Source organism: Poecilia mexicana, unplaced genomic scaffold (genome assembly GCF_051168715.1).
Source record: "Poecilia mexicana isolate PSO_F unplaced genomic scaffold, ASM5116871v1 scaffold_5, whole genome shotgun sequence".
Classification (NCBI taxonomy): domain Eukaryota; kingdom Metazoa; phylum Chordata; class Actinopteri; order Cyprinodontiformes; family Poeciliidae; genus Poecilia; species Poecilia mexicana.
This window is the reverse complement of record NW_028263374.1, coordinates 13,988,521-14,059,001: the sequence shown is the minus strand read 5'-3', so window position 1 is coordinate 14,059,001 and position 70,481 is coordinate 13,988,521. Positions and strand designations below refer to the sequence as shown.

The 70,481-nt window shown below is 39.2% G+C and overlaps 5 protein-coding genes across 7 annotated transcripts; 1 reads left to right on the top strand and 4 right to left on the bottom strand.

Moving 5' to 3' along the window:
* Positions 1–21,703: 21,703 nt before the first annotated feature.
* On the bottom strand, positions 21,704–34,654 carry eefsec (eukaryotic elongation factor, selenocysteine-tRNA-specific). 3 transcript variants are annotated; one of them, XM_014969159.2, is made up of 7 exons: positions 33,935–34,654; positions 32,984–33,191; positions 32,763–32,859; positions 31,200–31,364; positions 29,657–30,280; positions 24,867–25,023; positions 21,704–22,480 (listed from the first exon to the last, which is right to left on the bottom strand). In XM_014969159.2, exons 1-7 carry the CDS (start codon positions 34,236–34,238, stop codon positions 22,302–22,304), a joined length of 1,734 nt encoding a protein of 577 aa, XP_014824645.1. In that variant the 5' UTR covers positions 34,239–34,654; the 3' UTR covers positions 21,704–22,301. The 3 variants fall into 3 exon arrangements, with proteins under 3 accessions (XP_014824645.1, XP_014824647.1, XP_014824648.1); XM_014969161.2 differs by lacking the exon at positions 33,935–34,654 and adding an exon at positions 33,580–33,643; XM_014969162.2 differs by lacking the exon at positions 33,935–34,654 and adding an exon at positions 33,428–33,541.
* A 131-nt stretch (positions 34,655–34,785) lies between these two features.
* ruvbl1 (RuvB-like AAA ATPase 1) lies at positions 34,786–40,570 on the top strand. Its single transcript, XM_014969163.2, has 11 exons — positions 34,786–35,091; positions 36,021–36,107; positions 36,225–36,357; positions 36,981–37,132; positions 37,400–37,489; positions 38,384–38,533; positions 38,614–38,677; positions 38,750–38,948; positions 39,038–39,140; positions 39,223–39,314; positions 40,231–40,570. The coding sequence occupies exons 1-11, from the start codon at positions 34,951–34,953 to the stop codon at positions 40,388–40,390; spliced, it is 1,371 nt and encodes a 456-aa protein (XP_014824649.1). The 5' UTR covers positions 34,786–34,950; the 3' UTR covers positions 40,391–40,570.
* Positions 40,571–40,974: 404 nt separating this feature from the next.
* Positions 40,975–41,954, bottom strand: mustn1a (musculoskeletal, embryonic nuclear protein 1a). The gene is made up of 3 exons (XM_014969164.2): positions 41,799–41,954; positions 41,587–41,713; positions 40,975–41,264 (listed from the first exon to the last, which is right to left on the bottom strand). The coding sequence occupies exons 1-3, from the start codon at positions 41,805–41,807 to the stop codon at positions 41,167–41,169; spliced, it is 234 nt and encodes a 77-aa protein (XP_014824650.1). The 5' UTR covers positions 41,808–41,954; the 3' UTR covers positions 40,975–41,166.
* Positions 41,955–43,564: 1,610 nt separating this feature from the next.
* On the bottom strand, positions 43,565–47,800 carry rft1 (RFT1 homolog). Its single transcript, XM_014969166.2, has 10 exons — positions 47,589–47,800; positions 47,426–47,511; positions 47,215–47,337; positions 45,847–46,138; positions 45,500–45,634; positions 45,154–45,414; positions 44,935–45,079; positions 44,746–44,851; positions 44,411–44,660; positions 43,565–44,063 (listed from the first exon to the last, which is right to left on the bottom strand). The coding sequence occupies exons 1-10, from the start codon at positions 47,649–47,651 to the stop codon at positions 43,899–43,901; spliced, it is 1,626 nt and encodes a 541-aa protein (XP_014824652.2). The 5' UTR covers positions 47,652–47,800; the 3' UTR covers positions 43,565–43,898.
* A 1,282-nt stretch (positions 47,801–49,082) lies between these two features.
* Positions 49,083–68,070, bottom strand: prkcda (protein kinase C, delta a). The gene is made up of 18 exons (XM_015010456.2): positions 67,951–68,070; positions 63,877–64,006; positions 63,545–63,744; positions 63,397–63,463; positions 61,895–62,051; positions 61,411–61,442; positions 61,202–61,287; positions 59,733–59,862; positions 59,555–59,655; positions 58,609–58,702; positions 58,360–58,490; positions 58,065–58,238; positions 57,886–57,977; positions 53,552–53,614; positions 51,361–51,499; positions 51,061–51,249; positions 50,280–50,408; positions 49,083–50,138 (listed from the first exon to the last, which is right to left on the bottom strand). The coding sequence occupies exons 2-18, from the start codon at positions 63,983–63,985 to the stop codon at positions 49,980–49,982; spliced, it is 2,052 nt and encodes a 683-aa protein (XP_014865942.2). The 5' UTR covers positions 63,986–64,006; positions 67,951–68,070; the 3' UTR covers positions 49,083–49,979.
* Between the last annotated feature and the right edge of the window lie 2,411 nt (positions 68,071–70,481).

Sequence of the window (70,481 nt, the reverse complement as noted above, 5' to 3'; positions counted from 1 at the left end):
TGCTCTAAAATGTTTTGTAACTGCGATTGCTATGTAAAATATTTTACTAGTCTGTCTTTGGTCAGTCATTTTGTTTATTTTTCAGCTAGAAGCCTTGTACATAAGAAGTCAATACATCTGAAGCATTAAAGGAACACATATTGAAGAATATGATAAGGATCCAGCTTTATTTTAAAGTTTCCTGACTTTGGATTAGTTATATCAGAACCTAATCCTAGTGACTTGTGATATTTGTGGTTTGTAATATTCGTTCAAATTTTCAAAAATAAGTTCATAGCCAAAAAAAGTTACTGAAATAACTTCTTAAAAATGTTGGAATAAGTGTACGTTTACAGATTTAAATTGAAAACAATCGGTGAGTCAAACACTGACTTTTAAAGTGTGGTCAAAGATGAAAGATGCCATTTTTATGTAGATCCATACAAAAACAAATTTATGAAAAATTCAGATATTAAATGAAGTAACTAAGAATGTTTCTACTCATTTTTCTTCTTCCATCTAATTCCAATCAAACTCCATATACTCCCAGACTTCAGTTCTGCTGTGTTCCTGCAGGAAAACTTCACTATGGAAACTATTTGATGATTAAACATCCCAGAACCTGCCACCTCCTCCTCATTTCTCTTTATTCTTCCTCATTAAAGCACAAAGCGCTGTCAAACCTCTTCTCTGTTTACTTGGCCTTGTATGTCTGATATTAACAATTAATCACACATGTAAAGACCAACTTTACAAAGTTCATTTTGTTTACATTTGTTCCCCCCAACACTGACCTGATTTTCTTTTCAAGTATGTGAACTGAATGAGTGATGAGGTTAAGCAGGGTGAAGGGGAAGAACATTTGAGAGACTTTCAAAACTCTTTTCGACGGAAAATGAAATCCCGGCCAGAAACAGGATCACAGGCTGCAATTACAGCAGCCTGCTGCACTGATGGAGGCGATAACGTGCACTTTGGGCTGCGTTTAAAGCTGGCACTCTGAACCTCAGCTCACCCTGTCTTCTTCCACCGGAGCCCGAAGCACTTGAAGAGGAGATCTGGATTCCTTTCAAAGAGGGTGGCCTTCAGGTCAGCTAAGAGTCAAGTGCAGGAAGAAGTTGGGAAGTGCACAACATAATCAAAAGTTCTGATCTAACATTAAATCTGCTTCAGTTTTTTGTTTTTCCATAAGTATTCTTTTGTAACCCAAACTTTTTTTTTTTTGCATGCAGCATGTGCAGCCAAAAAAAGTGACTGTTGTTAAAAGAAAACATTGTATTTGGGTTATGTTGGTATTGGGTAAGAAGAAAGGTTTTCAATAGTTTTAAAAAAAAGTGAGCATTTCTTGGAAAATATGCTGCAGAGTTTTAGTGCTGCGCCAATCAAAACATCTGCAAATCATCTGCTCATAGCTGCAAGATGTGCTGTAATAAATCGGAATTTATGCATTTATTTAATAAATAAACATATTTCATTTATTAGAGGTGTTATGGAACAAAGACCAGGGTGTGTATCCTCATAATATTTAAGTAGACTTTTTTTCCCTAATTTTTTAAGGCATCTTTAATGGATCTTAGTCTTTTTTTTTTTTATTACAATTTCTAAAGAAATTGTTCAATCAAGTGCTTTTAAGTAATTGTAACCCATCTGTGTTATTTATGTCAGTTTCTATTGCCATAAATATTGTACATGTGAATTGTGTTGGACGAGACTTATTTGTTGATTGAGGCAGTAACATGAAATGTTGCCTGTGAATTTCTGAACAGAACTTTACAAAAGTTCACCATCTCTATAGTCCGAGATTGATTTAGTTCAAAATGTATTCTTGTGTTTGATGGCCTAGTCAAAGTCCAGTCCAACTGAGAATTTGTAATTTGAAGTCTCACTTTCAGAAATACTCTCAGTCCATTGTAACCAAATGAATACCATACATTTTACATCTTTAATTATTAAAGTCTGTGAATCCATGTATTATTTCTCTTCTCCTATGCAATTATATTCTGCCTTGTGTTGGTTTTTCCCTTGAAAAGTCAGCAACATATTCATATTTGTGGTTGTTATGTGACAAAATGTACAAAAGAAATGCACGAACATATTTGAAAAGGTTGAACAAATGATGTTAAAATATGCCAAATTTCAAATAAAAATAATGAATTTGAATTTTTTTTAAATAAAATACACGCAGTAAGAAAATTTGAGGTTTTGTGTTTGACAGCGTTCATGCTTGAAGACGAGCGCCAAACTGCTTAATGGTAAAAGTCTGATTTGCTGGAGGGTTGCTTGGATCAGACATGGAGTAATTATTTCCACGTTAACAGTTCACATGTGTGCTGCACTCCGGTTGAACCCTTTAAAAATAACATTACAGAAATCCCACTTAACAACAGTGGCTGATCCTGCATGCAGCTAATCATTGATGCTAATTTTGTTCTGCTTCAGATTGAATTGTTTAGACCTCCTGGTGCAGAATTTCATTACTTTGTTTCCACAAGTCACCAGTTTGGGAGTTCACCAACCAGAGTAAATGAAACTGAAACTTCCTGACACTTTTAGGCGTCAGTGATCCCCGCTTTTCAGTTTTTATATCAAAACTATTTCAAATCAACAAGACAACCTGTATGAGCGGCCCAGTTTCTCTTGACCAAAAGTCCAAAAAGACACTTTAAAGACTGAAGATCAATTTCACAACAAATTGTGGTCTGAATTCATCTCCTTTTCCCCCGTCCGTTCCCTGGGTGGGAGTCCATTTCCGTCTCTTAATACATAAATAAATAAAGGGGCACAGAGAGCCCCGAGAATGTGGAAGGAAAGTGACGGCGTCAGAGTGGGCAAAAAAACAAAAAAAAGGTAAGAGAATAGAGTTGGACAGACGGTAAGAGAAATGAAATAGCTTTGATTGTCTCCCGGCTCGGAGAAGCTGAATCCAGCTGCGAGGGGCAGAGCTGCCTGCCCCCAGTGAGCCCATCACCCCGTCCTCAGAGGCACGAGAGGGAGGCCTCGGTCCAACACATGAGCCGCAGAATATGACCTGGCAAGTTCAGCAGGAGAACAGGGGAGGAGGAGAGAGTTAGTGTTAATTGATTGAATTACACTCTGCCAAAAGCACCGTGTGTGGGGCTGACAGTGCAAAAGACTGACGGGATGTGGTTAGTAATAGTGACATATACAGATTAAGGGTTTTATTTATTGTATTTAACATTGAAGTTCTGCCAGTAAAGTACTCATTTCGGAGGTAACACAAAAATGTATCTGAGCAACAAAGAACCAAAAAGGACACGTGAGGTTAATTGCGTTTGTTTTTGTCTGGTGCCAGCCTGACGACTGCAGAGGAAAATAAAGTTATGCCTTTTGGCAACAGGATTGTTAGCAAATACATCTCCATTTGTTTCACTGGGATCGTTCCTCCCTCTCTTCATCCCATCTCATCCCTCACTTTTCCAGAGAGAATAATAATAGCTCAAAGCAGCAAAAATAATTAGGCTTCCAAATTTATTCATCTAATTTAAAAAATGGTCACATAAAAGCACTGTTAGCGAGTTTATTTTCCCTTGATGCTAATTCTAGCTGTGAGTGTTTACCGTCGTATCTCCTAGAGTCGAATCAGTGCCGGCAACAGTAGATTTGACTGCCAATCATTAATAACCCTGTAGGTGTCATTACTTGCACATCAACAATGATCGAAGAACAACTACGTGAGTCTGAAAGTAAATTCATGTTCTTTGGTTCTAAACGAAGATAACCAAAGTCAAAACAAAACACAGTTTCTGAAACAGCATCTGAGAAAGTGTGTTTATGGGTAGTTTGATCTGACTAATCAATAAGTCAGCAATGCTGGCTCATAAAAGAAATATGCAGTAAAACCAGATATTTACATACGGCGTATAAAAAAGACAAACTTTTGTTTTCACTGTTTGACATTAAATCAGACCAAACGTTTGCAGTTTTTGACCAGTTATGGTGACAAATTAATTCTAGTTGCTAAATATTATGAAATAAATATAGATTTTTTTTGGTGGTTTTAGTTTTTAAAAGGGATATTTTTTTCGCCTGCTCAAGTACTTTTGAGCTGATGAATTTGTCCCGTTTGGCAAAAACTTTGAACACCCTTGGTTCAGAGTATTTGACTGACCTGACGGTCATGTGTTTTGACTATGGGAGGAAGCCGGAGAACCCAAACAGAACAAACAAAGGGAACATCCCAGCCCTATGCAGAAAACCGCCAGGCTGGGATTCAAAGCTGACAACTCAGTGCCCTGATAATTTTCAAAATAACCTTATAAACTTTTACATGCATGAGATGCATAAGCCTTAAAAAAAATCAATTATAATATTTGAATTATTGACATAATCAACAAATTGAAGAGAATAAGAGCTGTAGGGGAGATAAACCTTAAAACAAATGAAAAAGCAAATAGAAAAAAACAGGCAGACTTTAGTTATTGCACCTGATTTAAACTGTGCTAAATTCACAAACCATTTCATAAAGTTAAAGAGACTCCAAGTTTGTCTGAACTAACCTGAAGGTCCATTTATAGAACAAGAAGCTGAAATGGGAACACAGAAATATAAAGCAAAATATCTCTGGCAGACACTAAAAGAAGTGACACTAAAACGTAAACAAATTTAGATTATTGCTTGCTACAGTTTATTAATGACTTCTCAGATGGGAATGTAGATTTTTCTTTCTCCATTTGTTTTATTCCTGCACGTCTGTGTTGTCCAGAAAACAGGACCAATGTGTGAAACTCTAATCTGACATTGTTATTTAGAAGATCTTTGCAGATCACTTGAGGTCACGCTGCAATGTCACCAGTCCGACCAGTTCTCTGCAGACAAGCGCCAACAGATAACACCCTGACGTACATTTGCTTATATTTGCATCAGTAGAGGCAGAGCCAAGTTTTCATACTGGAACATCCAGATGACATGAAGCTCCCATTGTTAACGGACACCTGGGGTCATCTGCAAAACCCATGTTCCAGTAAAATGGTAACTTTCCCGCAGCTTTCTCCGCTAGATAAGAATCACAATGGAAAGTAAAGGTTTTAAAAACTCAAATCCTTCAGGGGTCAAGGTATAGATCCAATTTGAACATCCAGAGTAAAATCAAATGTGGAGCAAAACTGGAACGGAAAATCAGGAGACAGAAAAACCAGCATCCTTTAAAACTGGGCCATCCAAACATTTTTTCTTTCTTTTTTTTTTTTTTTGTCCTGCAGTAATCATCTACAAATCTCCAGCATCAGAGGGATATTGGGGTTTGAATGTAATTACTCTATGTCGCCTTAGTCCAGGCTGTCACTGCTAAGGTCATATGAATGAGCCTCCATATTTGTCTCTAATCGAGCCACTAATCTGAAAGATCTAAGAGCCTGAATCAATCCCCTATTCTGCCTCTATTGATCTCATCTCCTCGTCTACCAGTTTCACTCCAGCTTTTTCTTCTCCCTGCCATGCTCTTTGCAGTAATGGATACTGAAGATGTCAGCCAGATTTAACATTTATTGCTTATTTAAGACAGCTTTCTGACCCACATATAATACGCCCCCCCTCCACCACCACCACATCTCTGAAGGCTCCCCTGAAAAAAGGAAGTTGAGCGTCTCGGAAAGCGCAGTTTAGTGGCTGTCATTCTTGGTGTTGCAGCAGCAGCAGCAGCCATGAAATCATCAAGCCTAGCTAATGGGAGCCTTATCTCTGCAGCAGGCCCTCATAATGCCTGATCACAGATTCTTTCTCCAGGTGGGAGTTATGTCATTAAAACTCGACATAGCTCATTAGAATAACAACAGCTACCACATGGTTGGAGCTAAGAACAAAATATTGAAAAGTTTTCAAAGTCTGGAGGCGTAGACAGAGGCATCAAAGTGATTGAAAACCTGATTGTAAACTTTTACATGTGTATACTTATACAGTGCTAGCAATTATGTGGATGGCTATCTGCACACGTACAGACATTTACACCGTAATTTACATGGAGAGATTTTCCCAGTCAACTTACCTCACTTTTTAAGCGCATACAAAAGAGATGACCATCTCACGTTAGAGTTAAGAGAGAATAAAATAAGCTTGCCATACGACATGTCTAGTGTTTGTACAAAAGCATGCCTATCTTAAGTTTGCTATAAAATATAAGTTTTCCCTTCAAATCAGGCTTCTTTGTTGCCCTCTAAGAGGAAACTTAATAAGAACAACAAACACAGGTATATGTGAACATTTAATGTGTCAATGTACTGATGAAATGTTTGTTACTGTTTGCGTGTGTCATTTGTGGCAGCCATCTTGGGTCCATGTTGAAGAGAAGGCCCGCCTCAAACCCAGCTCTTTTGATTGATACCTAAAGTAGCTAAACAAATAAAGTGTCTTGAAAAATGTACATTTTCATACATAAGATGTTTTTCTGACATTTTCTTATTGATAAATAAGTGTTAATATTTACATTATTTATGTGAAAGTCTGTTTCCTTTCCTCCAACCCCCCCCCCACCCCAGAAGGCTGAGATGATTGGCCAGTTTGAATTAAGAAGGCGGGGTTTCACATGCATATGTAACTTTATATATATATATATATATATATATCAGTGATTCTTGAGAATAGGGACAAAACAGGTCCTATGGATAAAGCATGAAATTTGAATAAAATATACACAAAATATATTTTTTTCAAATATCTAACTAAACTAACCTGGGTCATGTGAGCACAACAATGTATATTTTTCTTTGTTTTGCTGAATATTTTTTTATTTTAAACATTGTAGTCGGTGGATGATGCCTGTAAAAGCCCTTGTCCAGGAGCAGAACTCAACACATTCTTATAGTTTAAAACAATTAAAGAAATACTCAAATTATATATTATGACAATTAAGTATAAGTAGTCATATAAATAATTATAAAAGTATCGATAAATTGAATTAAAATAATGTTTAGATATTTTCCAACTCCGTTGAAATTTGTCCTTAGTTTTTGTCAACACCGTCAGAAATGAAAAGAATGTAAAAAAATCAGGCATTATTGGGGGGCACCAGAACTTCTGAGGACCCCATGACGTTGTCTTTTCTCTTCCTTTGCTAGGAGGGCTAGTTAGCTCCGGTTAGCTTAAGTTATTCTTTAGTTTTTTCTTCTGTTTTATTCCTAAGTTGTTTGTCACAACCATGATGTGTCAACTCCATAACTGACAATTTACAAAACTTTGATGAAATTTTGCGAAATAAAAGCTTAATTTTGGTTTAATGTAAAGATTTCATGGACCTGACGAGCTACAATATGGCCTCCTTCAGAATAACATCATATAAATTGAGGTAGTTTGGCATTTCGTCAACTCCGTCAGATGTCAACTCCGTCAGAGTTTTTCTGACTCTTTCAGTGAAATTGTTGTCAAATCTCACTTAATTGTGCAACTAATTCATTTTAATGTATTTTACATGAATTGCATTACTTCACATGTATCAAGTTTTTCATTTTACTCACTAGTTTGTCACCACCTTCAGTTCTGTGTCAACTCCGTCATGCACTGTCAACTCCATCAGATGGACTTTTTCTTGTTTTTTGTTTTAAATAATATTTATTTTATTTCTTGAGAAGCATTTGTCTGTAAATTGAGTAAAAATATCACTAATAGGGTATTTTAAAAATCATTTTAGATTTATTTCTGTCAGATGGTGATGACAAAGTTCTGGGTCAGGTCGATTAAAAATGTAATTTTTTTTTTAAAAATTCGCAACTGGGAGCCTGTACCTTAGCATCTTCATATTTTCTAAACATTATTTGTCATATTTGCATACATAAGGTTGAGAAATAATAAAAAAAAAATATGGGAAAATTAAAACCCATTTTGTCCCTATTCTCAAGAATCACTGATATATATATATATATATATATATATATATATAAATGTTAAGTTTGTCAAAATGTGTTTATTTATTCCTTGAATTCATTTTTATTTAATCAACAAGTCGTTTCTCCAGGCATTTATTGGTGTTTTAAGTTCTGTTATGTTGCTTTGACAGTTGGTGGTTACCGTAGTAACCAGTAACTGACAGCTCCTCCCCCTTTTTCTGTTGCTGTTTGTAACTGTGGGGCAGAAAAGCTGCTGGACTTGATGTTAACCACCAACTTTATTTTCTATTTTCTTAGAATAAACACAGAGAACCTGAATGTGTCTGTGTGAAGTCAATCTATTGGACCTGAGACGATACAAAGAAGGGTTACATATAGCTGGACTGCTGGATGCCCCAGGTAGATTCATGGAATGGCTGCCATTCTGAAAGCTGCTGCGATGCCTGACAGTCAATAAACCAGCTTTGTTTTCTGCACAGACAAGTCAGAGTGATGACTGACCTCTTAGTGTGAGATATCTGCTTTAACTTTCATAATTAAAATTTAAGCTAAATTTGGAGAGATAGCTTGAGTTTTTTAAAACAAATTTTATGACATTTTAGGGATCTGTAGATAGTAAGGGCAGAAAGTTTACAATAGGAATCCATTCATTGTCTATTTGAAGTTAAAATCTGTTCATGGTCACAGATCTGAGGGTGTCTGGATGTTGGACTATATGGACCATAGACAGGAGACCATTCATACTCACGTTAACAACCGATAGTGTCTAAAAAAATAAATGAAGTATGGTTTTGCTAAGGGAGTCATACCATATAAAACAACATTTTGAAAAGTTATACATCACTCCTTGACCAAAATTAACACAAGAATGTAAACATATAGCTAGTAGTGAACTGCATCACAGTACAGTGAAGATGAAGGAAAAATGTTTTCATTTTCGCTCAATGTTTCTTCTTTTACCACCAAACTCCTATCTTTGATGGCTTTGGTTTGGCATTTTTCAGTCTTTGTTGTTGTGTCTCAGTCTTGTCATGTGACAGACCATTTCCTTCCATCTCTTAGTGAAAACACGGTACAGAAAAGCTCAATGCTTTGGTCTCTCTTTGGACAGTTTGAAGCTCTTAAAAATGTGTATATCTGCACAGCTGCTGCTCTGCAGGTAAACACTGGACCATTCCCTGTATTACGTATTATAGTGAGTCAACTTGGTCAAGAAAGAGTTGTTAATCTCAATGGATTTCCTCGTTAAATAAAGGTTAAATGACAATAAGTGGAATATTTATATCAAACACTGTATTAAAGAAACATTCTAAATGCCTTTTCTTTAAAAACATCGATACATAATCCTTGATAAATAAACTCAAGCGACCCTTTGCTGGTCTGAGACATGTTTTTTGCCGCCATGCTGAGCATCTTTAGTTTTTACTCACACTCCTGTTGTTTGCTGTACATCCTCATAAAGATAACAGGAACTATTCCCTATTTATCTATAAATATTTTCTCTTTATAGATAATGAGCCAGGATAGGCTGTGTATGTTTACAGTCTGGCTATTTGTTGGATACAAATATCTAATGTTTTGTGCTAAATTTAGCACATAAATAAAATGCAAATTCATAGTTTAGAACCTGTGCTAATCAGTGCTGTTAGAGTGAAAAGTACACGTAAAAACTGCACATTACAGGATTAGGTTACTCGTGAATACAAAAACAAAACGGCACTTGTCTAATGTCTAAGCTGATATCTGAAAGTTGCTTCAGAAGTGAAAATAAATAAAATTGCAAAAGAACAAAGGAAGGGGTTTAAGAAACTTCTTTTTTGTTGTTGTTTTGCAAAACTCTAATCTGGTTTGTTCTGTGGAGTTATCAGCAGCCATTTAAATTTGAGCAAAGATTACATCTGACCAGAAAGTCAAACAGTGAGAACTGTGAAAGTGCCAAAGCAGATTTCTACCACTATAAAATCAAATTTCATAGAAGTTGATGCAAATGTGTTATTTTTAACAGCATTACTTTTGAATCAGATATGTCTTCTGCCTGATTACATCTAATATTTTCTTTTAGTGACTACATTAGTGTCACAACTTTCTTGATAAGGTACATGTCAAACTGAAAATAGCCAACAACTTCTCTGTAAATATAACACAATGTCATTCAGATGTAATTTTGGAATGAGTGTTTTCTAACAGAAGTTTAAATTAAGTACAACTATGTTTTTTTTTAAGATTTCTTTTGATTTAAGATGGCTGAAATCCACTTTAGATTTTCAGCTAATTTGATTAGTTGTTAGCTTGATTATTTGGAGGATATTTATCTTCATTTCTAGAACTGATGCTGGTGGTGGTGGTTATCTGCTGGTCGAGCTTAAACCGATGAATATCGCTGGGATTTGCTAATTATTGTTGTGCTAACTGCTTTTTGCAATTCAAGTTGTAATTATATAGTTCACCTTATTTTAGGCACTCAAACAATAAAGGAACGTTGTCACGAAGAAGCCGTACAGAAGCAGCAGATGAGTGTCACTGTTTTATGGAGATACAAACCATCATAATTACTAAGAAATTGTTTATACCTTTAGCTTTCACCATGTTGTGACAGCCATGTTGGTTCTGAACATGGGACTCCTCAATGACTTCCAACTTCTCGCATCAAGGACATTCCTGTCTATGAAACTCAACCTAAAATAATCAAACCTACCTGTTTAATCTTACTTTTCCTTTAAACTTGTATAAATTATACTTATTTTAGATACCTGCGTACGTTTCCTAGAGACGGATACCAAAACAAAACATTCACAACAAAGACATAGTGTGAATAACCGGCCAATTTTGCTCTAGGGCTGATAACATATTCACAAGGGTGGCATTGTTAAAAAAAAAAAAAGAAAATGCAAAGTTCTTAAAATAGTTTTATTAAAACTAACACTGCCATCAGCCAGGAAAAAAAACGAGGAGGAAGAGTCATTCAGAGCCTTCCTTTAAAACAAAAAAAAAGAAAGTAAACAGAACCACCATGTCTATATTTGTGTGTGGTTTTCAGTTTATTAGAAATGTGAAGAGGGGGGAAAACATAGCTCAACAAAGAAAATGAATGAATAACTCGGGATTCTTCCATAAGTCAAAACTACATCCAGATGAGTGAGCCGGTCAGCTAACCCTTTCCATATGATGAGTTCACAAAGGGTTAAAATCAACCATCCAATTTATTAAAAGTGCTAAAAATTGACACAGAAAAAGCATTTTATTTAGCTGCTGTCATTACAGAACTTAATAGTAAAATTAAAGAATATGACTGCATAGTAACACTGTATCCATACAGTCTGAGGTGAATGTAAATAAAACTGTTTTTTACAGAAAGGAAGCACAGTCACATCTCTCTGTATATTGGGGACCATCACCAATGATGTATATTTTTGAATAATTACTTTTAACTTTGAATCAGGACATTCTGTACATCAAAGACATGTCCTGGCTGTTTCTGTATTAATTGCACCGCAGAGGAGAATATAGTTCAAGAAGGTGCAGAACAGGAGAACTTTGAAGTTTGCAGCAAAAGTGTGTTCAATACACTAACCCAGGGTTTAATTATCATATTCCAGTGCAATCAAATGACCTGCTTAAAACCAGCCTGCACATGCATGCTTTGGGTCCAGATAAAGTTGTGCAAAGTAGAGATAGAAAACCAAAGCAGAATAGAGACGGGATCAGTGATTTCAGTGCTGCAACTCTGGAGCTCACCCTAACAATGTCACATAGGGATCTGGTTACTCTTTTTAGCCGTCTGGGCAGATCGGAAGCAAATACGACACCCAACCCCCTCCAGATATTGCTGATGAAATAAAACAACCACGCTAACTGGCGCAGCAGCCCCATTTATGAAATTTACCAAATGGGCCGGGCTTCCGTCAGGGCCGTCTGACCTGTCCCTCAGATCGTTCCCTAACGGCCTGTCTGACTTCTGCACACAAGGAAAAGAAGACAAAGAAAAATAAATAAATCCTTGGTTATAATGGCTCATTTCCATGGGAAACTACTCTTAAGCCTTAGGCCCTGACATCAGGGTAGACCGCTTCTCAAACCCCCATCCTCCATTAAATTTCACCATCCTCACAGTCTGAGCAAAAGAATGCCAGGTTAGCTGTTTAAATACGAGTCCCTTTCATCTGAAGAACCAAACTACGACTGATGTCTAAATACTCTTATTTAATGGTTTATTTGTTGTGTTTTACGTGAACGTTTGATTAATAATAAGACAAAATACCTTTTTTTTCTTATGAAAATAAGTTCTTGGGTAAATGTCAAAGCCCATTTATCTACAGCACCCTCCATTAATGTTCTTGGGGTTTTAAATTGCTTTATTTTTCCACACGTTTTTATAACTTCAGTTAAACCTGCTTCAAAGCTGTAACATGATAAACAGTATTTTTTTATTATTATTATTATTCTGAAATGAGCAGCTGTGAAGTCAGATTGAAAAAAAGAGAACGGGACGCCCTGTTTTTTGTTATCAGGGCATGCATCTCCCGTTTGCTGTCACCCATGAATGCTCTATGCTCCTCTGTTGTTTCCAAACTGCTGTGGGCATCTATGAAACGCTGTTATGTACACACACCTGATGATTAATATGCAATCCTGAGGCAGCTATGGAGCAGACAGGCATACACAATGAAGCAGACGGTGATAGAAAAGTCTGATGTAAGTCTTTTCAGTCCCGTCATAATCACAGATTTGGCAAAATGAGAAAATGTTGGAGCAAAGAAAGGTTAAAATAAAAATGAGGCTCTCCGAAAAGTCTGTGATTTTAGATGTTTAGATCCACTTCAATGATGGATGTAAAGAGGCTTCTGTCTGGTAAATAAGGATGATGTACATAAATACATCCAACTGTAAAAGCAATTAGAAACTCAGCAAATCAAATACCTTAAAAAAAGATGAAATGTATGTTGTTGTTTTTTTAAATGACTTAAATAAAAAGTGAGTCATATTGTTTCCCAAAATGCTTAGGCATGCATGTGTGTATGAGTGAGAATGATGCATGCTTTGCGTCAATCAAGCAGGTTTCTAATTAAGAGTTGCTGTGTAAGGTTAGAGATAGTTGCCAGGGAGGGAAATCACTATCAGCTTCCCATTTTCATATGAATGGGCTCATTTAATTAAACTGAACAGCTAATGAGAGCATATATATCAAAATAATGGAATGTTTCGCCGGCTATGTAGGAAATTAACAAAAAACCCCACAAGGAAATAACACATAGGAGAGGGGAGGAAATAAAAAAAGCAGAGGAGAGACACTGACAGAAAGAAAGGTGGGGAGAAAAACCGGCTCTGAGTCAGAAACAGATAGCTCCGACAGAAGTTCAAAGAATCTGTAGATCGAGTCAGCCGAGATTGAGTCAGGCTTTGTTGCACAAAAGGAACGAGGAGGAAGACTTGCATTACGTCTGGTATGTGTACGAGAAAGATGGAAGAAGAATCAGGATGAAAAAACTCCCTTCCGTTGTTCCAGCTTGCATGCCTGCTCACTTCTGCGCTCGTCGAGTGAGGAGGCATACGTCTCTGTCTGCTAGGATTTCTTCATTTGGAGGTTAATTAACGCTTGAAGTAAAAGCTGCAGGACTGCAAATCAAAGACAGTAAACAATCTTCCAACCACCTCAGGGGATTATTAGAAAAATAAATGAAAGCTGCACCAAATAATTAAAATATTTGAAATGTGAACTTTGGGGAAGCGTTTTTTTTTTTTTTTTGTTTTTTTTTTTTTTTTTCCCTTCTGCTAGTCTTTGATATGCCAAAACAGATCAAGGACAGCTGAAATAAACTTGGAGCACATGTGTGAGGGTGTCATCGCAGGAAAACCTGCAGGATGTGGAAACATTAAGGTTTTAGTAAACACAATGTTTTTAGCGAACTTAATACAGGATTTTTTACCAAATAATCTTAGAAAAGAATAATTTAATTTATGACATCCTGAAGGGAAACATTAGGCTCTTAACTTTGAGTAGAAAAGATCCGTTGATCGTTGCCAAAGACAAAAGCACTCTTACATTTTACACATGTTGTGATGTAACAACCACCAAACTTCAGAATATTTTTGGGGGATTTTACAAAGTGCTGCAAAACTGTGAAGGGGAAGGACACATGTTTTTCTTTAAAAAAATAAATAAAATAATCTGTGTGGAGTGAAGTTTGTTTTTACTCTGACATCTCCAGATCAACAGTGCCAAATTTTTCTGGAAACAAATTCAGCACATTGAACTAACAAATATTTTATGCAATGCCTAATTCATAAAATCCCAGAATAATACATTGTAGGCATATCACTGCATTGATACTTTTGACAGGCACAGTATGAAAATATAGACAATGTGAGTGCTAATAACCTTTCAGGACATGTCAACCACCTCAATTAAGCTAATACACAAAAAAGAAAAAAACTAGAGAGAAAAACGCAGAAGAGGATTCCTGTATGAAGTACGCAACACCAGTAATGACACAATACTTTTCCTACATTAAGCTGATTTTATTTATTTCAAGGATGAAGACATCCTTTCTTTTTTCTTCATTGTTTTCTGTCTCTCCATCTCTGTTTGTTCCCTCAGAGGACTTGTCCTTGTCCCAGCCCCAGAGCTCGTATCTGATTGGCAGCAGGCCACTGTTTTCATAAACACAGATTGCAGAGGGTGAGCATACATACATAAACAGCGGCAACACATGTCTGCTGTGTCAGATCCTCTATAAATCTCCATCACTCACTCTGCTCCTCCAAGATACCCGAGCGACGCAGCTTGAATGACGGCACTGGGTTTTCTGAATTGAAGCCATCTTTGGGTAAAACTGTCTGCTGATAAATAGACATTCAAAATCATAAAACAGTCACCATCGAGCTGCCATCTTTTCACTGCAGGCTTGTGTTTTAATAGCGTCACATCGGCTTAAGAAAGAGCAAATAAGTGAAGAAACGGTATTTGACCTCGACCTACTGGTGGCACTCAGTGAAATGTGATGTTATTCGTGACTGGTTACACACTGACTCCTCTGGAAGGAGCTTTAAAAGTCGCATTTATGACTAAAGTTCAAAAAACATCCAGCTCTGGAGTTCATCTGTCCACATCCTGAAGACATTTAAAGAGACCACAAAGACCCAAGTTGACTGGTTGATGTGTCCTAGACATCTTCTTCAAGGTCACCCAGAGTGTAAGTCGAGTTGCATGTGACCCCGCAGACGTCACATGACTCCCACCAGCAGCAGCTTCACTGTGAGACCCCACAGTTTTAAATCCTCATTTATTCAGTCTGAAGAGCACTCAGAAGTAACAGAACCCTGGAAAGGGAAGAGCTGCAGGCCTTTCCTTCAAATGCATAGCTGTTTGCTCTTAATGTTATTACTGGAAGGAGTCTTGAGCCTGCACAGCATCTCAAATGCAGGATATATCCTGCTTTCACAACAGCGAAACTTCATGCTCTACTGAAGGACATCGGCGATGGATATTTTTAGGATTAAAGAAAAACGACTTGGGACTCCACTTTTTCTGAAAATGTACTTAAAAATATAGAAATAAATACATGAAATAGTTAAGATTTTGTAAGCAAAACTTGGTGAAAGTTGGGAAAATATTCTGTGATGTTTTCACAGAATATTTGACCTAAGTTATTCCAAAATAAAGCAGTTTGTTTTATTTCATTTCATTTTACTTCATTTTATTGTGTTGATTGCATCTCTATGACTCACAGACAACAGATATAGGACAGAACGAGTTTTAATTTGGTTTACAAACAAAAACAAAAGCCTAGTATGCGATGTTGTAGTAAAGCTGATTTGAAGCCAACCCTGATGTCTCCACACTGCCCAAAATACTCCTGTTGTAGAATTTTTTTAATTATTTGTCATGCGACTTGTAAAATAAAAATATTTCTCTAAATGAACAAGTGAAAATGTGAAGTCAAAGATAATATAATAATAGGAGGAAGTACTGCGCACAGTTACAATAGGCAAGATATTTCAGGACATTTACTGAAAGAATCATCTTGAGAAACAAGAAATAGGCAAATTTCATGTTCAAGAGAAAAACAGAGAAAGGTTTTCATTTTCATGCACTCCAAAAATCTGGCCTGTATGGAAAAGAAAAAAGAAGCAAACCTTAATTTAAGAGCCACAAGAAGTCCTAAGTTAAAGTTTGCAACAAGCAGGGGACCCACAAAACTCGGGAGAGACATGAGATCAAAATGTAGCATCACCACCATGTTCCATGGTGGTGGAAGTGTCATGCTGTGGGTTCTCCAGGACAGATAAGCCCATCAAACTGGATGGGAGCAATCCTGGAAGGAAACCCCACAGCAGGGATTCTCATACTTAATTTGATTATAAGGTGAGGTCAAAGATCCAAAGCCAACGTTAATTATAAGATACAAGCAACAATAACTGACACTTTATGCTTTTAATTGGTTGCTGTGTACTGCAGACTTCTTCCCAGGTCCCCCTTGAAAATGAGATCTAGATCTCAATGGGGTTTACCTGGTTAAATAAAGGAATAAAAAAAAAAAATTTGTTTTTTGTGACTGAGCAACAGACGTTTTTGACAGTAAAGCACAATGAGTTTCATCATTTTAAGTTCAAAACAAACTTGATCGACTGAATTACCTTTCAGAAAGGGCCCTTCTTTATTCACAGGAGTAAACAACATGAACCAAAAGTGCAACAAGACATTGAAGCTTCAAAAAGACTGAGGTAAAAGTTACAGACCACCAGACAAAAATTACAGTACATGTAAAAAAGACAATTATCTCCAACAAGCTATCTAAAGATTTTCTGATGAAAATGCTTTATTTTTTTCATAATCGTAGTTTCCATTTTTTCAGATTTTAGTATTTTCAATTAAACTCATTATGCAGAGTTAAGGAAAAACAACCTTTTTTTTTTGCAAATAACTTTTTTTTAGTAATTAGCCTGTCTGTTATCTCTCACTGTATGTGTGAGTATGATTGACAGACAAAGTTGTATCCATGGCAACATATGAAAAACTCTGTGATCTCCTTCAAGGTGCTCCTGCAGGTGACCTCTGACCTGAAGTGCTGGACTCTGCTGAGCCCAGCTGAGTAATGATGGACTGTTATTCTTCAGCCGTCAGCGAAGCCCCCCCCTCCACCCCTCCATCAGTAAGTAAAGAGGAAGGAGGATGGTAACGCCACTGAAAACAGACCGTTGTTTGTGTTGTGTGTGCGCCATGGTATGGAAACACTACATCAATACATTTCTGTATTGAAGTGCCAGCACTAATTTGCATGTTTTTTTTTTCTCTCTCTCTCTCTCTCTGTGTAAATGAGACGGGAAAAGATATGCAAACAACCAGGCGATGATGGGAGAACAATGGGCGTCTTAAAAGCTATTTTTCCATTATGGCGTAGAGGAGCTTGCATGTTAAATCTGTTTTGTCGGCAGATCGGCTAATGGGCCTCTTCGATGTGCTGAGGAAATAATAGGAAATTTGCGTTTATGGGTGCAGAAAAAAAAACTTAACAGTGTGGTAGAAAAATGTGCAGCGAAAAAAATCTGAGAAGTTGCTTGAAAGCCAAATCAAAAATCTCTAGAAACAGGCTAATTCAGCTTATAAACTGCTTCATGTTTTTCGATTTCCTATGCTAAAAAAAACACGAATCAAATATTTGAATTCCCTCAGCAGCGTTCATTAAGCTCTGCAGAGGCCTGGTAATGAGCCAGTCATTCGATTTACCTGTACGTTTCAGGATGGGAGCTCTCAAGGACTGGACCTGGGCACCCCTGAAATAGAGAATCCCACCTGATACACAATTAGAAAAGTTATCTATCATCTTAAGCAGTGTGTGTAAATATCTGGTTTCAGTAGGCCTAAAATGATGAGAAAATAGAAAGGATGATGACCACATTTCTCTAAAAAACCCAAAAATGAATTCACGAGCTTCCATGTGAACTAAATTATGACTAAATTTGTATTATTTAAAGAATTAGAATCACTTCAACACTGATTTTATTAAAGCTACATTACTCAGCAGAACCATTTTGTGGGGGGATTTTATGAAACAGTCACTTTTGTTTGAATCTAAAAAAAAAAATGTACGAGCCCAATAGAACAATTCTGTATTTATTCAGATGTATTTATGAGCAATAAAGACCTTAATTTGCAGCAGTGGGTGTCGCACAGAGGCTCAGTCATGAGTGTGATTTATGACGACACGCGGAAAGAACAAAACACCTTGACAGACATTTGCAGCTGATGGGAGGCTTGGAGATAAGCTGCACCGGAAATGGAAAAAGCCGCCTGAATGGGCTGCAGGGGTATTAATTAAACAATGTCCATTTTAATCATAGCTAATTATATTTGCCTGAACGTGTTGAGAGCATTCAGGGGGGCTTGGGGTGATTCTATCTGTGTCTTTGCTCATTAGTGTGATCCAGCTTGTCAGATGGCAAAGCTTGGTTTATGTCATCAAAAATCTGCTGTAAATGTTGGATCTGTCTTTAAAAGAAAAAAATGAAAGATTTGAGTTGGATTGTATAGAAAAAGAAAGGCGCTGCTAAAATAAAACAACTTTAGAGGAAATTATTTTGTCAAAAGACACATACTGAAGCTAAAAGAGCGCATTAGCAGTCTAACCGCATCCCCACTGGTTAATTTGGTAATTAATGTTGCCTCCATTTATCACCAAAATAGCTGCTAATTATTCTTTTCCAGCTCTTCTGCCTCAAACTGTTCTTCCTCTGCAGTCTGCTCTGTCAATAACCCAGCCACCTCCACTCTCCGTTTCTTTATAAATATCTGTTATCTGTGCTCATCAGAGACCGGTTTCCATTTATAAACATTCAGGAGCTCAGACGGTGACCCTTGACTCCTGGCTGACCTGGACGTCAACAGCAGAAAGGACGGGGTTGCTGAGGGGGGGGAAACATCTCAGCTGTGTCTTATCTCTGGAAAGAGGAGGGGGGGTGGGGGGAAGAGGAGACGAGTTTAATAGGAAACCATAGAGGAGAGTAGGGAGTCCAGGGTCATTCATAAAGGTTAACATGTGATGATTATCATGTAAAACGTGGATGCAGTCTCAGTCTCACTTTCAGTCTCCAGTGACCACAGCAAGATAACAAAGGTGACATGTTTTATTTATGCAGTCAAACACAACAGGAGGAACATGCAATCATGGGAAGAAGTTTGGACTCAGTTCAGTTTTCTCATAAATGACCAATCTCAATTTCTTTCTCTGAAAAGACCACTGGACTGAACGCCACTGAAAACCTTCTGGTTATTACACCAAATGTTGATCTCTGAGCTCTTCCTGAATTAAAACATCAGTATTGTTTTTTTTCTAAATGAATATGAACTTCTTTTCTTTGCATTATTTGAGGTCTGAAAGCACTTCATCTTTTTTGTTATTTTGACCATTTCTCATTTTCTGAAAATAAATATAAAATTTTTGCCTGGAAGTTCAGACATGTTGTCAGCAGCTCATATAATAAAAGAACAATGTTCATTTTACTCAAACATTTACAGACGAAAAGTAAAATCAGAGAAACTGATCATTTTAACTGGCCTATAAAGTTTTTTCCAGAGCTGTGTATACACACAAGTCACTGATATTAGACTGAACAAAAACTTATTTATATCAATATCTCCTAACAAACTTCAGAGGAACACCATACTTTGTTTTAAATATCCAATTAAAACTGGATATCTCAAATACAAATCAAAAATACTTTATTGATTCTAAAGAGAAATTAAATAAACTAACAATAAAAACAAGAGTGTTTGGTAACACTTTATTTGAAGGGGGTTGAATAAGACTGTCATGACACTTTCATAAACATGACATAACACCTGTCATAAACATGAATAAGCCTTCATGAATATTTATGACTGTTGTCATAAAGCGTCATTCGGTAAATTATGACACTTTTAATACAAAGTTGACATTATTCAAAATGTCTTTGTTATGAAAACTTGAGATTAACCAGGAAATCATTACTGTTTAAACTTTACCTTTACTAACATAAAGTTACCTCATTTTTAAAGTGCAATCAGTAATACTTTTATAACAAATTTATATCAGTAATGATTTCTTGGTTAATGTCAAGTTGTCATAATAAAGACATTTTAAATAATGTCAACTTTGTATTAAAAGTGTCATAATTTACCGAATGACGCTTTATGACAACAGTCATAAATATTCATGAAGACTTGTTGATGTTCATGACAGATGTTATGTCATGTTTATGATGGTGTCATGACCGTCTTATTCACCCCCCTTCAAATAAAGTGTTACCGAGTGTTTATATATATTTTTGATAAAGGTTGAGGTCCATGTCAGCCTGCTTTCACTTTTCCAAAACCAGGTTGAAGAAACTGGAGCTAGTCCTTCTTCAATGACAGGCAGACCCTCAGCATGATGCTTCCTCTACCATGCTTGAGAAATAGCACAATATTCATAAGTTTGAAAGCCTCACCTTGATTCCTAACCATAATCTCAAATTGACTGTATTGACTCAGTAGCTCCAATCATAAATGTTTCACCAGAACATATTTGGCCGGTCATGAATAAATGTTTGTAGTCTACAAGCCGAGCCCACCTGAACAGTTTTAATTGTACCGACGGTAATTAATACTGTGAACGGCAGAGGGAGAAAGGATGCTTCCTATTAAACCAGAACGGACTGAGAACGAAAGAAGAGCTGCAACAAGAAAGAGAATGTGAAAAGACAAGGAGTAAAGAGCTACTTATTCTTCTTTCCTCCTGCGTCTGGTTTGCTGGAAGAGGAATGAGTGGAGATAAGCCTAAAAGGACTGTCACTCAGAGGAACAATTCTTCCAGTGTCCTCCTCTTCCTCCTGGGACTCCTCCCTCCGCCTTTCCTCAGATTCCTGCTGCGATAGAGTTGCTGCTTGCAGGGACGGTTTGCTGACATCACAGCGGCGTCGTCCAACCCTCAAATTCACAAGTGATCCTCAGAAAACGAGTAAAATCTTCCCCACGCACTGAAGCGTTCAATACGGAGGGAAACTGTTTGTTTGGATAGTTCTGGAAATGCATCTCAGCAAACACGGAGAGTTTTCAGTATGGAGTCGAATAACATTAACTGACTGATGTGCTGCCAGAAGATTGCTATTATAAAGGCGATAGGTGTTGAGAAAATGTTCAAACAAAGTTGGAAATGCTTCACCTCACTTCAGGATCCACATGGAAACCCAGACATCGTCCCTCAGAGCAATCCGATAGGCTAATATCAGAGTACCAACCAGTTACCTTTACTCAGCTACAATTATTTCCTTATTACAATAACTATTTGGAAAAATACATACTTTCAGCAATATTGTTACTATGCTGTGCTTTGTACTTGAGTAATTTTACTATGTAGTACTGCTACTCTTATTTGAATAAAATTTCTGGATAATTTACCCACTGTGAGTAACTTTACTGAATAAAAAGAAGCTTATTCGTAGCAGTTTAATGTTTTGTATTGAAATAAATTGATTTGGAAAAATGCTCCTTTGTCATTTATATGAATTATTTTCACTTTGGTCATATTTTGGTTTATGTCAGATTATGTAATTTTCAAATATATATATTCCATCAACTACTCAGTACTTGAGTAGCTTATCTTTACAAAATACTTTGTAAAGTATTTTGTAAATACTTTTTTACTCCAGAGTAATTTCTTGGACAGGTACTTTTTAACTTTTGCATGAATAAAAATATGTTGGAGTAGCGCTGCTTTTAGTTGAGTACAATTTACGGTTACTCTACCTGGCTGCAAATATAAAGTTTATCTGGATTTAACGTCACATAGGAAAGTAACAAAAAAATGTTTTTACAAGGTGTACGTAAATTATTTGTGTTCCAGGAATCATTGAAAAATCAGAGGTCACACTGTCACTGTTTTTGAAATTATACTTTTATTTATTTTATTTTTTTTACTTCCTTAACAAAAAAAAAACCTGACCAGTCATCTGACATTTGAGTGAATAATGAGGAAATAAAAAAAAGAAAGAAACTGAGACAAAGACAAGTCAGAGACAAAGCAGGAGCCAGTGAATAACGAAGCTGGAACGTTGCATTATCGCTGCTGATGAGACGCACAGGAAGTAAACAAAGATCAACCTGAGCTCTGCATTTCTGCTACTAATTATTTTATTCGATCAAGACAGAAGAATTATTATCTTTCATATATCTATAAGTAAAACTCAGTAGACATCAGCAGATTTGGATCATTAAATGAAAGTCGTGCATTGGGGTAAAAAAAAAAAAAAAAGAGCAGCTTTCCCCTGTTGTGGTGGAGCAAACAGGATTATGCCGAGCTCCTTAGAGAGAGATAAAACAATCACTGTTTCACATGCGTTCAACATTCCTCAGTCATCGCATTTCTGCAGACTGTCTCCATCTTCCAGAAAAAAAAACCTAAAAGCAAAAAGGCTCCAAAACCTCTGAAGCTGCTTTCATGGCCTGTTTCTAGGAATCAGAGGAGTGTGCAGGGGTCAGGACTGAACCATCTTCTTATGGGGATCAAACACGTATCTCTTGAAGTGCAGGTGAATGCTAACAGGCTGGGACTCTGTTTTGGGCTCCTCTTCGCTTGACGGCCCGCCTTTGCCGCCGCTTTTCCCCTTCTTCTTGGAGGAGGACAACAGCTGCTTGGTCTCGGGGCGAAGACCCTCTGAGAAACACATCAGCAGCAGACAGGTCAAGAGGACACGAGGATAATATAAATCTAAACAGATAAACCGCCTTCATGCGTCGTGTTTTTCACTTTTCTCCTGTGCAAAACCTTCCTCAGCTTAACCTGGTGCATGATGTTGATCTTTTCTTTCTTGCATTGTGCAGCAGGTATTTCAGTATGATCTAAAAAGCAATCTCCCTCACTGTCAAAACTCATGCAAAAGCAACCTCCTCCTCCCTGTATCTGCCCTCATGTTTGTTTTCCTGCATGTTTCAGGTCTTTTCTCCTGTGCAAAACCGACTGCGGCGTGTGCTTTCCCTTCTCCGCACAGCAGGTAAGAAATGTTCTGGGTTCACCGCTTTTCATGCAGGCTGTCTGACCCCGTGTACATCGGCGCCAGCATTCTTCTTGTTATCATCATGCCAAGGTGAGGGCTGTTATGGTTGCAGCGCAGCCAGAATGCTCCGGCTGTTATCTAGGATCAGCCAAATACGTCGGCTTTGTGCTGGAAAACACGCTCACGCACCTCCAGCGACAAATCATTTAAGGTAAACGGGCCGAGTTTGTGGTAAGCTTTTCAAGTCAGCTGCATGTACTTACGTTTTCACACCACGGTAAATGTGGTGAATTGGTAATTTATTATTTTTTCCCTTTATCATCTATATCCTCACACACCAGTCATCAGATTAAGAGCAGCGTGATTTCCCAGAAAATCCTCCCAAACCCAAAAGCTGAGATATTCAAAAATCTGATTTATATTTGCATAAAAAGTAATAAAAATCAGCATCATCAAAGCGCCACCTTAAGAAGAAGTCACTCAAGTTAAGTTCAGGTAAAATATGGTGTCTGAATGGGGTCAAAGGTCAAAGGAGACGCAGCAATCTATAAGAAACCAATTAGTCCAATAATGTGACTAATCTCACACGACACTATTTATTATTGTTTTGTTTTTGTTTTTTTTACAAGGGGTGAGTATAAGTACGTATGTCACAATAAGCAATTAATAAATTAATTGAAAGGGAGCTTGATGATTTCTTTTCTAATAATGAATATTTTTTAAAGTGCAGTTTTATCTACAGAGACATCTTTATAGTTTTATTCATGGTTTCGGTTGTGTGTATTTTTTAATTCCATTTTATACATTGTTTTTATATTTGACGTTTAAAACATCTCCCAGTTCAGGTATCAAGTATTCTTTACAAAATTAAAGTTTATTCACCTTTGCGATGGCAAACTTGCGTTTTTATGTCATTATCAATACCACTTGAAAATGGTCTCAAAACAATATTATCGTTTATTGTAGTAATTACTGGGGTAATTCATCATTCAGCTAAATTTGTTACTTAGCTGGGTTATTACTAAGTACAATAAAATAATTATGATTCATTTCCATTGAAGGTACACCTGGTCCAGCTGCTGTATTCAGCTGTGACTCCTTACTGGATGGGAAGTTTCTACCATTAACTTTGATTACTCCTTGTTTTCTCACCATAGAAAATATAGTAATTCAGTAATAAGCTGCATTTCTTTTCCTGATCCAAGAAGCCACTGCTTTTATTTGGTTTGATTTTTTTTCCATAGAAGGTACACCCAGAAATTTTCCCAGTTTTGGAATTGATTTGGTATCGTTCACACTGCCAACCTGCAAGGGCAGGCAGACAAAAATGAGTCTGAACAGCTGAATTCAACATAAACACATATGAAAAACAGTGGAAACATGACCCAATCCACTTCTGGAGCAATAAAACGAAACCATTACTTTGCAGGTTTGGAAGTAAGGTTGGTGTGAGGAGCTGAAGTCAGCAACAGGAACCAGACACGTTTAAAATCAGTTCCTTACTCGTCTGAAGAACGACACATTATAAATTCAACAGAAAGCGACTGGCAGGAAGCACAGCCCTGCACAGATACATCTTAACCCAAACTGACAGCCTCATGGAGACGCCGCTGAATGTCCACATTATGCTCCCGCCTGAGCATACTGCGCACGTCGGTAAATCTGAGACGTTTGAGGATGCAGGAACAAGGCGGCGAGGAGGATGTCGGCATGGTTCTGTTTCTAAAATGTTTTTGTTTTCTCTTCCCTCCCGGTGCGGAGTCGTTCGTGGGTTTTGAGCAACAGAAGGTAAAATAAACACTGATCAGACTTCCCCCGGAACACAGGCCATCCCCAGAGGAATGCTGGGAATGTGGCTCGGGATGTCGGGCTTGCCGCTCTTACCACATCCTGAAGACCGTCTGCTGAGCCCCAAAACACTGAAAGTGGACTGGATGTGGGCGTCAGCAACAAGGGAGGCTCAGGTGACAACAAACTAAGCGTCACTCTTTAAAACACCAATCAGTGACACCAAATTTACAAGCAGATGTCGAACCGGATTCTCACCTTGAATACGGATCTTAAACTTCCCGCTCTGTCCGAAGCCGCCCTCGATAACGCCACTCTCCCCTGTCGACAGACTGACCTTTAACCCCACAAAGAGTTGGAGGTTGGTCTCCTTTTTGAACAGACTGCGGCCGATCACGGAGTAATCATCGGTCACCTGAGACAGGAAAACAAATGAGCTCATATCAGGAAAAACGTCTCAACAAAAGCAAGGAGATTTTGTGGCTCTGGAGCTGCAAGTGGCTCTTTGGACCTTTAGCAGCAGCTCTTAATAAATTAGCTAATAAAGTGCAGGACCAAAAAATTTTTAAACAAATAAATGTAGATTACAGATGTGTTTCATTGCATTTAAAACTGAGTGCTTTTTTTTTGTTTACACAATTTTCCCAAAAAATAAACATCCTATAGCATAAAAATTTATCAATTCTCTTTTTGTAAATGCTTCATGTCTTCCTTTGTTTTAAAACCTTAAAACTGGCCACAGATTTCTTGTAGAAGACATTTTCTACATTTACAAATTATTTTCACAAAAGTGATACAACATCTTTGGTTCTAAAGTTTAGTTGGACTGAGAGCAAAAATGGCTTTTTGGTTCGTAAAGGCTGCAGATCCAAGTTAGACCAACACAAAGCAGTGCATCAGTGGGAAGTGAAATTAAAATGTGAGTTCATCAATGTGTCTTTTACACATTTCCAATTGTATTTCCAGCTGTACTTTGACTATGCCGTTCTACTGTATGCATATGCGTTGATCTAATCTATTCCACAGTAGCAGTGGCTAGTCGCCTCTTTCTTCACACTCCATTCCTGCTTCATAAACATCAAAAACAAAACAATAAAAAACGTTCCCATACCTTAATGTTGCTGTCTCCCTGTCACCATGGTGTGTTCAAGGAACTGTTCATTTTTTTGTGACAAATATTAAATTTAACGTTCACTAATAAACGTCTGAGGCCTTCGAATGACAGCTGGATTTATGCCTAGATTAAATTACACAGATGACGTCTGAAGGCAAATTGGACGCACTGGATTTTATTTGGAGTATCCAAATATAGGGGGTTTAATAATATGCCTCAAATTTCTGATTTTTATTAGTTAAAACCTTCATTTTTTATTTTTTGCACTACTCTGTGTTCATCCATCAGCTAAAATCTGAATAAAATATGTTGATGTTTTTGGTTGTTAAGTGACAAAATGTGGCAAAAGTCCAGAATTACAGCTGCTTTTAGGAAGTACTGTTCAACATGTAACAAATGTTGGGTGAATTTTGCTTCGAATAAGTAAAGACACGTTCCTATAACATGTATGATTGAGGAAGAAGAGCCATCAGGCCACATTCTTCAAGGTTCGCCTGCCGGGCTATCTCTGACTTTCTTTACCACAGTTAAGCATATTTTATGGCATATTTGTATTTCTTCTTATCACCCATCCCTAAGTGGATCTAACCCCGTCACTAATCTGATAACTGCAGGGCACCGCTCTGTCTCTGCGCCACCAACGCTTCCTCGCTCTTCTGCCTGACCCTGATTCATTCCTGAACATTTGACCCTCAAGCATGACGGATCTGCTGATACAAAGAAAAACAGCGTACAGTTGTTTTTCATGTCTGATGCACCGTCTGATTCGTGACATCTCAACAATGACAGTAATGTGCTCTTTTTAAGAAAGGGAATTCTTTGGTCCTGAGGCACGGCCGGGTCATTCCGCGAGACGGCGCGAGCGACGGACGCGACGTCACATGACCGCCGTCTGACCCCTCGCGCTGTCCTGAGCGTACGAGCGGAGCTGTCAACAGCCCGAGGTGCTCAAGCAGGAAACAAGTTCACACACTTGAACTTTGAACTCCTGGCGACCCTGCTCGAGGGCCTACAAGGAGAAACCGAACCGTAACACACAGCGCGATGAAAGTCGTCACCAGCGGCGTGAGCTTGTAGGAACACCGTTCGGGTTTAGGGACATAATCTAACAGCAAACACGCAGGAATGATAACAACGGCGTGCAGACAGGGAGAGAAAGATGCTCAGACGAATGCGGAACGTGTGGATGTTCCTGCGCCGCTCAGGTGTGACCAAACAGCGCCAGCCTCCGATAGCTAGACAGCACCGGAGCGACTGGCGTCAGGCGGCCACCCACGCATGCTTCTGTCGCAGCACATGCTAAGGCATGCGTACCACCCATGCCTCAAATGCAGCTCATCGCAGCCACATATGTGCGATTGTTTGTGTGTACGTGTCTGTGAGTACACAATGGGGGCCTGTGTCTGAGAGGCACGCTCCGGCGGCACCGGCACCAAGAAGCATCCGAAGAACTAGAGCAAGAAGAAGGAGTTCAAAGGTGATGGTTCAACTAGCGCTGAAACTATTAATCGTTTCATCGATTAATCACATTTAATCGTGATTAATCGATTATTAAAATAGTCGTCAGCTAATTTAGTAATCGATTAAATAACTTCAGTATAGAAACTGAAATAAAAAGGCCATTTGTTGAAAGAACAACAATCAGAGCGGTAATTATGCCAAAACATCAAAAACATGTTGCACTTGAGTAAAAAAAAAAAAAAACACTTTATGTCTGTAAATATGTTTTACCAAAACATATTTTGGTAAAACAAAAAGTGGCATAGTTTATCTTCAACAGGAACAAATTCTGTTAAAAAAAGAAAAAAAGCTCTCCTATTTAGGACCTCCTCAAGGACTGGACCAAAGAACTTCTGACATCAAATCCTATTAATTTTGTGTTCAAGGACAAGAGAAGCAAGGTGGAAATCAAAAAGCTTTTGTTACATAGTTTGTCCTTCAATGAGAAATTCATAGAGCTACATTTAAATAAATATAAATATCAGGATTTTAAACACTTTGATTCTGACAGGGAATGTTATTTCCTTAACTTTGTCAAACAACCGATCCATCACAGGGTTTCCCCCCCAGCATATTGTAAGCCTGGCGGGCCACCAGGCTTTACTTGATCCCCACCAGTCTAAGCATTGTTATTTTAATGCAACACTAACAGTGACAGCAAAGAGGGGCTTTGAGCTAGCAGACAATTATCCATTTAAAAATAGACAATGGTATTTGATTCTACATACAAAACATACAGAAATGTTAGTTTTATTTAGTGAACTGCTATATTTTATTAGCTGCTGATGTTTTGTTTCCAAAATTACCTGTTAATTTTTAACACAAAAATGCTGTGGGGCAACTGGTGGACTTCACCAGCCTTAGCTGGTTTTCTGGGGAGAAACCTGCATCTGCATTAATAAGACAAAACAAGGAAAAAATGCCCCAAAATAGTAACTGCACCTCTCCTATTTGGCATCTTTTGTTATACAATTATTACTGAGCTAGTTTAAAAAAATCAACAGATTAACTCAACACATCTTATGCTACAAATGATCAAGTGTGCACTGAAAGAAAGCTGAATTATGTCAGACAACACAATGTTTTTCTTTCTTTTTATGAAATGAATTATTTGTATCTTTCAATACTTCAAAATATGGCCATTTTTTAAACTGGTTAATCATGAGAATATTGATAGAATAGTCGATTACTAAAATAATTGTTAGTTGTAGCCCTACAAGGGATCGTTGACTTCCAGGAGGTCCTGACCTGAGCAGACAGTCACCAGAGACTGGATCACATGAAGTTCTTTTGAGATCTCTGAAGAACTCACCTGGGAGTCTAAAACAGGCCCAGCAGAGGATAGTGAGGGGAGCTGGAGTGCAATTACAATACTTTGGAAAAAAAAAAAATCAACACTCAGTGAACCTTTCCACATTTTGTTTTGTCACAACCACAAAGCGAGTTAACATTGTGAAATCTTTTTCATAATTTTACATTACAAATAAAAATCTGAAAAGTGCGGTGTGCATTTGCGTTCATCATTCCTGAGCTGAAACAGCTTTCAACACGGTTACAGTAGCAAGTACCTTGGCGTTCCACATCTGGATACTGACATGTTTGTCCATTCTTTATTGAAAATTAGCTGAAGCTCATCCAGACTGGATGGAGAGTCTCTGAACTTTATTCCAGTCTTGTTAAAGATTCCCAGTTAGTTTCAGGTATAGGTCTTCCTAACAGATCAAAATGCTTTAATTCAAACCAGTCTACTGTAGCTCTGTATGCCGTCCTGCTGAACTTCTGCCTTCTCCATCATAACAAATATTTTCTATTTTATGTTTTTGCAAGTGCAGTTAATCAGCCAGATTTATTTTCATTCAGAGCACTCATGCAAGCTCCGCAAAATATAATCACCGACCAAACACTCAATGCAAGGAGTCAGATGTTGCACACATGACAACTGCATTTCAGTATAATGGGTTGCTCCAATTTATTTCCGTGGTTAAATTACACATAGGTGGACTCCAACTCTTAATGGTAGACTTTATAGACAATTTGTTGCGCCAGATTTTATTTAGGGGTATCAGAGTAAAAACAGGGTTAACACAAATGAAAGCCACACTTTCAAGGTTTTTTTTTTTTTTTAAATACTCCCCTATTTTTCTTGCACTTCACAAAAATATACTCCAATTTGTGCTAGCCTCTTAAACAAACAGGCAGGTTTTTGGTTGTAATGTGACAATATGTTAAAGTGTTCTTGGGTTGTTAATGCTTTTAGAAGGGACTGTTTTCATCTGTTTTGAATTGTATCTTTTTTGTGCTTCATCTACAAAATCAATTTTGAAACAAATCCCTTGGTGAACCAGTAGAAACACTGTCTCAACTTGTTAATTGGAATAATAAATATAATTGATGTGATTTAAAATAAATAGCTAACTGCTGGACGACCACTCACCCTCTCCACCTGTCCCTCCTTGTGTTTGGTCTTGAAGATGCGTAGCTGAGGCAGAGAAGTCTCGGCGTAGCTTTTGTCTTCAAACCCGTGCAGCAAGCAGCCTTGGAAGGCCAGCCGACACGCGTTGGCGTGGATATCCGTGTCCAGCTTGGAGCCGATCACCAGGCAGAGTGCAGGACACGTGACGGGACGCTCAAACTCCAATAAAGCCCACTGTTCTGGGTCGGGCCCCGAAGCCGCTTCTTTCTGTCTGCTAACGTACTCGTCCTGGTAGGAATACTCCCTGTCAAAGGTGAAGGGTGTTTCCAGTGAGGACGGCTCCGACGGCGTCGGTTCGGTGTCGGCAGGGGGTAAGCCAAAGAAGGTCACCTTCGCCATGACCGTCTCGTGACCCACCGTGATGTGGAACTTGGCCCGGGTGGAGAGGGAACCCTTAAAGTATCCGATCTTCCTGGTGGAGATGATGGCTGCGTAGAGGGTGCGCAGGGAACCCGGAGTGCACACCAAGCCGCGCTCCAGCAGTTTAGGGTCGAACTGTGTCACGCACACACCCACGCGGTCCCCCTGCATGGCCCCCGACACCGGCTTCCGAAACATCTGCACCGACTTTATTTTCTTGGTCACCTGATGTCAGAGAGCACACAGACACAATAAATAACACGCCTAAAAACACATTTCCACAGAAAAATACACAATACTTAACATGAACCCGGTCGCAGATTAAACAGCAGCAGATGAGGAAAAGCTTTAAACTTCAGAAACACATTTGTAAAAACGTTTTACTCTCAAATATCTCAATAAGATGTCGGGAAATTGGTAAATTAACAAGCAAAAACTCAAGGGGTGTTTTTTTTCCCCCCTTGAAAGTAACACTGTTGTCAAAATATTCAGCTTCAAAAAATAAATATGTACAATAAAGCCAATGATTAAAAAAGACTGACAATGAACAAAATCAAGATTAAAATATAAATCTCCTTTTTGTTCATAAGTGCATCAGTTGTGGTATTTAAGAATCCAAGAATGCGAAAATCAAATGACCTCCCTTGATGTAACGATTATTAACCTAAATCTGAAAACTGGGTTTGACAAATAAAAACTAGGTTTTGTTGTGTTTCCTCAAAGGTGCACAAATAAGAATCTAGAAGATCTGTTTGGATGGTAACTCCATAAAATGTAAGACCAAAACATGAACAGCTTGGCAGATATTATTATTGTTTTTTTTAACAGTAAATAAAAAAACACAAACGTTCATCAGCCAGATTGACGAGCAGATAAAATGTCAATTAAGCTATCTGCTGCCACCAAGAGGTGAACATAATAACTGCAGGCAGCAGTTTTGCATGTGGTCTTGATTAAACACAGGATCTGCAGTCAGAAAAGCACCAGTTCCCCTCATATTTCCCTCACATTAAACAGGCACATCCTCTGAACAGACAACTATTCACTCCACTTCTGAATCTCTGCCGTTTCCACACATCCATTTCCACTGTTAGGGAATGTCACCTGTGCATAAATCTCAGACACCTCGGTGTTAAGAGCAAACCTTTAGCACTGGGATTTCCACGGTGTCGTTAATGGCCAGTGATCCCTGCAGGATGGTCCCAGTCATGACCGTTCCCTGACCACGGATGGAGAAGCAGTGATCCACAGCCATAAGAAGGTCACCTTTAGCGTCCCTCTTGGGGAGGTACGTCTGTTTCTTCAAAAGCTGGGAGAGGAAGGTTAAATGTTTAAGTAATGTTGGTGCTTTGATCATTTTTCTGTCCACCAGCAAACAGGTCATAAGGTGGTAATTTGAACAAATGCACAGACATGTTAATGTCACATTTTGGAACTGTTTAAAAATGAGTTAGCCATCTTTGATGTGAATCAAAGAGGCCTTTGTAAATCAGGGTTTATTGTGACTTATAATTAGTATATTTTTCAGCGGAATAAGACATGTAAATGTCACAATTAAGGTCAAAAAAATCTCTGGAATTATTTATTTTGGTCTCATTTCATCACATCATAATACATGGCGCTTCACAAGGGGTGTCCAGCCTTCTTAAGGACACTATCGAATAAATTATCCTTAAATCTCCCAAATATGATCAACCAGACTGAAACCTGGTGACTACTTATATGATTATACAATATGTTAAACATTTTCCTATTTGTCTCTATAAATATTAGGAAAACAATCAATCAGTTTTATATGAACAGCCAGCTGACTGGCACTTCGTAGCAACAGGTGGAGGAAGCTGGGACTTACTACTCTTTGCCATAACTTTATAACACCTAGATACTTCCTAACACTAGCTCGCATAAACTCAGAGCAATTTTAGTGCTGCTTAGTGAGGCCTTAATATCTCTAAAAGCCACGGCTTTTAGAGTTGATTTGATTCAGGTGTGTCAACATCTTTTAGGCCAGGTTACCGGCTCTCAAGGACTGGACCAAAGAACTTCTGACATCAAATCTTATTAATTTTGTGTTCAAGGACAAGAGAAGCAAGGTGGAAATCAAAAAGCTTTCGTTACATAGTTTGTCCTTCAATGAGAAATTCATAGAGCTACATTTAAATAAATATAAATATCAGGATTTTAAACACTTTGATTCTGACAGGGAACGTTATTTCCTTAACTTTGTCAAACAACCGATCCATCACAGGGTTTCCCCCCCAGCATATTGTAAGCCTGGCGGGCCACCAGGCTTTACTTGATCCCCACCAGGCTAAGCATTGTTATTTTAATGCAACACTAACAGTGACAGCAAAGAGGGGCTTTGAGCTAGCAGACAATTATCCATTTAAAAAAATAGATTATATTTGATTCTACATTCAAAACATACAGAATGCTAGTTTTATTTAGTGAACTGCTATATTTTATTAGCTGCTGATGTTTTATTTCCAAAATTTCCTGTTAATTTTTAACACAAAAATGCTGTGGGGCAACTGGTGGACTTCACCAGCCTGAGCTAGTTTTCTGGAGGGAAACCTGCATCTGTTTTAATAAGACAAAAACAAGCACACAAAAAAAAAGCCCCAAAATAGTAGCTGCACCTTTGAATTAATGAGAATTCATACATAGCCTTTAGCAACACCAGCATCAATTAGCTTCCAAACTTTACCTCAATTAGCTCTGGCACTCCCTGTGGCTCCTCTAGTTCCGGGGCCTCTGGGCCTCCAGGCTTCGCTGCCACAGCAATCACCGGACATTCCTTGAATCTGTCCACCGGAAAACAGCAACCCTTAAATTATTTCATGATGTGGTGTTGAGGCACTCAGCCTACCCTAATAAACTTCAATTCTACATTTACACAGATGTGTAATTTTATAAACCAGTACTGACCTGGTGCTCTCCAGTGTTTTGTGTAGCCTTTTGGTCATTTTCTCAATGGCACTTTGCCTCTTGTTAGGCGGCAGCAGGTCGATCTTGTTCAGGACGACGACCATGCGGGGGCAGGTCAGTTCTCCTATCAGCAGACACTCTGCAGTCTGAGTCTGCACGCCTTTCACCACGTCCACCACCAGCATCATCAGGTCGATGATTTGCGCACCTGGGAGATGAAGACATCGGAGAAATACTGAGCTGAAGCAGAACGACTCCATCCTTCCCTTTCCCGCAAAAGAGAAACTGAGGACATTACAAGCATGAAGTTGAATACTGCTACAAAAATGGAGCAAGACATGCAAAAATTACTGGGAAACAGGACACGAAATGAAAGGAGGGGTAAATCAAGGCAAATAAAGAGCTATAAGATTGAAACTAAAACTACAGTTGTCTTGTTCTGACTTTGATGGATTTCCTCGTTCTTCTTGGCTCTGACAGCCCACAAACGACACTCATAACTGCAGAGTGGGTCTCACAGTTGCAATTTACAGCAATCTGTCTTGATAAGAGGTAGAGCTGTTGATCATTCACAAACATGGTGAGAAACTTCATACAGTCCCTGATGTAACCTTCCTGATGCATCTCAGCTGCCACTTCGACTGTCGCCACTTATTCAATAATTTTTGTCAGCGTGAGTCTTTCAATTTGGTTTATTTGAAGAGAGACAGCGCCCCCTGCTGGATGAATTAATATAATTCAGCTGTGGTAACTAATACTGCAGAAATAGAATACAGTTTTGGAAATGCTCTGATCTCAGTCGTCAAGCCATCACAGTTTGGCACTTGTAAAACTCGCTCAAATCTTGCCAATTTTTCTAATCAAGAGATTAAAACATAAATTTGCATGTGCTCAAACAAAAACGCCAATGGTCTAGTATAAGTTTATTGCACCTATAAGGTTAAAGCTCACCTCCAATGATGGTCCGAATGAGAGAGGCGTGTCCCGGACAGTCCACCAGGGTGAACTGGAGGCTGTCATATTGTTGTTGTCCTTTGTTGTCACGCAGATGATCAGGACAATCCACGGTGAAGGAGGAGAAGCCCAGGTCCAGCGTGATGCCCCTTTCACGGGACTGCGGGTTCTTGTCGAAGGCTGCCGTGGAGGCTGTGCTGCTCAGCGCTCTGGCCAGCGAGGTCTTCCCACTGTCCACATGGCCGAGCACCCCGACATTAAAGTTCAGAGTTTTAGCCCGACTATCTGGTGACTCTGTCATTTTCTCCACGGTCTGGAGATGGTGTTATCTAACATGCGCGTTTTCCTTCACTCTGAATCGGACCCTGAACTCACCACGCCGCGTTACTTTCCGCACCAATCCTTCCGTCGGCAATGTTTGTTGATAATATAGTATATTTACAATAAAAACATTTTAATGTAACTGGCTACAAACAACTTTTCTACTGAAAGAAACGTCTTCCCAGATATCAGCGAACTTCACCCTCGGAAAACAAGCTAAACCGGAACCTCTTTTGCAAATAAACAAAATAAAATAAAAGTATAAAATCAATAATTCTCAAACAGTGACACTTGAATTTTAGCAAAAATATGAATGTCAGTTGAAATATTTCTATGATTGTACCCACGCACAGTGAAACATATAATTAATTTGTAACGAGTTTCTTGTTGTTTCACTACGACAAATCAAATGAAACACACAGGAAAAGGCTAGTTGATCTCAGCCAATTACATTTTCACATGTTTTCACAGAATCCAATCATATTTCATATTTGCCTCAGTAGGCGGGAACTTAGGGGGACGTACTTCCGCTCACTTTCCCTAGTAACCCACATGGAAACCGAGTTCCCTGTGTTTTGAGTTTCGGCGCCGACTGCGGTAGTTTAAAATAATCAAACGGGAAATCAGGTATATATTGGTCTTAAGAAAAACTAGCGACTTCTACATTTCACATAAACACAAATAACACAGCTATGAAGATAGAGGAGGTAAAAAGTACCACGAAAACCCAAAGGATCGCCTCACACAGTCACGTTAAGGGACTGGGGCTAGACGAGGCCGGAAATGCTAAACAAACAGCATGTGGACTGGTCGGGCAGGAGACTGCAAGAGAGGTAATATTTATGTTTCACTACATTGTTATTATTCATCTGTGCATAAAAGGCATTAATTAATCGTTTTGCAAGTCATATTTAGCTAAACGCTGGTCGTTCAGTAGACAATATGCTAACGCTGTTAGCACCGCTAGGTCGCTATTTATTTCTAAGTTCTAAAGTTGGGATCGATTTAATCGTTTTATGGAATACAGTTGAATAATTATGACAAATCATTTTTTGTATAATATTTACATTAGGACGTAGTATAAATATTATACTTAATTCAATTTTCTATGTCAACTGGAAAGGTTGATAACAGTCAGAAAAATATTACTATTATACATCAATTAGATGTATAATAGTAATATTGTACATTATACACTCTTTATGATACACTCCTTATGATTACATAAAGAGTCCCGGTGTTAACATTGCATTAATGTTTGTGTTTCAGGTTTTGTATTTAGAAAATCTAAAAATGGTTAGGGACGTGCATGAAATTGTTATTGTAATTTCTTCACATTTTGTTGGATTCATTAAAGCTGTTTTCTATGTCAAAGACCCTTCAGCACAATTTTTAGTCAATTTTTACCCAGGATCGTTTTTTTTTTTGTTTGTTTGTTTTTTTGTCCTAGAAAGAAAAATCTGAACTGACAAAATAAGACCCAAGAAATGGGAATGAGTATTGGCCCATTAAAGTCTCATTAATTCTTGACTAAAGACAACAAATTATATATTTTTTGCTTTATTTTCTTTCTTTTTTTTCTTGCCTTATTTCCATTTGATGACAGCAACACGTTAGGAATTTGTGGCTCATGTCCCCAGTGTTGCACCTCTTAAATCAAGCCCCTTCTCCAATGTGGACATATTTGTTTTTATAAATATTTAGTTATTTTGTATATGCATACACATATTTTTTATACACATCGTTTCTCCAATTTCCTCAGGCCTGTGGAATCATTGTTGAGATGATCCGCTCAAAAAAGATGGCAGGAAGAGCAGTTTTGTTGGCAGGACCTCCAGGAACAGGAAAGGTTTGTGCACTGTTTTTCCACAGAGCTGAGATACGAGTACAAGCTCGTTAAACCGGGACTTTTTACTTGAATAATGACTTTTATTCTGGCCTCTCATTTCTGCATTTCAACATTCAGACTGCCCTCGCTTTAGCTATGGCACAGGAGTTGGGAAACAAGGTTCCTTTCTGTCCCATGGTTGGCAGTGAAGTGTACTCATCTGAAATTAAAAAAACAGAAGTGCTTATGGAGAACTTCAGGAGAGCAATTGGTAAGTATGATATATACCATACCATCCTATGTCACCTTTATTTTTAAAAGCATTTCCTAGACACTTTTCTTAAAACTTCACTTCCATTGAAACTGGGTGTCCTGATTAAATCTGCTGCCTTTGTCTTCACTTGATGGTGAATTTATAAAGAGGATTTTTTTTTATAAAGAAAAATAGGAAGGGTTTGGCTGACTGATGATGTTACCTCTCCACTGAGAAGGAAATAGAGACAGAGCTGGTCAACATCACATTGGCTTCACCTCTAGAAGGGATTTTGCAGAAACCTGGGGGCGGGGAGGGGTTCGTCTCGTTTGTCGTCACCCCATCAGTAGCAACTCTGCAACACAGTCCCTGCCTCCAGCACAGCTGTCTGACCCTCAACATGGAGGACCAGGCACCTGTGTGCTGCTCATGCTCAGATCCACAGCCTCTGTGAAAGAGGTGTGATCATGTTACACTGATGCTCTGGCATTTGCCCGGCGCGCACACGTTCTTTCCTGTAATAAAAGGCATTATTCAGCAGTCTGAAAGATGTGGCGGCTTAGCTCAGACGGGAATATAAAGACCTGATTGAATCCTCATTATGAAGCGCGTGTGTGGTGTGTGTGTGTGTGTACGTTCAGGTCTGCGCATCAAAGAAACAAAGGAGGTGTATGAAGGGGAGGTGACAGAGCTGACCCCGTGTGAGACGGAGAATCCTATGGGTGGCTACGGAAAAACCATCAGCCACGTCATCATCGGTCTGAAGACGGCCAAAGGCACCAAGCAGCTCAAGGTCAGATTTTGTTTTACTTTATTTGTTCTTCCTGGATCGTTGCCAGTAAATAATCTCTGGAAGCAAAGTGTCTAACAAACACCATTACGAACAGATTAATGAAATTAGTAGTTTTTGGAATTGTTTAAAGGGTTTGCCTTCTCTTGAGTTTTATTTGTATGGACCAGATTAATGTTGTTAGGAGCAATTTTGCTCATTTTAAAGTAGAGTTTGTGCAACACGAATGGCCTAGTGTTGACCTAAAAAGTGCTTTTACGCTTTCTCTAGTTGGACCCCAGCATTTATGAGAGTCTTCAGAAAGAGCGCGTGGAAGTGGGAGACGTTATCTACATCGAAGCCAACAGTGGTGCTGTCAAGGTAAACTTTCGTTCATTTTGTGAAACAGGACTCATTTTGCTTCTTCAAAACTGAAATGGTGTGAATTTGAGTCCTGACTCCATGGGCTGCGGTTAAAAAGCACACTCTGTCTTCCTCTCTTGAGCAATTTTTTATGAATAAACAATGTCTTCTTCTGTTCATGACTGTTATTTTTACGCTCTGAAAGGTTTCATGCCGAAGTATTTCTTTAATGCAGATTCAGGAGTTTTTACTGTTTGCAAATAGATGTTCGCTCTGTGGTTATTAAAAATGGTAGAATCCAACATCAGGATTCTGTCTCACATTGTGTGCCGTTACTCCAGATGCTTTCACCATTTCCAGCCATATGAAGCACATTTGTCAACAAGAAAATAAAGAAAACGCTTCGAATTAAACACGGATTGTGTTTATGTCGCGAAAAGAATAAGTTCTTCCTGAGATCAAAGTCGAGTCTTTTTTTTTTTTTTTTTCCTGCCTCCTGTCCTCTTCGGTCCTTCATGGTGGCATTCTGCTTTCATCTCTCTCCGCCCTGCATGCAGCTCTCGTTCCTGCAGCCCTTCATTCTCCGTCTATCTTTCCATCTCTCAGCGCAGCAGGGATTGTGGCCTGCGCTGACAGGCTGTGATGACGGTTCTTTTAATCACTGCAGGTGGGCGGGGGGGCTGAAGGGGTGGGGGTCAGCTGTAGTCGAGCGGCAAAGGAAAAGGAGTGGGGGGCACATTTGTTACTGTTGACAGCAGCCTCACGCTCTGTTTGATCCCTCAGCCAAAGGCCTTCTCTCTGCAATGGGCTGGCAGCCGCATCACACACCTGCCCTCGTTCCCCCTGCTCTGCTCCTGCATTTGGACGAGACTTTCTTGCTTAATAGAGTTGTGTGTCGTGATGTCTCTGCAGAGGCAAGGCCGCTGCGACACCTTTGCAACAGAGTTCGACCTTGAGGCCGAGGAGTACGTCCCACTTCCCAAAGGCGACGTCCACAAGAAGAAGGAGATAGTCCAAGACGTCACACTGCACGACCTAGATGTTGCCAATGCCCGGCCACAGGTGCATAAGCCTTCAAATATGATGTATGTATACATATTAGTTTCGAGAACGATAACTAAGCTCAAATTGTCTCCTCCCAGGGAGGTCAGGACATTCTCTCTATGATGGGACAGCTGATGAAGCCCAAAAAGACAGAAATCACAGGTACAACACGAAACCCTCCGACTCCCAGGATCTAATCGTCCCAAGCTGACCGCTGTTCTTTTCCCGCCTCAGACAAGCTTCGAGCCGAGATCAACAAGGTGGTGAACCGCTACATAGACCAAGGCGTGGCCGAGCTCGTCCCCGGCGTCCTGTTTGTGGACGAGGTTCACATGCTGGACATCGAGTGCTTCACTTACCTCCATCGAGCTCTGGAGAGCAGCATCGCCCCGATCGTTGTGTTCGCCTCCAACAGAGGGAAATGTCTGATCAGGTGAGAACCGGGTGTGTGTTTTTAACCGGAAAGACAAAAAAAAAAGGTTTATGTTGAAACAATCGAAACAACGTGACGTCGTTCATCAGGGGGACCGAAGACATCAGCTCTCCACACGGCATCCCTCTGGATCTGCTGGACAGGGTGATGATAATCCGCACCATGCTGTACACGCCGCAGGAGATGAAGCAGGTGAGTCTGCTGGGAGCGGCGTCAATGCTAGCTGCTTAGCATTGACGCCGCTCCGTGTGGCTAACAAGGCTGCGGTTTGCAGATCGTCAAGATCCGCGCTCAGACCGAGGGGATCAGCATCAGCGAGGAGGCCCTCACACACCTGGCAGAGATCGGCACCAAAACAACCCTCAGGTAATGTTTTTGACGTTTCCCTCTGAAGGTTTGATTCACTTGATGATTTTTTTGTTTGTTTGTTTTATTTAAAGACCTAATTATCGGGTTTCTAGACAAACTGTGAAAGTTTGCAGTTTTAGGATTTTCTATTAAAAAGAAATCACGATGTGTAATACAGTATGAGAGATACTGATTCCAGACTTCACTCTCCGTCCATCCATTCGTCCGTTCATCCATGTAGGCCTGTCTCAGTAGCTGGGCAATACGTTTTTCCAAATAATCTTTGCAATAAAAAATATAGTTTTTGAAGCCGATTTCAAGATATATGTTCATAATGGCTTAATAATGCCAGTTCGCCCTTTCAAAGACCAAGAAACTTACATTTTTGTGAACAACACTTAACACGACAACTATAAACGATAAATAAAATGGAAATAAAACCACACACAATAGAAACCATTAATGAAAAGGAATATGATGTCTCTTCATTTCAAAAAATATTTATCATCACTATGGAAATTATTGACCTCATTTTAACTTGTCATGTGATTAATTTCTTATTGCAATAAGCAATCCATACTGGTGAACTTTTTTTTTTATTAATACTTTAGTTAAGTCTGGAGTCTGGAAGTTTTGACATAAAAAAATGTGCATGAATCCTGTGATTTGTGCAGAATAATAATTGAAACCAAAAGGTTCAGTAGAGGTGGAGGAGTTTGTGTGGAGGTAAAGTGAGTTGCTCACAGTGGCTCTGAATCATGTTCGCTTCCCCACTGCAAATACATTTGTTTTATCTGGTTCCAAAGATGAAAATGATAATTATCTGATAGCTAAAATTTAAATCTATTAAATGGCAAAAAAAAAAAAAGTAAAATAATTTTAACGACAACCATAGATGTTTGCATCGCCGCTCATATTTCCCGTTTCCTCTCAGGTACGCCGTGCAGCTGCTGACCCCAGCCAGCCTGCTGGGCCGCGTCCAGGGAAAAGAGACCGTGGAGAGGGAGCAGGTGGAGGAGATTAACGAATTGTTCTACGACGCCAAGTCGTCAGCCAAAATCCTCCAAGACCAGCAGCACAAGTTCATGAAATGAAAACCCACAGGAAGACGCTCCACTTCCTCCTCCCTCGTTCTGCCCTTCGTCTTTTGCGTTCCCAGCTGTGCATCGTCGCATTTCTGCCTCCCAGCCTTTTACTGTAGTAGTTATGTTCTGATGGATTTGCAGTTTTAATATTTTTGTTGGAATTTTTGAAATAAAAGAGAAAACTCACAATTACTGACTATTTCCATTTCTATCCTGTGTAATAGATGTTTACTACATAAACAGTCTTGTGTGTTTCATACAGTACTGCCTAAGTTGCGCTGGTATTTATTACATCAGTGTAAAATCGTCAGAAAATAAACGAGGAAGCATAATTTCAATTTTTTTAAAACATTAGTTTGATTTAGCAGTTGACACGGAAAATTTGTCCATCGAATACAAAAATCCTGCTCTTCATAAAGTGTCTGACTCGGTAAAATTTGTTTGAAATAATATAAATATGGCACCCCTGGTAAAGATGTGCAAAAAAATTATACAATAAATCCATCCTCAGTTGCAGAAGACTAAGACTAAAAGCAGAACTGACTGTAAGAACCTTCCATAAACAGAAAAAGTGAAATAAAATAACATCAAAATGATATCAAACAGTTTATTGCTTTTAACCGAGTAAGAGGTTTATTGAACATCTCAGCTTGTTGTAATTGTATGATATGAAGCAACAACAAAAAAAAAAAAAGATGTTTTTGACAACAACAATAAGAAACCGGTTAAATTACATCAGTAACATGGAAGAGGCGTCGTTCATCCTTGCAGAGGAAGTTTTCCTTTCACTTCCTGGCCTGCCGAGCGGAGCGAGTGTTGAAAGCCGTCTCTCCTCCTGATCTCGCTCCGCTGAACACGGAGGGAGCCGCTTTACCCACTTTCTCTGCAAACAACCGGGATAAATCAGAAGATTCACTGAATAGCGGACAAGCTGTTGTTGAAACTGTTAACGTCTATTTTATTTACGCTCGTGTTTTAACTCCACAGGGAGGGACAGGAATGTCCCATCATTAAAGCGCCATGTTTCCTCTCTCTGTATATGGACTGGAAACTTCTGCATCAGATTTAAACTCCCCTTACAGTCATTATGTGACCCCCAGTTTGACCAAATGAAGAACAGATACACGCAGTCTGCTGTCAAAAGCAAAAATTTGTGTCAAGGAACTCTACCGTAAATGTCTCTAGGTACATATCAACGCCCTCACCGCACTCCTCCATCACTTCAAAGGTCTTGCTCTTCACCGCCCCTCCACCACCAAGTTTGGTCTTTGCTTCGGTCAGGTCCTCTTCTCTCACTACGGGTCGCTGCGTCTGTTCGTCTTCCTGTGCAGGCTGGAAGGCAGAAACGCTCACTTTAACTCATCTCCATATCTACACCAGCTGACAACAGCTGGGAAAACTAAAAACCGGGTCTTACTTGAGACATGGCGGTGGTGCAGCAGTAGATGCCCAGCTGTAAATGTTCTTGTCTTCCTGTCAGCTGGCCCCAGGCCGCCCACCGCGCACGCTTACATACACAGACAATCTGGCAATGATTTTCCCAGTGAACATCGAATCTGCTTTCAGTGCATAAGTGAGCAGGCTCCTCCTGTTGGCTGTCTCATTACAGAATGATGAGATCACAGCTGGAACTTGTGCTTCATCTAACAGATCCCAGAGATGCAGGGAGATGAGGATTAGGCTCTTCTTTTGTACTTTACTGCAGCAAAAATGCTTTGTAACGATGTTAAACGGCGGTTTGGAAGGATAACCGCGTGTCTTAATACATCTTAAAACCTCAGCAGACTCTTTACTAGTGTTTACTTGTGCAGATATCAGAGGAAATCAGGCTGACAGCAGGATAAACCCACACTTCCCTTGTTATAGAAATGCTTTTCCCTCCCACTCCAGCTCATTTTCCACGCTGACATCACTGTTTAGATTCTGACTAATCTAAACACAACACAGGAGAAAGACCAACAAATCACTGGAAAGTTTTTCCCAGCAGCATTGCGAGCTTGTTGAATTGATCCTGTAACATTTATTTGCTGTAATCCTCTTAAACTGAATCCCACACTGTAAAAAAAATAAAAACTCAAGAAAGTGACCACAGTTAGCTTATTTCATCCACTTGTTGCATGATGAAATGATTTCAGTGATGCTCCAGTTTCCTAATAAGTAAAATTTGGATCTAATGTAAAGTCAGAAAGCACCGACCAGATTTACTAAATGGAGATTATTTTTTTTCTTTTATGTGTTTGTGTGATTAGGCAGTAATCTAGTCAGTATCCAGAAACTGATTCAGAAACCATAAAGTAATTTAATTAACTGGTTAATAAAGAAGGTTAGTAAAAGAAATATGGGTGAATATAGCGCCATTTAAGTTTTGTTTTTTGGAATAGTGATGGTTTTCTCTGTATTTTCCAAAGTCTCTCCACCTTCTTTGCATTTTTTACTTTCCGTTTCTGAAAAATAAAAATAAAAAATCTCAACAATGATCATTATCTGCATTTGCTGGCATTAATTATGTAAGTTACTCCTGATCCAGTGATTGATGCCATTGACTTAGTTTTTGTGGCTCAGTGCTTGTTTTCAGTCGCCTCTTCATCGTTGCCAAAATCTCTGTGCACTCTCTGATTTCCTCTCTTAAACAAAACAAGAGTCCTTGTCCATCACTTCTGTGTTTTTCTCTCTAATGGAATAATCCATTAACAAAGATATTACTCCGGATGACTTCGTGTAGTAGGTGCTTCATTCCCATAACTATAACTGGTGGTCCTGGTTTTTTTCTGGTCTCTTTCCCACAAAGTCACTGGTAAAGCAAATGCTGCCAATAATTTTACTTTCTCTTCCTTTTCATTGAAAACTTTATCTGTGGCCCGTCCTCTTCTAGTGCCGTTTCTGTCATGGAGACCGGATTAAATTGAGCCATTTTAGCACATTTTCAGTTCTTTTCACATTAGCTGACCCAATGATTCTGAATTTTAAATAATGAACTGAATTTGACTCTATGGTTTATAACTAGGATTAAAATGTTACTGGAGGGGGTGCTGTGGTGGCGCAGGGGCTAAAGCACAACCCATGTATTGAGGCCTTAGTCCTCATGTCGGCGGTTGCAGGTTTGATTTCCGGCCTGGTGACATTTGCTGCAATTCTTCCCTCTTTCTCTCTGTTACTCGCTCAAAAGAAATAAACCAAACTGAATTCAAATTGTTAGATTTTTGTTTTGTTCGTTTAACTTAACATTTCATACACTTTTAGCTGTGAAGTGCAAAAAAACAAGGTTGGTAACAAAAAAAAACCGTATTTTTCAAGTACATTCATGTTTTCCATTCACACTTAAGATCCTGAACCACAAATAACATTTGGCAAACATTCAACACGGGAATGTTAGAGTAAGAACATACGAGGTCCAGTTTAAAAATATATTCCCCCTCTGTTTGACAGGCAGTAACTGTTATTTAGTTGATAATCTGCTTGTTAATGTAAAACATTTTCATTCCTCAGCAGCAGCAGCAGTCGTCTTTGGTGTGGTTGGTTAGGTGTGTTTCTTTCTGTAGCGAGGCAACAGCTGAGTCCTCACAAACTGCACCAGCTGAGTCTCAGTGAGGAGAACAGCCACCAGGACGAAGAGCAGACAGACTCCTCCGACGCCGATATGGGCCATCCTGAACAGCCAGCCGCCGTCGCAGCAGAAAACGGCCTGACGACCGAGAATTAACAAGCTGAATTTACAGAAATTAAAGCATTTCGTCGTCTTGATAAAATATTTATTCACCTCAAGTTTTATCGCACTGTCACATTTCAACCACAAACTTCAACAGAGACCGTGGTGTTACATTTTTTTTTCATCTTTATGTGGAATACCTATTTCAAATCTTTTTCCAGTCATCACGTGAAATATGTTTGTTTCCATCGGATAAAATCCCAGTGAAACACATTAAAGTTTGTGGTTGTGATGTGAAAAAAAAAGATATTGAACGCACTCTAAATGTACAGAAATGTCTCTGAATATAATCGCATTATAAGATAAAACTTTTTCTTCAGTACCTCAGAGCCTGCAGTTACGCCTGCGCTGATGATGAGCACCACCAGCAGGAGCGGGGAAGGCAAAAGGCCTCGCAGCGGTTTCCACTGACTGGACTGGAAGTAGCGGTGAATGTAGAGCAGACTGTGGGAAATACGCAGGGCCATGTTCAGGCAGTTTGCCAGGATGAAGCCGATGCCACCGGCCCACCATGTCAGCATGTAGGACAGGAGGAGGAAGGACATGGACAGAGCCAGCATGACCAGGTTGTACCTGAGGACCGAACCCAAGCCGCGTTAGATTAAGAGACCTGAGGTCACGTGAGGACTATCGCCGTCTGTTTTGTCTCTGTTCTTACTTGTCGACTTCCTGTTGGCTCATGGCAGCAAACACGAAGCACTCCGTCACTCCATTCACAGCCAGCAGGAGAACGTAGCAGCTGTAGCACCGCAGCAAACCGGGTCCTTTAAGGAAGTCAAGAGCTTGTTAGTAAGATCAGAAAATAATCATTTATTCAGTTTTTAAGTGTTGTTTGTGGTACACGTACCTGATCCGCTGCTTAACATAGCGCCGCCGTACAGATCCAGAGCCAGGTGAGAGTACGCATATCCAAACACTGCGATAATTAGTCCAATTACCAGCACCAGCTTCAGCAAACACTCCAGGACTTCTGCTGCAATCGCCACATCTTCCTGCGTGGAAAACCACAACGTTAAGAGACAAGAGCAAAGATTACCATCTCGAGGTTGCTTTTCTTCATTCACACCTTTTTCTGGCTCTCCACGTCGCGTCCCCTCTCTAGCACTTTGGCAAAGAAGATGTAGAAGCTCTCCTCGATGGGCAGGAAGATGAAGCGTGCCACCATGGAGCCCAGGTTGTTGACGATGTCGTAGATGCCCTGGTCTCCGAAGCTGAGGACGTTCATGAAGGTCATGACGTAGCGCTCGCCCTCTGTCAGGATCTGCTTCAGGAACGACTGCTTAAAGAAGCTCCAAGTGAGCCGGGCCACGGTCCAGTCTACCAGCGGCTGCAAATACAGCAGACAGTCAGGATGGTACGGCAGGATTTTATTTAAACACTATGCAGTCGTGAAGCTGTTCCGGGTCAACAACCTCTCCATCAGCTCTGCTTGGCAGCAGATCTCTGATATGCTGCAGAGGGAAGGTCTTCTTTGCTGCTTCTTTGGAACCCAAGAAACGAATGAAGTAGACGACGTAGCACAACACCAGAAATCCAGTGTACACCAACTTAAAAAAAAAAGAAAAACACAATCCGTTGTAATCACTTCCATGTCTTTAAGTGAAACTTTAAGCTATAGATATTTTATTTTACAAATAAAAGTCTAAAAAGCGCGGAGAACATTTGTGTTCCCAACATGGACTACGAGCCAGCAAGTCTACATTGAAGATTGTGATTTGTAGGTATTGTATTTGTGGAGAAGTTCAGCTTTGTGTCTCACCTGGCCAGCAGAGAAGATGTAAAGACCCCAATCGAGGGCAAACACCACCAGCACCACAGTGACGCTGCACTTGGCGATCATAGCCAGGCTCTCAGCGATCACTTTGACTTGGACGAACATGTGCGCTTGAGCCAAGACCCAGAGGGGCTCGGCCAGGAGCTCCTGCACTCCCGACAGGGCAAACAGCACCACAGCAGGGCCGTAGTGAGGCACCGTCTGGGGATCTGGCACCTCCAGGAGCCACAGCCACACACATCCGAGAAGGGTGGCCCATAACACCCCGAGAGGCACTCTGAGAAATAATAAACACTAATCTGCTTGCGAATGGATGGATGGATTGTGTTGAACATATGAGGAATTGAAAATGTACAAGTAGATTTCTATTTAGCACAAAATTATGTGGAAACTTCACACTGGAGTTCAAGCAATGTGGATTCTGTTCCTTTTCTCTCATCCTCCTCATGTTGCACCTTAATTTTCAAATTAAATAACTAATGTACTGTTAAATAATTAAAAAAAACACTTTAGACCATGGGCATGTAACCTCTACAGTTCATAGAGCCATTTGTACCCTTAATGCAGCTAAGAAAGAAAAACTTTAGAGCCACACATGTTAAATGACAACGTCCTGTTTTTGATGAATGTCTTCTACAGAAGGTTTGTAGTTATTTTTAAAGAGAGAACATTTTACTTTTCTTCTTAGGTTTTAAAATAAAATAAAATCCAAAACAGGACGTTACAAAAAGAAAATGAATACATTGTTTTCTATAGAATATGATTTGTGGAAAATCATAGATTTAAATAAACATAGTTTCAAAACTAATGATAACAAAAATATACTTTAGAAAATACAAAACTGCATGTTGTTATTTGAAATTTGGTGCTTAGAAACTTTAGGTTTTTTTTGTGTGTGTGTTTTTCTTGTTTGTTTTGTTTTGTTTTCCAGATCTTATCCAGAGTTATAAAGAGCCATTGTGTGAGATCCAAAGAACCATTTGCGGCTCTGGAGCCACAGGTTGTGGACCCCCTGCTTTATACCTCAGCCCAGGCAAAAGACTCAATATTATCTCTGGTTTACACAAGGAATGCAACTCATGTTGATGAGCTGCATCCACAGTTTAGACTGTGAATCCAGTCACAGTCCAAGCATTGTGAGTCAATCTCAAACTTTTCAGTAATCTTCACAATAGTCTCATTAATGCAGTTATTGCTGCTGGTTGCGAACCTCTTACCGCCACACTTTCTATTGCTATGGCTGGATACAGCACAAAGTGGACACTGTCTGGTGTGTAAAAATGAACAAATCAGCATAAATCAGGTGTAATTGATCAACGACACTCGAACCTACTGAGATTAATTATGACTCACGTCAGCCATAGCAGGTTGATGACTTGTCTCCAGCTGCGGTTTGTCCCTGATTCTGCACTCAGACAGGCTCTCCTGAAAGCCTCTCTGGATAAAAACACTAGCGTAGAATACAGCAACGTAAGCCTGAATGTTGGAGACACGAAGGAGAAGCACAGGGTCACAACGGCAGGTGAACAGAGAAACTCTCACCCCCTCCAGCTGTTCTCCTTACCTGACGTTCACCACGCCGATCAGCTCTTTGGAGACAAACCGCAGCGTGAAGGCGTTAAGGAGGAAGGTGAGGACACGGAACATCACCTAGGAAACAGGAAGGGTTAAAACAAAACATGCATGTTTTGTGTCATACAACAGTATAGTGGAAAGTGTTTATTCACCTGTAGTAAAACGTTGTAGGACGCCAAAGTGGACGCATTTTTCAAGATGTCCTGCGTGCTCATTTTGGACCCACTATAAAGTTCGGTTCGGACGTCAAAGAGGAACCGGCTGGTTTTTAAATCGGGAAAACATCGTAGAGTCGCTACTTAGAACAGATCCTGCAAGTCGAGCAGTGGAACACAAGCACTTCCGTACACATTGTACGTAGTTACGTGGCGCGGTGACGTCAAAAGATTTGCGATTTCCATTGGTGGCGCTAGAGGGCGTTGCTCTCCCTTTTATGATTTAAAACAGTGCCTCTGTTAGAAGAAATGTGGCGTTTGTGCAGAGGTGGATAGAGTTGCCAAACGTTGCTCTCTAATAAGAGCGGGCCACTTCAACATATTTTTTTACTCAAGTAAAAATTAGTCAACCAAGAAATTACTCAAGTAAGAGTAAAAAAGCATTTCGAAAAAGGCTGCTTAGTGCCGAGAAACTTAGAACATAACTGGTTTGATATTTTGCAAGAAAGTTAGGTGCTAATTCTCGTTTTTTTTTTTAAAGACTAAAGGCAGAAAAAAAAAATAAACATAAATGACACAGCTGCAAATAACCAAATTCAGGTAGAATAAACTTTTTTACATCAGTCTTTCTTAATATAAACTTTATAAAACCAAATTGTACAGAAATGTATGTTAGGATATTCAGGTTGATTACAGTATATAGTGTATATAAAAACATGCATGTTGGTCTCATCTGACCACTTTTGTTGTTTTTTCCACCTGGTTTATGGCAACAAAACTGGATTTTCTATAGTTTTGTTTCAACCGTTGTTTTCTTCTTGGTACTCTGCAGCTCCTCCATGGTTACCAGAGTCTCCCTAAACACTGATTGGTCCTCCATTTAGGCGACTGGTCATTCTTAGGTTGGTTCATATTTTTACCGTTGTCTTTCCATTTCCAGATGACAGACTGTGCGGAGCTCTGTGATATTGGGTTATTACTAAATCATGTTTTAAACTTCTCCACTACTTTCTCCCTCTTCCTGTGTCTTGGACTGATGTTGCTTTTTCACTAATGTTCTCCAAGAAATCTCAGAGTGCTTCACAGAACAGCTAGATCTACACTGAGAATAAATTACACACACGTGGACTGTATTTACCAACTATTGAATAAATTAGATTTTATTTTGGGATATTAAATCAGAGTCGAACACAATTACATGGCACGACTTTCAGGGTTGTAGTTGTAGAAATGAAATGATCATTAATTCCTGCTGTGGTCTATGTACTTTGTGTTGGTCTGTCATAAAATGCTAATAAAATACACTGAGGTTTGTGATTATAATATGATAAAATGTGGGAAAGTGAAGGAGCATTTAGGAAGCCATTTAATCAGCTCATCTTGAAATGAATGTTAAAAATATTTGTTCCCAAAAACTAAGTGCAATCACAGATTAAAAAACAAAATAAATGTGTTCAGACTATAAAGTAGAAGCATGTATAACAAACATAATCCAACCCATGTAATCTTTTTAATAACAATGCTTTGTACCATAGATTAGATGTACATAAACCTAAGAGCTTCATTATTACAAACAAAAAAAAATAAGCAGTCTTGGGAGCTGATGTTTTGCTTTTTAAATCAGATGTATACATGGAGATAGTAAAAAAAAAATTACATCATTACCGAACCAATATACATGATACAGCAATATACATCTAATATATCTATATACAGCAATTCAGTGATGTCCTGCTCCCTAACTACATTCAGATAATTATTAAACTCTCTTTAGTCATAACTTTACCACCGTCTATAGGCAGGAGCGTTCCGTACAGCAACGGGCGGCTGACTGCGTTTAAATTTGATCTTTTCATCTTCAGTAATCAACACAACCAAGGCTGAATCTTAAGTCAAAAGCAAGACTCCAGAGGTTTCTGACACATAACGTTCCTTATTGATCTACAGTTTGAAAACAGACATGTTGTTCTGAGCCATACGCATGCGCTCACCTGATTTACACAATTACTCTACAACAGTACAGTTCACACGTGAAGCCGTTTCCTCCCTTCATTATTTACCGTCTCCAGTTACAGTCAGCTGCATGTGACGAAGGAAACAAAAAGGCTGCAGATGGTAGCATTGACGTTACACCGAGTCAAAGTATTTTCAGCCTCCCACCATGTTGCTATTACTCATACAGGCTTTCGCAGCCGTAACCAATAATAAGCATGCACACAAATACAATAACATCAATATATACAGTACAGGCATTATTTTCTATATGTACCAACAGAGAATAGTTTGCACCTGAAATGAAAGTTACATAAATACTGATTTGTTTGAGGAACACCTCATTTGTCTGAAAGCAGGGGAAACGTCCTCAGTCAGGTTGGTGCTAAAAACCAATCACTTCTCTAGAAGGTGCTCCATTTTGGGGTTTATGAACGAAAAGCCAGCAAATGCAGCCTGGTCCATGGAGTCTATGAAGTTCTTGTCGCTGTAAGACAGCCGCGCTTTCTCATTGAGGAACTCCCGATCGAAGTTACTGCAGTCGTTTGGAGCTTTCTGGAAACGAGAAGAAAACAAATCTCAGAGAAACTAAAAGAGAGTGGCCATCATCAGATAACAGTGCAGGGTCTGTGGTTTGTAATGTCTTTCCTCTGGGAAAAAAAAAACAAAAAAAAACAAACAAAGCGTGAAACGCACCACTTTGGGCTTGAAGGGAGGTTCAACTTCTCTCCTCGCCAGGGCCTGCCAGTTAATGCTCTTGAAGAAGGAGTGCGACTGAAGCGATCCCACGATTCCTAGCCTGCGTGAGGGGTCTCTTTCAAACAACTGCATGGAGGGGAAAAAAAAAAAGTTAGATTAAATTAGGACATGACATGTCTGCAATCCGATTTTAGTAAAATTATCATAATCATCGATGCTGCAAAGGCATAAAATCTTAGCAAGCATTTTGGTCTAGCGTCTAGTGCAAATATCTTAGAACACCTGAAATACGAAAAAACATCTCACAAGTATCTCTTCAGAAAGATGTAGGAGCTTGTTGTAAGCCAATAATTACTTAATATTGATGGAAAAGTACTAGTTCGACTAGCACAGTACGTCACTTATAAAACGGGAAAATTGTCTCGTTATAAGTGAAATAATCTGAGGTAATAAGAGACAAAGGGGTTTCAAAGGGTTCAGATATTTCACTCCACATGTAAAGAATCTAAACAATATTAAACTTTTTACTATTCTTTTTTTTTTCTCTCTCATGAGGACCTAGTTGTGTCTTTAATAAAGCTGATGATGATGATGATAATTTTTTTTTCGCTGCACCTTTATTGTAAAAGACATTTGGATACAAGAGTATTACAAAGGATTTGTTCTATGATGCACTAAACGCAATTTGACCTGGTTAACTAATCTTTCAAAGCTTACTCACACAGTTGCTAGTAACCTGCATCTCTTGTTGACTTAAAATGAGTCATGTGACACAAACCCGTTCCAGCAGGTCTTTGGCATCCTTGTTGATCCAGCGAGGATAGTGGGGCGTGTCCACGCGGATGGACTCAAACAGCTCATCCTCGTCGTCGCCGTGAAAAGGCGACTGGCCGATCAGCATCTCGTACAGCAACACCCCAAACGACCACCAGTCGACTGAGAACGAGTACTTCTGCCCCAGCAGGATCTGGGCGGAAACAGGAAGCGTTCAAGTCTGGAGCATTTTGAACAAACCGAGTCCGTTTCAAGCAGAAATCTTTCAGAACAAGGGAGGGCCTGTAAGCGCGATCCGGTTTACCTCTGGAGCAATGTAGTCGGGGGTACCGCAGAAAGTCGTGGCCCGATTCTCCCCGAACACGTTCTCCTTGCACATGCCAAAGTCAGCGATCTTTATGTGGCCCTCGTGATCCAGCATCACGTTGTCCAATTTAAGATCTCTGAAAAATTTAAAACAAAGAAGATTAGGATTAAACGAGATAAACCGCTGTCGGTTTCCAGTTACTAAGTACAATTATTCTGAATGAAGGTAAAGTTCATCACATAATGAACCTTGAAGAATGATTTGATATTAATGCTAATGCAATAAAGTGTCAAGTGTTTGAATCCCAGCTGATTTATGACTAATTGAGTCCACTCCTGCTTTCAAGTAACGTTTGTACAATCTAATGTTACATTTAATGCTAAATATTAGTTTTTTCCTATCAAATAGTTATTTCAATTCTCAGGATATTATGGTGTTTTTTTTGTTTGTTTGTTTTTTGACAAGTGGAACATTTGATAAAAACAAGCATTTATTATGATTTTCATGTGTGATTACTCAGATTAATTTGAGTAATTCAGTTAATTTTCTTCCTTAGATCTTTGTTTTATTTTGAACATGTAAAATGTCAGAGAAAAATCAAGACAAATAAGAAAATGCAACAGTAAAAACACAATAACCATCAAACATAAAAAAACCTCATATCCAGTACAAAAGGGAGTAGGAAGAAGCCAAAGCTTATTAAATCCCAATTGTCTCATACAAATATGTTCCACATTACACATCTAATTTTTACTAAGTGTCCCATTAAAAAGTGAAATTCATACATATCACAGGTTCCTCCCACACAAACTAATATATTTCAACTGTTCATGTTTATGATTGTGACTTATAATAAGCAATAAAAAGCCAGAGTTTGACTTCTCAGAAAATTTGATTACATAATATCAATAAAAAATGAGTTAAATACAGAAATAACAGAAAAGTGTGTCCATGTCCTGCACTGTAAATGCACTCAGTGCTGGTCTGGGCTCTGCTTTCAAGAAGCACTGCCATCAGTGCAGCTTGGCATGAAGACAATGAAATGCAGCTTTTATTTTTCATCTGAAAGCAGCACCAGCCCAGTCCTTTTTATCTTGGTAAGATGCTTCAGTTGTCTCCTTTTCAGAAAAGGCTTAAAAGAAGGAATTTGACACTTGAAGCCCCGATCTTAGATTATACTGTATGGCTGCTCTTGAAGCTCTAACTCCAGCTGCAGTTCATGCCTTCTGTACCCCAATCATTTCAAGGTTATGCCTGCTGCTTGTGCACCTCTTTCTAACATTTGTTTTCCTTCCACTCAATTTTCTTCTGATGGATACAGCACACAGTGAAAAAACAGCTTCTTTAGCAACAACCTTTTCTGGGTTACCCTTCTTGTGGAAAGTATCAGTGATGGTCAACTGTGAGATGATGTGGGTCAAAACATTTCTGAATTAAAACTCTGTTTTTATTAATGTCACGTAATATCACAGAAGCTGCTGAATTTGAGGTTCTAACACTTTGTAGTTGTGTTTTTATGGGGTTTTTTCTGTGATTGTATTTTATACAGTTATGATGAACTGATGAAGTTTTGTATTCTTGGATTATATTCAATGTTTTTTTTCTATATTATTTGGGTGGAGGCCTTATATAAGCCAACTAGACTTTTATCTCTTCCTGAACTGTCATTTTCTTAATATCTTAATATCTTTGTAGCTCAAGTTCAGCAAAATAAGCTGAAACAAAGCAATAATCATCAACATCAACATAAAAAAGCACTTAACATAATCGCTCTGGTACTGAATTATACGTCTCTAATATATTAAAATGCATCTTTATGTATTCTGTAGTTTCTCAAATCCGTTTATGATACAACAGTGGCATGCCAGCTCGCTCCTTCTCCTCAACATGCTTTTTGTGCGTGCAGTTCTGCAGTCACAGTTTTCCTAACAGCCTTTGCTCGTGACTGCTTTACCACACAATGATATTTAAACTTTCTCGGCAAGGAAGTGTGTGGGATTACCTAACCAAGCAGTTTTTCTGAACTTTCAGTTCATTTACACTCGCAAACAACCGGCAGCTTGGCTGAAAGTAATGGTGTTAATAGAAATAATGGAAAAATAAATGCGTGTAAAGAGAAGAAAAATAATGTCTTTAAGCATGTGTTGTTAATTGAGACTTAAGTACTACACATATTTTTTGTTCTGACCTGTAGATGATTCCTTTGGAGTGCAGGAACTGAAGACCACACACGATCTCAGCAGAGTAGAACCTGAGGGGAGACGGCCAGAAAATCAGTGACTCGTTTCAGATGGAAAATTGCCGCCCGGCGCCGCGGCTGCCTCAGCGCGGAGCCGACAGCTGAACACCGCACTTGTTTCAGCGCGGACCTGAATTATTCAGGAGGACATTTGTTTGGTGTAGAAGACAAGTGACTAACACTCTCATAATGTGAAACCCAAGAGCTTGTGTGAGCTGAAAGATTAGCCTATCGCTGACCTGCTTCTCCTACCGAGCGACAGGTGGAACAATTCATCAGCGAGAGCAATCAAACAGACCGGTCCACCTCCTGCTCGCCCGCCGCAAAGGATCCACTGACAGGAGCCAAGCGAGACGTCCTCTTATGGCTGCTCAATGTCTCACTTAACAGTGGTGATGAAAATGATCTTGTAGCTCCAGTACAACAATAATCTAATTGTGTAAATAAAAAGACCTCAGCATGAACAGAAACCTAAAATAGGATCTGGGAAGCAGTCCGGATTGCGTGCTTAGCTTCTGCGCCGCGAACGTCGTTAAAACGTTGGAGCAGACTCTCGTTTACAGCTTAACAGGTCAAAAGTATGTACAGAGAGAACCGGTTTTGTGTTAGTAAAAGAGGTCATTTGAAACTCTAAAGGAAAAGTGTTGCATAAGCAGATGCTACAGATAACTGCACAGCTCTCCATTTGACTGTGACAGCATGTGCAGTCACACACACAAAATAATAATAAACAAACTGAGAGAGTCTTTGTACCAAATTCATGCCAAAAACCTGCAAACTCCTCCACACGTGTCATGCAAATACTCGGTGGTACGGGAAGCTGTGCAGAAACAGGAAAACGTACACAGAAGTTGAGTGTAGAAATGGTTCTCGTTTAGGCCGGGCGTCTCGGACAACTTGCAGACCACCAAAAACAGGATGTGTATATTGTGTCACAGCGACAAGAAAGAGCCTTTTTAGGACTAAAGTAAGGAGTTTCGAATTCAACTCAAACGAGATCACAGCTCCACACTAGAAACAAAAACGCTACAAAGCACATAGAAAAACTTTAAAAAGGCACCAGTTTTTCTAATTTACTGCCACATTTGTATTTTTGACAACACAGACCCAAACACAGATATTTAGTGTAATTTCATTCTATGCACCCAACCACAAACTTTAGGGGGTAAACCTGTGCAAATCTTTGTTTGCACATATAGAGAATCATCCAACCAAATGCAGAAACACGATGAATTTAGGCATTTAGACACGAAGAAGACAACGTGATGGAGTTCAAGCTGAGTATTAGAATGAAGAACAAAGACGATTCAAGTGACTTTCAATGTGGTATGATGGTTGTTGCCAGTGGGGCCGGTCTGAGGATTTCAGAAACTGAGGATCTGCTGGGATTTTCATTCGCAGCATTCTCTCTGCTCTACAGTAAAAGGTCTGAATAAATTTAGATGCAGTTATCTATGAATAAGCATGAATTGTTTATCTCAAAGTGCGATAAGGAGATTATTAAAGGTGATAACAATGGCAACAATGACTCAAAAACCATTCTGGCACCAAGCTATCCAGAAACACCAGCTCTAAGCAAACAGCAGCTGTCACTCCCGTCAGCTAAGACCGGAAAAGCTGAGGAAACAATCCACACAGCTTCCCTAAAATCAAACATCATCAGATTGAAAAGCATCGTCTGGGCTGATGAAACTCGACTTCAGCAGCAACATTCAAAGCTAAATATTCAGCATTCAGCACCGAAAAAAGTATCCAATGGATGTATTTGTACCATCCAGATGATTAAGCTATACCAAAAATAATGTTTACAGGAACTGGGACAGAAATGTGAGAAATGCTGAAGATTGTGGTCATCACAAAATAGCATCCGAACACATCTGAAACAAACCGACAAGAAAGAGGATCTCCAGCTTGTCAGCAAAGGTGACAAAACTATTCAATTTAAATATTTTTGACGATAAACAAAAAATATTTAAATTGGGGTTATCGACTCTTCCTCTACAGATTGATATAAACGAACTATTCACAGAAAATCTTCCAAATTCCTTGAATAAACTAGAGTGCTAAACTAGAGAGGGACAGAGACATCAGCTGGTGCCAGGAACCAGACGATTGGTCATCATGCTGTTACTCATCGACACTAGTTTTCAGACTAGTTGAGAAATGTCTGCAGAGGCAGTTGTGTGTGGAAAAAGCATGATTTGTTGATCTCAAAGTGTGATAAGCAGACTGTTAAAGGTGATACAATGGCAACAGTAGCTGTGCGAGTGAGCAAGAGTTTCAGCAGTGAGCGTGAAGGTTGAGTTTCTCTGTTACGGAACATTGTGGGTTTGTTTTATAAAGATACATGCGAACTAACTCGTTATTCCATCTTAGTTTGAACACATCTTAGTATTTTAACCCTGCCAGCCCGAACGTAGTGGCGACGATCGAGCCCAAGTTGCAGTACCGTAACTCCGCCACACGTTGCGCTACCTGAAAAATTCCAACGGTTTCTGAAAGGTGGGGGCGTTGTGCTTTCCAGCCCATCTCGGGTTATTACGGTAATTTCACCCCAGCAGTAGCAGCGAGTGAAATTAATCTGAGGGGCAATCTTATAATAGACGGTAAATTGCGAAAATAACTTGCTAGATATTAAAAGTTCCAGTTGTTATTGATAAATGGGCAAACATATATTTACTCACAGGACATTTAAATAACTGCGTACAATTAAAATAAGCAAAAACATCCAGGCGGACATTTGAAACACAGGACTAAATGCAGCTCATACCGTTTTTATATATCATTGTTCTTAAAGAGAAATTTGATTATTTTTGGGGATCAAAAGCCAAAAACTACCCACAGTTCATTCATAATTATTAGAATAAAGGTTTTTAATCTTTTTAGGAAAAACAGACAACATACAAACAAACTTGATTGACAAAATAACGTAAAATACAACATGGTGATGAAGCCGACTCTGCCCATCTCTTGAGGGATCAAGTATCCAACATGAGGCAGGAGGATTTAACAGCTGACAACACAGGATTAGAGTTTCATGTTAACAAAGTACAGTGTTGCTCATGTCCAACACACAACTACTGGTTTAACTACAGGAGATGTAACTGGGAGACCAGTCACTGTATGCAGTAACCTCAGCAGAGACTTGGGCTCCTCTTGGGGAATCCCAAAGCGTTCTCAGGCCAACCGAAAGGATTTCATCCTAACTGGAAGGCCGAGCAGCTCAACTGGCTCCTCTCGATGTGGAGGAGCAGTAGCTCTACTCCGAGTCCCTCCAGCTTCTTACCTCATCTGTAAGGAGGAAACTCATGCAACAGCAATCTCAATCTTTTGGTCACTGAGTCAGCACTTTGCAAAACCACCTCGTGTGGAAATTACAGCTGAAAGTCTCACGTTATCTCTCCAGCAGCTTTGAACATCGAGAGGCTGACATATTTTCTATTTTCCGTCTTTGCAAAATTGCTAAAGCTCAGCCATATTCCATATAGAGCAGCTATGAACGCTGTTTCAGTTTCTTCCACAGAGTCCCAGTTGGACCCAGGTGTGGATTCTGACTGAACACATGAAATGCTTTCACCTAAACTACCCACTGCAGCTCTGGCTGTGTGATTAGAGCCATTGTCCTGCTGGAAGGTGAACAGAGACTGTTGCAGCCTCCAGCAGTTTTTCTTCCAATGTTGCCCTTCGTTTACCTCTGATCAGCTTCTCTGGCCTTTCTGAAGAAAAACATGCCTAAAAATGCACACCACACTATTACATTTTTCATTAGTAAAATATAAACCAATATAAGTCATGTACTGTTTTCCTTTCACTTAACATTATAAAGTACTTTGTGTGTGATACCTTTGCAAGCCACTGAAATCTTCGCTTGGGAGAAATTCTTTCAAACGTGGTACTTTTTGAAACTTAGTTGGTTGAATTGCAGCCAAATGTTGAGCTTTATCACACTTTCTATCACCAGCTTGCCTTTTGTTTTTCTGGAGGGATTCCCGTAGTGTGATGAGAGGTGGGTGGCAGTAACTGATACCTCCCCACAAACACAACACACAATGCTACAAGGTTTTTTCACTCTTTACTCTTTAGCTTTAGTCTGCTAATAAAAAGAAGCAGATGCATATGAGCCAGGCTCCAGAGCACTATGTGCAAGAAAAAAAACAACATGCAGCAAAAAAAAAAAGAGCATGTTCTCCTCTATACAGCGAGGGATCAGTTAACCCACTCTCTGATAACAAATCTAAGCTTTTAAGGGTCAACGTTAAGAAACGACAGCAGAAGTCACTTACGTTGCTTTGTTAAGATCGAAGCGTCCTTTTTCCTGGATGTGAAACATCAGATCACCTCCGTTCAGATACTCCATCACAAAGAACAGATGCTCCTGTGGAAAAGATCCAAATCGAGAATTGAGAGCAGCAAAGAAAAGAAAAAAATGGCTAAATGGCTCACAGTTGAGGAGAAGGATTACCTTGGTCTGGAAGGTGCAGTAGAGGTGAGTGAGGAAGGGGTTTTCCCAGGCTAAAGCCAAGACTCTCTTCTCTACCATCGTGCACTCCACGTCATCATCCATCAGCACCACATCCTTCTTCAGAGCCTTTATGGCAAAATACTCTCCGCGGCCCTTCAGCTCTGCAAGGAGGACCTGCAAGGAGAAAACAGTAAATGCCAACATTTAGATAGGCGCCTGATGATTAATCAGTTTTATTATCAACTGTCTATAATCTACATTTTCCACTGCAGATAAAGCTGATGAGTGAGGGTACCTTGCCAAAGCTGCCTTTTCCTAACACCTTGTGGAAGACGAAGTTGTCGACATTGATGCGGGTCAGGTGGGTAAGACGAGACTGGGGTCTTTGGGCAGGTCCCTCCCACAGTTTACCGTACGGAGACCCATCTAATACACAGATAGCAATAAAAAAAATTCACAAACCTGCTTCAAAGCTGTTTCCATGTCAGGGGTCCATACAGAAATATGTCAAGTAGATGCAGATTAGAGAAATGCGATTACTGACCGTTGATCTCAAGTCCAGCAAGTTTGTTTACTTCATCATATATTCCAATGTCACCAATATCAGGGAGGTTGGGATCCGAGCGACGAGTTGATTTCTGGTGGAAGGCGGGGGGTAAAATAAATAAATAAAAAATGTTATAGAAAAGGTTCACCATGCAGCTGTGATAAGACCACACACCATTTGAGAGAATAATTTCTTCACTTGTTAATGTTGCTGTTGTGTTTCTCAAAAATAACGAGGATTTGTAAACTGTTCAGGTCTAGAGTCACATTTAAGGACTTTTTTGACGGACTTGAAAAATCTTTACATTTTAAGGTTAAACTCTCTCCGTATTGGAGAAATGTGAAAACTTAAGACATGCTGGTGCTGCTCATAAAGATGTCTAAAACAACCAAAGGTGGCTCTTTTACTGGAGTAATATGTTGAGAAAACTAGGATTTTAACTTGAGCAAGTTTTATATTAGGGTAAAAATAATTCCTCATTTACATTTGTTTTTGATAAAATCACCGCTGCCACAATTAATGGGGCCTCAAACATTTCCAATGTGTGTAACTAAGGCATTTTATTCTCGCATGCTTTCCTTTTAAAAGTTGGAAGTTGAAAAACATTTATTTGTTATTCTTTGACAAAGGGAAACTGTTCAAAATGGGGAAAACCAAAGACATGCCATTCAGGAAAAACAGAAAATGGGTAAATAATTAGAAAATTTCAAACAACTGCAAACATGGCTGGACAAAGACCAAAGTTTACAGTGCCATAATGCAGTGAGATGTTATGCAAATGAGATTAAGAATGCATTTATTTTATGAAGTAAAACATCACAACACAGATGAATAACTGATCAAATATCTGCCTGTTCAAAATAAATCTAATTAGACGAGTCTTGTGCACCATCCTTTTTCTGATGGTGAAGACACCTGACTGGAACATTTATGACCAACTCACCTGGCTAACTTGTGTTAATGCTTCAGCTAGAAGCTTCTGGTTGATCCCACAAAGGTTGGCCACTTTGTCCTGACACTTGTGATGAACATTCATGGCACAGTCTGCAAGCACAGTCAAACAAGCCGGTCAAGCACAATGGCACAAAGCTGCTTCCTGTTTCACCATCTCTGTGCTTTACCTTCACACTTCAGGCCCTGCTTGACCAGACCCCACAGCAAGCTCCCGCAGTGATCGCAGAAAGTAGGGCTCATGTAGTTGTAGATCTTGAAACGGTGGGGCATGTCGATCTTAAAACGCTCCTTCTGGAACTGTGGGAATAAGGAGGATTTCTCTAATGACTCGCAGTAAAATAATCCTGTACAAACTGGAGACCTGCAATGTCATTTCTGGTTTGTGTGTTTCAATTTTATCAGATTTATCTCTCAAAAGTCTCACCAATGTCTGATGGAAAGTCCAACAGGCCTGTTCCTACTGCTGATTAAAGTAGTGCTGGATAATGTCCATTTATCTCTCACTTGGACTTCAGCAATATTTGTTAAATATTAGTTTGAAGACAAACTAAGGCAAACATTATTACTGCAAAAAGTAAACTTCACAAAACAAGAATAATCAAAAGCAATTTATCTTGCAGAATAAGGCCCAGGGAAACATTTGTGATCTTTTAACTTATATATCTTACTTAAAACAGACTAACAGCATTTTTCCAGGTGCATTTGGTTGAGTAATTCCATTTAAAAAGTAAAACTCACATTTAGAGTTGAGCAATATATCAAATTGCTTCTGACCTGCAACATCAATAATGTGTGCAATATCACAAAGGAGTCCTTGGATGCTGTATTTGATGCATAATTATAGTTATTTTTGTCTAGTTCAATGCACCATGATGCTTGAATTGCTAACAGACTGCTCTGATCTAAATCCCTGGAGAATCTGTGGAAGGTGAGACTCAACAATGCAGAAGAGGTGAACGCCGCTTTTGATGCAACCTGGCCTTCTTGTGTGCCTGTACTGTACATGAACACACCTGTTAATAAGCAGTCGTTACTGTTTAAAATATACATTTTATACAGTCTGAGAAACTGAATGTCTTGTTCCCATTATCTGAAAGCCAGTCTCATCATAATTACCAGAAATGTATTACTTTCTGTCACGAATCTGTGAGCTTCACTTTTAAACTGAATTACTAAAATAAAGCAATAAATGAAGTTTATATTCTATTTTCACATACCCAGACATCTGTTATCTCTTTAAAAACAATGCATATGTACAAAGACACAAAAAAGAACTGTATCAAAATGATATGATGAAGTTTGTTTGTCAAACTTTAAAATTAAATGGTGTCTTTCCAACATTAAGTCATTTTACACATCATGTGTCTGGAGATGTACGAAATGGTCTCACGCGTTTGAAATGCAGCTCTCAAATCTTTGAACATTAGTGCTTATTGAAAGATCTTAACTGCAGATGGATGGTAATACCACTTATACTACATTAAGATCAATCTGAGGATTAAGATTAAAAGAAGATGTACAGAAAAAAAAAAAAGACAAAAAGTGAGAAAAGCCCACGCTGGACTGGAAAACAAACTGGAGGCATATGGAGAACGCTCACATACAGGATGTGCTGCAAAACCAGTGGGTCACATACCACAGTATCCCGACTGTTGGCCGCAGTACCGGTGCATCTGCCTATGATTTTGTCTATGCATTTCTTATGGATGGCTGCATTGCATTCTGTAAAAAAAAAAAAAAACAGCACTAGAGAATTTTACCCTTATGTGTCATCACATTTCAATTATAGCACAAGACACAGATATTTTGCTCTCTTCCTAAAATTAAATATTGATGTAAACTCACGTCTGCATTTGTAGCCTTGCTTGTTGAGTCCCCTGTGGAAGAAAGTAAAAATGAAACGAATGAACTCGTTTCCATATTCCTTTTTTGTTTCCTTTCCTATATAATGCCCAGTGTGGATTGAAACATCCTGATTTATTGGTAATATTCACTCTATAATTACTGAAATAAATGGAGACCGGACGTTGAAGAATTTATGAGAAGCCGAGGAGTCATTTGTCTGATTTAAAGATTAGGACTTGCATTCTAAGAAAAACAAGTGTTAAATAATTCAACAAGTGAAAAGAATAGAACCACTTATCAAGATGTAAATCTGGAGCACGTTCTCTTTAAAGCTCTCTGGCAATCTAGCACAAAATGCAGCACATCGGCGCATCCACACGTAAGGTGTTTAATTCCGTTTTTACTCTTGCATTTTGTGTGTGGTTGCCATTTATTTGCTGACCCTAAGCAGTTTTCTAAAGACTGAAATATAAACTGGACTGACCAGACAAATTCCCTGCACACAGAGCAGAAAGTTGGCTGTCTGAAGAACGTGGCGATGAACTCGTGGTTCTTTATGAAGTGGATCTTCGCTTGCTTAATGGCTCCTCGTCTTCGGTTGAGTGTAGGAGCTTCTTCCTCCTTCGCAGCGTGTTTGCTCTCTTTAAAACAGAGAAACACCGTTCAGTCATTGCACAACGTGTGTAAGAAACAAGTGAAAAACTTCAGCACAAATGGATAGCCTTACAAATATATAATGTATTATGCTTTAGCTCATGATAAAGCTTTGCTAAAGTATCTATGGCGCTTAAATCTCTTCAATTAAAATACAAACATTACAGTTCTTCAATTCTTTATAAAACCACTGTTTGCAGCTGATTTTTTTTTTTACTCATTCTTATTTGTAAAGCAGCTCAAACTCAGTCAGCGTGGACGGCCAGGATCTGTGAATGTCAGTTTTCAAGTTTTGCCACAAATTTTCAGCTGAATTTAGGTCTTGACTTTGCTTGGGCCATTTTGCCACATGAATATGCTTTGGCAGAAATCAGCCCATGGCTCAACCTCTGGCTCATTCTCAGGAGTACTATTGAACTCAACCCATGATCCAACCTACCCCGAGCAGCTTTCCTATCCCTCCTGAGAAAAAGCGCATGACTCTGCCACCACCATGCATCTCCATAAGCAACGTTTCCCTCGGAAAACTTGCTAAGCCTGGTGGTTGGGCGCTAGGGCAGCCACTCGTCCAGCGACCCGTCGTGTTTTTGAGTTAAAAATGTTTAAAGTTGACAGAAAATTTGAAAATATCACTTGACAATTATGTGTTATTAAAAGATTGGAAGATTAACACCTGAACACCAACTATAAAATCTTTAAAAATGCAAACTTTGCAAATTTTAAAAAGACTTAAAAGAATAAGCAATGCTTAGCCTGGTGGGGCACAAGTAAAGCCTGGTGGCCCGCCAGGCTATCAAAACACTGGGGGAAACCTTGGTTAGGATGTTGCGTTTAGGATTTTGTGGAATGATGGCCATCTGCCAAGAACAGTATTTTATATGTAGGCCCAACACTTCAATTTGACCGGAGAACCTTCTGCTGCTTGTTTGCTGGGTCACCTGTATGGTGTTTGGCTCTGTAATATGTTCAGAGCTGGGTGTTTTGCTTTTTTTTTTCATAACCCAACCCTGCTTTACACTTCTACACAACTTTATCCCCAACCTGTCATCTGTGTTCCTTGATCTTCATTTTCTCTAACAAATCTCAGAAACATTCACAAAAAATCTACATCAATGTTAAAATTACACTATACAGAGATGGACTGTTTTCCAAAAAGGTGACTTCTGAATGATTGCAATTTGTTGCAGTGGATTTTACTGGCTGGTCTCAGGCTCTATGACATTAAATCTCACTGGAACATATTGAGATTTGTAGTTTTGAAGAGACAAAATATGGAAAAGTTCACAGGGTGTGAATACTTTGTAGGGCTGTGTAGCGTCTAAAGCTTTTTACCCGTATCCACATCCTCCAGAAAATACTGCACCGCCATCATCACTTTCCCTGATGGATGAAGATCCACCTGAACACAAAACAAGAAGCAGGTAAATAAAAACCCCCTCATGTTTGTCCAAATTTGAGACGGGGACGTTCCATGTCCTACCCAGAACTCAGCTCGTCCGTTGGCTTTCTTGCAACGCTCAGCGAGAACAGAGACGCCGACGGTAACCTCGGCCATAGGCTCCTCCGCCGTCTTCATCAGCAGTATCTCAAGCACACGCCCCTCGTAGATGTGTGCGTCAAAGCTGGCTTTCCAGGCCGGGTACATGGTGGGCTTTCTCTGAACGAGCGTCTTACCTCGTTCTAAGAGGAGGACAGGAGTGGCGACAGAGGAAACAGTTTACCATTTGGTCTTTTTGAACATAAGAAATGAGAAAACCTGCAAGAAACGTTAAAAAGAAGTAGTCCAGCGAATGTAATCGAAGATTGTCTCACCTGTAGTCAGAGCTTCCTTCATCTTGATTGCACAGAAAGGCTGGCCAGCCAGAGGAGGCAGAATTCCCATATCGAACGAGTTGAAGGCGATCCTCAAGAAAGGAGCCATGGTGCCGAGTAGCAGGAGAACCTTTCACACACACAGACACGTGCTGGATTACTGCGGTGGCATTTGTCATTCAAACAGCAAGACTTTGAATTTTTATAGCACAAACACGTCACAAAATTTTAGAAACACACGCAGCAGAGCAGATTTCTGGATAGTTAGTAGGAACAACATCATATAAAAAATAAGATGACGCTGCTTTCGTAGCTGTTGGGAGTCTCTTCCTTTTCTGCTCTACTTGTATTCTTGTATTACTTGTATTATTTTAAATGTTTTTTTTATGTTTTAAGAAACAAAAAAAAAGATTGGTTGAATTTCTTTATGCGGAGTTCGATCGTGAGCCTTTACCCAAGTCTGGTGTTGGTAAATGTCAACCCAAAACTAGTTCTGGCTCGTGGTCACTTCCGTTTTTTATAAACAAAGCCAATTCAGACAAAGTTTATTTTTTTAATGGGAATCAGTAGATTTACAGTGTGCAAAAATTATCTTTACTGGACGAAAACAGTCGACCGTAAATCTGAAAAAAATCCTCTGGAAATAAATAAAAGTAATGAATTATGAACGGTGGTGTAAGAGATAAACTGTGTTTTCATTGGGACTCTGGCAGAAAACTGCTGAAGGGAAACAGGTTGCTCTCCTTGTTGTAAAAGGACAAAAAAGACATATATAGATATAATATAATATATGCAGAAAATGACATAATTGTTTGTATATATATATATACAAACAATTATGTCATTTTCTGCATTCAGAGCACAACTTCCACAACAGCCAAAGCAAAACCCATCTTAGTGCACGCAATGCAAAAACTAAATATCTGCTGATGCTATACAATCCCTTAGCATGGCCATGCAGGTTTGCATAACTATTTGGGTAGTTCCACACCTCCATGCACAAACTGCACTAAACATCAGCCAGGGCCGATGCTGCTTTTTTATTTTGCTGTCAGAGAACAGTTTCAGCATTAAAGGCGTGTGCCTCCACTACAACGACAGAACAAGCCTTAACACGTTGCTAATCCAAAGCCAGGCATGCTGTGCTCCACATTCAGCCTAGACGTTATTCACATCCCTGAAAGCATGGCGCCCACAGTGAGACTGCAAGAGACTGGAAAAGTAAGACCCTCCTCCATCCCCGCCCCGAATAAAAACACAGAAAAACACACCAAGTCAAGAAAATAGTGCGCACTAAAGAGAAAGGTCCTGAACATCAGAGTCGCTCGCTGCCGCTGTTGTTGTTGTTGTTGTTGTTGTTGGCTGTGATGTCATGGGGTTTTTCAGAGTTAATCAATAAGAAACACAACGTGCGATTGAGGGCAGGGGTGATTGACTGGTTTGTGTGCAGCTTCGATTTGTCCCATCTGTTAAGTTCACCGCTCACGTTACATACAGCAGCATACAGTAAGCGTTAAACTTCCTGGTCAGAATCATAAAATACTCTTCATCATGCAAAAATTCATGCATGCATGAAAAATGGCAGGGTTGGTGGAGAAGCAAATGCCTTTACATTTACCATAGAAGAAGATACACAATGAGTCTCACACTTACAGCCTGGGCCTAAAGTATCTCTATGTGTTTTTGAACACACATAGAGATACATGCTTAAAACTGATAAAGTACAAAACTGGGTCTGGTTGAGACTTAATAAGGAAAGATTTTTAAGTTGTATGCAGTAACAACTTAAAATAAATACAGATGAATGGGTCCTGGAGGTTAAAGCTTGTTAATTTAAAAAAAAAACAGAGAAAACTTGTGCAATCTTAAAATAACTACAATCTTTAAAGATGTTGCAGTGACTTAACATTATTAAACTCTAAATTGTTGTTAAATTTGCACTGGATGGTTATTCACATGGGAAAAGGAGGCAGGAGGCTGCGCACCACCAATAATCTTCCTGTGGGAAACGCATACAGAGGAGGAACTTGTCTGATATAAAAACAAGTCAGAATAAAAACACACAAAAAATGCCATATTTTTACTTTCTCTGCTTTGCTTTTCTGCTAGGAACGACCGGGAACTCTTTACATTCATAATTTTTTACTACATTTATCAGACAGGAACATCATTGGTGGAGAACCAACACCTACCTCCATTCGCTCATCAGATTCTCGGTAAGCAATCTTTCACTGCGAATGTGATTATGGATTATAGGTTTATAAAAAAAATCTCATTCGCATTAATCAATGTGTTATTTTTTTGTTGTTTTTTTTAGACTGGAGTTGCTTTAAGACAGCAGAAGTCCACTTTGGTCTCGGCTTCAGCCTTCAAGAACTATTGCTAATCTAACTTTAGACTAATTAAAGGCACTAATAGCAGCCATACACTGCTGATCAGATATTACAGCTTACAACTAAGCATGCACCAGCTGCCAGTATCCACTTTTATAAGGTTTAAAAACCAATAAAAGTTGTACGTCATCCATACCTACATTTTGATTTCCTTTAAATGAGACGCCTGACAAGCAGTGCAGTGCTGTGCCCCTCCCCAACTGTTGCTGTGCAGTGCTAGCCAAATGGTTGAAAGAAAACCTCTACAATTTGCTTTTACTTAGAGAAAAACACTAACTTGATTGTAAATATTACCTTGTGAACAAAATACAGTTGGCAAAGAGCCGACTGCAGCTATTTAACCTGCTAATGTTAACATACTAACAAATAGCTGAAGGGTGAAAAGAGCATAATATTCTAAGAAATATACCAATTTACATTAAAACTGCTAAATGTGTCTTTTAAATATTTTTGCTCAAATTGATGTATAAAAAATGTACGACAAAAATTATAGATAATTTTTTTTTAAATCAAGAACAGCAGTAGGAGTAATCGTTTATTTCAAATAAGCAAATATACGATGAGTCATATTTTTTTAAAGTTGTAGATCTCTACAGTTGTGGTTAATTTTTCTTTTTTACTCAAAGTTTTTGTACTCTTCACACCAACAAGCTTACAGCAGAGCCTCACCACTTCAGAAATCCTGAACTATACCCCTGACTGACTTCTAACAGCGGCATCAGGAGCTTGGCTCTGACCAAGATAAATGGAGAGGAAAAATCAACAAAACCTGAACAATGCTCCATTGTTTGGATGAGACTAGAACTTCTAGGCATTTTTCTGTCTTTTAACGACTCGAACATCAAAGTACAGCTGCACCATTATTAGAGGTCCGACATGTTCTTCTGAGAGCTTAATCGCAATTAACTAAATGTCAATCATGGACTCTAAAGTGAGCAGCCAATCACTTCAGCCGGTGCGTCTGAATCTTGTGTTTATGCAACAACGGATGTGGTCGCTCGTCAGTTGGCTGACAGATGTCATCTGCTGTCTGACTCAAACAGAACCCCACAGCCAGATTGTCCTCATGAAAAATCTTACACCCCCGTCCATGTTGTCCAGATCTGCTCCCATGCTCTCTCCACGTTTGGATTAAATAACAAACTGAACTGCCATATGTATCTGCCACGCTTTTTAAAGCATAATAAATCCAACTAAAGGCTCCGATGGAATAGTTAGCAGAGCTGATTAAAAACTAGGGAGCGGTCTAGATGAGCGCCTCACCTGTCGATACTGCTATTTTTCCTTAGCTGACCCCGCAGCGCCATCGTTCAATCTGATAGATCATTAAATCCGTCGCGACCTTTCAATTCATAAAAGCAAGCGACAAGAACTACTTCAATTGTTAAAAAAAAAAAAAAAAAAGTACCTGCTGGTTAATTGCGTTGTTCTAAAATTGTTCCTACACACTGTTACTGTCATGTGGCGACGCCTTTTTTTAGGTAGACCGCACAGAAAAATGTCAACTTCAGCTCCCGCTACAAGTCAACGGTTACAGATTGTTCCTCAACAGATGAAAGGCGAAGAAGGAGAAAAGCCACCTATAAGAAGAGGTCTTTGAACCAGCTTTCATCAAACTGGAGGCTTAAGAGGCTCAAACTTTGAAAAAGTGATAATAAAAACAGAATAACAGCAGTCTCACCTCGTCCTACAAACTCAGCTGCGGCTCTTCTTCTCCACAGCCCGATGAAAGTTACTCTTTCTTCCTCTCCTTTTTTCGCTCTGTGATTCTGTCTGTTGAGGAAGTGTGGCACATGTATGGCAGGCCGATGTAGAATATAATCTGACCCCACAGCTCTGGAAAAAACTGGGACCACTTAAAATGATCGGTTTCTCTGATTTTACTTTTTGTAGGTACATGTTGGAGTAAAGTGAACGTTGTTATTTTATTCTATGAACTACTGACAACATGTCTACGAAATTCCAAGCAAAAATCTTGTATTTATTTTCAGAAAATGAGAAATGGTCAAAACAACAAAAAAGATGCAGCGGTTTCAGACTTTAAATAATGCAAAGAAAACAAGTTCATATTCATTTAGAAAAAACAAAAAAACAAAACTGATGTTTTAACTCAGGAAGAGTTGAGAAATCAATATTTGGTGAAATATTTGGTTTTTCAATCGGGTTCAGTGCTACTTCCACTGCCCTCAAAATTTTGGAAAAACCTAAAAAAAAAAGTCATCTGACTAAATGAGATTTTATATTACTGTGTATAAGATTCAATGCAATACAAATCTTCATGAGAGGATGACAGATTTATTTATTTTTAATTATTATTATGGCTATTACTGAGTCCCATATTCAAGGCGGCCATCTTGCTTTGAGGCTTGAGTTGGTAGAAAAGCTGATCCAGAATAATGAATTCTAAATTTAAAACTGATTTTATCAACCTTTCAGTAAAACCAACACATTCTACCTCTATAGGGGGAAAAAATAACAAAAAGGACCAGGCTTGGCATCAACCACCACCAAGTGATTACAGCACAATTGTTTCCATTGTGACATCCTGGATGTGCTTTGAGTTTGGAAGGCCAGTCACTCAGGTTCACCACTGTTCTGTGTTTTCTCCATGGTGTGCTGGAAAAGACTTAGAAACAGCTTTCTAACTCTTTAGAGACGGATAGATGTCAGCTCATTTCACCTCAGAGCTACACAATAAACACACAGCCAGGAAAGCCCCATTATGGATCAGCTTGCGGGTTACCACCTTTAGGGGGATTTCCCTTTAATGCTGCCATCTCTGAGGCGTCTTCATGCACTCTGTTTTTCTAGGACCGGCAGTGCTGTTTCACGCTCTCCTCTGAATGATAAAATCTTTACCAGATTCCTGCAGATCAACACATTTCTCAGATCAGACAGAACACAAAGACTTTTGAATTTCTCTGTTCTGGCTTCACCCACAGATGAAACAGCTGTTTGCTTTGCGTGGCGTTGCACTGATTCTGGTTACAGGTTTGTCCCTGTTGCCCAGTTGGATTGGAGGATTAATACTGGTGTATCAATTTCAATTAACTGTCAGGATCTTTCAGTTGATCATGAGGCGAAATAAATCAGAAAAGGCGTTGCTTGACCTATTGCTTTTTGAGATCCGTCAGCTTAGTTGGTGTTGTCAATCAGCTACTGTTAAATTAATTGATTTCTGGACCATAAGTATCTGACATCAAACATTGGGTAAAATTGAATGAAACTAAACTCTTATCAACTTTGAAGCTTTCCAAAAACATGGCTATTAAAAGTTAATTCATGATTTAACAGTAGGTACAATAATTTTGTTAAATATAGCAGATTGACTTGGATAACGTTTTTCCTTCAATAAACGTAGTAATTATTTGGAAGCTGCATTTTTTTTTTTTTTTAGGTCAGCTACTATAAAATAATGTTACATAGAGTACATTGTACTGCTCTAAACTGAACTGATATGAACTGAATTTGGAGTTAATTGGATTTTTGCATAACTATTCATAAATATACCAAAGAACTCAGAGATGACATCTGTTGTATTTTGATTTTATGTAAAAAATGAATTCAGTTGACTTAACAATATGAATAGGCAGGATGTCGTTTGAGATTTTGGAATTGTTGATTTCAGGTAGGATAAATGGCAACCAGAACAGGTTTACAATCCACTTTGTCGACTGGGAAGAATTAATTTAAGAAAGTTTCTCCCCTTGAAATTATATGATAAAATGACTTGCCGTAAGGCGCTCCTCTTTGCAAGTTGTGACGTTTACCTGGTATGCAGACACGCGGGGCGTCTGTGTTCCCCAACACAGACAGAGTAGGGCACACAGTTGTCCTAACTCAAGTTATTCAAGGTTGTTTCAAGTATTATGTTGTTTTTTTGTTTTGTTTTGTTATTATTTATTTTTATTTGTTTGTTATTGCTGTACAGACTTGCATGCAAAAAACATCTCATATGTAATTTTCCGTTTCACCCCCTGGGTGGTGGTGTAGGTTCATCTCTGCAGACCTGTTGCTCACCTGGGCTGCAGGCGAATGAAACGCCTCGCCTGCTTGAACTTCATATCTGCATTGCCGGTGAATTTGCCCTAGATTACTTTCTGGTATGAGGGGGAAGTGTTTGTGTGGCAGGAGGTGGAGTCACATGGCTGGGACTGTAGTCTGCAGGGATAGTTTTCAGCAACAAGGTTGTGCAGAGGGGGGCTGTGAGGA

Excerpts from the sequence above, each read along its gene's own strand:
- ruvbl1 (XM_014969163.2), top strand. The coding sequence starts at position 34,951 with ATGAAGATAGAGGAGGTAAAAAGTACCACGAAAACCCAAAGGATCGCC. Across the intron at positions 38,949-39,037 it reads AGAGGGAAATGTCTGATCAG|GGGGACCGAAGACATCAGCT; the intron begins GTGAGAACCGGG and ends GTCGTTCATCAG. Across the intron at positions 39,141-39,222 it reads CGCCGCAGGAGATGAAGCAG|ATCGTCAAGATCCGCGCTCA; the intron begins GTGAGTCTGCTG and ends TGCGGTTTGCAG.
- mustn1a (XM_014969164.2), bottom strand. Across the intron at positions 41,265-41,586 it reads TGAAGTGATGGAGGAGTGCG|AGAAAGTGGGTAAAGCGGCT; the intron begins GTGAGGGCGTTG and ends GGTTGTTTGCAG.
- rft1 (XM_014969166.2), bottom strand. The coding sequence starts at position 47,651 with ATGAGCACGCAGGACATCTTGAAAAATGCGTCCACTTTGGCGTCCTAC. Across the intron at positions 47,512-47,588 it reads CCTACAACGTTTTACTACAG|GTGATGTTCCGTGTCCTCAC; the intron begins GTGAATAAACAC and ends CCTGTTTCCTAG. Across the intron at positions 45,080-45,153 it reads ACGTGGAGAGCCAGAAAAAG|GAAGATGTGGCGATTGCAGC; the intron begins GTGTGAATGAAG and ends TTTTCCACGCAG.
- eefsec (XM_014969159.2), bottom strand. The coding sequence starts at position 34,238 with ATGACAGAGTCACCAGATAGTCGGGCTAAAACTCTGAACTTTAATGTC. Across the intron at positions 30,281-31,199 it reads TGGAAATCCCAGTGCTAAAG|GTGACCAAGAAAATAAAGTC; the intron begins GTTTGCTCTTAA and ends CTCTGACATCAG. Across the intron at positions 25,024-29,656 it reads AGGAGGGACAGGTGGAGAGG|GTGACCGATGATTACTCCGT; the intron begins GTGAGTGGTCGT and ends TTCCTGTCTCAG.
- prkcda (XM_015010456.2), bottom strand. The coding sequence starts at position 63,985 with ATGGCTCCTTTCTTGAGGATCGCCTTCAACTCGTTCGATATGGGAATT. Across the intron at positions 61,288-61,410 it reads GCAAGGCTACAAATGCAGAC|AATGCAATGCAGCCATCCAT; the intron begins GTGAGTTTACAT and ends TTTTTTTTACAG. Across the intron at positions 59,863-61,201 it reads CCAACAGTCGGGATACTGTG|TTCCAGAAGGAGCGTTTTAA; the intron begins GTATGTGACCCA and ends TTATTCCCACAG.